This window comes from Teleopsis dalmanni, chromosome X (genome assembly GCF_002237135.1).
Source record: "Teleopsis dalmanni isolate 2A chromosome X, ASM223713v2, whole genome shotgun sequence".
Taxonomy (NCBI): domain Eukaryota; kingdom Metazoa; phylum Arthropoda; class Insecta; order Diptera; family Diopsidae; genus Teleopsis; species Teleopsis dalmanni.
Window position 1 is genome coordinate 21,901,709 of NC_051848.1, and position 62,752 is coordinate 21,964,460.

At 29.8% G+C, this 62,752-nt stretch overlaps 5 protein-coding genes across 5 annotated transcripts in view; all 5 read right to left on the reverse strand.

Moving 5' to 3' along the window:
- LOC119688232 (odorant receptor 22c) overlaps positions 1–2,806 on the reverse strand; it is a 12,286-nt gene extending 9,480 nt beyond the window's left edge. Inside the window, exons 1-2 of the mRNA XM_038102912.1 lie at positions 2,476–2,806; positions 2,191–2,374 (exon numbers count right to left, since the gene is read on the reverse strand). Of these exons, the coding sequence (XP_037958840.1) occupies positions 2,191–2,374; positions 2,476–2,806 (515 nt within the window). The remainder of the gene's footprint in view (positions 1–2,190; positions 2,375–2,475) is intronic.
- A 20,640-nt stretch (positions 2,807–23,446) lies between these two features.
- LOC119688233 (E3 ubiquitin-protein ligase ZNF598-like) lies at positions 23,447–24,859 on the reverse strand. Its single transcript, XM_038102913.1, has one exon. It carries the CDS (start codon positions 24,857–24,859, stop codon positions 23,447–23,449), a length of 1,413 nt encoding a protein of 470 aa, XP_037958841.1.
- An 8,918-nt stretch (positions 24,860–33,777) lies between these two features.
- LOC119690099 lies at positions 33,778–36,914 on the reverse strand. Its single transcript, XM_038105092.1, has 7 exons — positions 36,882–36,914; positions 35,817–35,926; positions 35,638–35,757; positions 35,471–35,557; positions 35,286–35,390; positions 34,193–34,350; positions 33,778–34,135 (listed from the first exon to the last, which is right to left on the reverse strand). The coding sequence occupies exons 2-7, from the start codon at positions 35,863–35,865 to the stop codon at positions 33,992–33,994; spliced, it is 663 nt and encodes a 220-aa protein (XP_037961020.1). The 5' UTR covers positions 35,866–35,926; positions 36,882–36,914; the 3' UTR covers positions 33,778–33,991.
- A 955-nt stretch (positions 36,915–37,869) lies between these two features.
- LOC119690030 lies at positions 37,870–41,006 on the reverse strand. Its single transcript, XM_038105013.1, has 7 exons — positions 40,974–41,006; positions 39,909–40,018; positions 39,730–39,849; positions 39,563–39,649; positions 39,378–39,482; positions 38,285–38,442; positions 37,870–38,227 (listed from the first exon to the last, which is right to left on the reverse strand). Exons 2-7 carry the CDS (start codon positions 39,955–39,957, stop codon positions 38,084–38,086), a joined length of 663 nt encoding a protein of 220 aa, XP_037960941.1. The 5' UTR covers positions 39,958–40,018; positions 40,974–41,006; the 3' UTR covers positions 37,870–38,083.
- A 955-nt stretch (positions 41,007–41,961) lies between these two features.
- LOC119690044 lies at positions 41,962–45,099 on the reverse strand. The gene is made up of 7 exons (XM_038105026.1): positions 45,067–45,099; positions 44,001–44,110; positions 43,822–43,941; positions 43,655–43,741; positions 43,470–43,574; positions 42,377–42,534; positions 41,962–42,319 (listed from the first exon to the last, which is right to left on the reverse strand). The coding sequence occupies exons 2-7, from the start codon at positions 44,047–44,049 to the stop codon at positions 42,176–42,178; spliced, it is 663 nt and encodes a 220-aa protein (XP_037960954.1). The 5' UTR covers positions 44,050–44,110; positions 45,067–45,099; the 3' UTR covers positions 41,962–42,175.
- Between the last annotated feature and the right edge of the window lie 17,653 nt (positions 45,100–62,752).

The window sequence follows — 62,752 nt, forward strand, 5'->3', positions numbered from 1 at the left end:
TCGTGAACAATATTATGTAAAGTAAGTTTAAGTTGAGAGAGTACTTGCGGATGCATATATCAATACTTCCACTAGGAGACAACTATTATGTATTGCAAAGCCCTCAAAATTGCTTGGGAGAAACAAAAACTATTGGTATGTCCATGTATATATTATACTTGTTAAGCCATTTGGTCTTTCAAATAAAGTTTACGGATCTGAAAAGTTTACTTTCCTTATCTCTGTCAGGCTAGTAAAGAAATGATCTACAAGGGTTTGAATTCTGCATAAAGTTAAAGAAATTGAGTGACTAATTTTTTTTCTACATCATAACAACTCGTGAAATAGCCTACTTGTCGAAATACACCACAGTTCACGTGTGTTATCTCTGTCACGCTAGTGAAGAAACAATATTAGAACATACAATTCGATTCGCTATTCTTCGTGATAAAGGCAGAGAAATTAAGTGATGCACTCGTCCTCTATATCGCAGCAACTCCTGCTGTAACACCAGTTGTGGAAATACACCACTTGTCAACTGTCGATATATCTGTCATGCCAGTAAAGAAACGATTTACAAAACTTAGAACTCGCTTCATCTGTAGTCATATGCACAAATCACTTATCGACGAACACCACGGTTAAAGTAACTGTGCAGTGTCACAATATCCCATTAGTACTTTAGTACAAACTGAAGCCTAGGTTTGTTAAAGCCCAAAATGCCCTTGTTTTATTTCTATCTAATTCAAGTCATACGTCTCTGAATGATCTCACAGTTTAAGACATTAGTTCTCAAGTCCTTTTGTTACCGCGCTATTATATTTGTACTATGATATTGAAGACTTCATACATTAAATTTTACACTGAGGTTTTAGCCTCACTTATGTATATTTCAGAAAGTATACATTTTTTGACAATTGGATGATGTCCTGTCAGAAATTATTTTTAAATTCTATAAACAATGCTTTAAAATGCTGGTCTAAAAATATTAACTGTTTTTAGTGTCAATATTAGTACTTGTCTTTTTGAGGATGGTCCAATCATTTTTAAATAGTTTAAGTAGTATATTCGAAAAGTTTTATGACCTATCAATATTAGATTTGTTATGGTAGTGGAAGAAGCTTCTTTTTTCACAAAATGATGATTCAAGTCTTTTAGTTTGCAGTCAATATTTCTTTTGATTACAATAAGGACTTTCTAGATTTCTAGGTTAGGAAAACCAAAGTACATTTTTCTTAAAGAGTTTTCAAATATCGTTCGTGTCAAAAGTCATTCTGTAGACTCAGAGTAGAGCAAAAGCATTACTCAAAATATGACTAGAAGTCCTATTCATTTCCAAACTGAAACGACAATGTTTTTCATTGAAGAGTTACGTCTCGTTAAGAGGATAAACCAGACCCAAGTTTTCTGACACTCTCAGCTGTGTTCTACCAAAGAGAGTTGCTGCTTTATTTGCAGATATATTACAGTTCCTTACCGTAGAGTTTATAAAAGATATTGTATCAGTTTTGAACAAGAACTTTTGTCTCTCTTGTGTAATTAAAGGCCAAAGTATCTTTTGTTAAAGAATTTCTAAATAACATCGGTGTTAAAAATGTCCACATTAGTTTATTTTTTTTTTCTGTGACACGGAGTAAAGCACAGCAATCACTCAAAAGGAAGCTTTGTTTTGATACGCAAAGAGATGATTAAGTTTAACATATTATAAATATTGTATTGAAATCTTCCATTCTTAGTGTAGTTGAACTTATCCCGTACTGAGTTTATGGTAGTGTTTAAACCGCACGATTCAGTTTATCCTGCCAGAAATGTTCTGCCGAAACCTTCAACTATTAGTGGAGTTGAACTTGTAACAAACTGAGTCAATGGCAGTTTCTGAAGACGAAAGCTTGATTAACCGTTTTTTGACAAAATTTACGATTATTTGTCACTATTGTAAAATAATTCATTGTGAAATGAGAAGTACTCGTATATAACAACTCCTTTTCAATATAAAAGTTAAACGAAAGTACTTAATCTAGACTATTACTATAATAGCTGAAAATGCTGAAATCGTTTAAAGAAATTATTGCCAATGGCACATGAAAGAGACCAAAAAGCATTATTGGAAATATAAGAAATTTTCCCAGTGATGAGCAAATTAAAGTGCATTTACGAAATAAATCAACTAAATTAAGATAAATTGGTTTCGCCATTTTTCTGTAAACTTACACAATATTGAAAGGCAGCACAGCTTGTACTTCCAATCCTTGCGAATATCTGTACAAATTTTTAATCAAAGGTACGATGTTGAAGAAGGCATTTGTAGTTGAGCCGGAAGTCAACAAAATGAAACTGAAAATACTAGCAATCGAAGCTAATTTCTCCACAATTTTCAATTTTTCAGTATTTTTATCTGGAAATATGAAAGCAAATCAGAAACTCAATGCAGAAATCAAATGGAAAATTTATTTATGGAAAATTGCAAATACATTTTCAATTTTTTATCGTCGTTACCTTCCATAAGCATATGCTTCAAACGTTGCACAATAGCTGACCAGTCCTTGTAATAAATGAAAAATAACAACATTTTCAAAAGGCAAATTGCCTTCGTCATGCCCGGACAGAACGCTTCAAGTGCTGCAAACAAGTCATCCAAATGCACGAAACCATACAAGTTTTCACCGAATGCACCCAACGCAACCACGGAAGTACTGAACCAAAACATCAAGACAGTCAGCCAGGAGCGATGATGTTGTGGCCAGAAACCACAAATTAAACCGGATACACGTGGTATACGAAAAAGGCTGAGCCTGATTGGCACTTGCGGTCCGAGAAAATCAAGCATTTCAATGCGAAAATTGCTCAATGATATTAATTGTTCGTTCGGCTGAACTGCAAGTGTCTGAACTGCTGATATATGAACTCAAAGGCACTGCGTCCTATCACTTACTAAACTATGGTTTTTGTAGTACGTAACAAATCAAGAATACAAAAAAATTTGATTAAAAAGAAAACTTAATTTGTTTATTACTAGAAATTAGTTGAAATTAGTTGAAATTAGTTGAAATTAGTTGAAATTAATTATTAATTATTTTGTTCTAGTAGTTCTGTTTTTCTGTTTTGCTGATCTTGTATTTTGCTGTCGGAAATGTGGTGACAAAACTTTTAATTACTTTGACTTGGCTTTAAATAACACATTTTGACCCTTATTTTTTATTCATCACAATATTGTGCCGCGCCCACTCTGGCTTCACTCTCTGACGTCTCATTAATTAAACTAATTATGGTTGAGATACTTTTGCTATTATTAATGTGGCTGTTGCTATTATTATAATTGTTTACATTGTTCGAAAAGTTTCTTGCCTCATCATCTCGCCTTGTGCTGTCTCCATCACCTACCAAAGATACTTTTGTTTTGATTGTAGTTTGATTTCATTTCTTACCGGAGTGTGAGGACAACATTTACAAATTCTGTGAAAAAACACAAATTACAAATACAACACAACTAACAAAACCAACATTAACAACAATCAGAACTCACAACTATTAATTAAAAGTTACGACTTCGAAAAGTTGACAGTTTTTGAACAACAACGAAATTACAAAATTCATGTTATTAAGATTTTTTATTTACAATTTTCAAAAAATAATTCACATAATAAACAAAAATTTTTTTTGTTAATTTTTTAAATAGTTTTTCCATTCAATATAAATATGAACAAATTATATGAACCAGTACAAATGCAGTCACATACACAAAACATTATTAATAATGTTTTGAACATTCTCAAAAACATTTATAATAATCTGCATATGGCTATGGAAATACCTTGCTATAACCAATCCGACATCTAATCAAGTTCCACTTCCAAACATTACCTTCCGCTCAAAAAGTACTCGGATTTTGTAAATAAAACTCACTAATTAAACTTTATTCCAAATTTATTTTATCGTCTTCAAAATATGCACCTTCTGAAGCGATACACATATGCCAACGCTTAACCCAATCTTCCATACACTTTTTGTAGGCCCGTGAAAGTATGGCTTTTAGTTCCTTCAGCGAATTCTCTTTTACCGATTCAATCGACTCAAAACGCTTACCACGAAGGGGCAATTTGAGTTTCGGGAACAGGCAAAAGTCGCATGGATCCAGATCTAGCGAATATGGTACCTGAACGATGACTGTGGTGCCGTGTTTGGTCAAAAAATCGCGTACAACAAGAATTTTCCAAATCCGGATACTTTTTGCAAAAGGTATATATACAAAATCTTATTTAAATTATCAAAAAATTCAGGGCCTTGTTTGAAATAGGCAGAGGGAGAGGACTAAGTGATGTCAGCTTGCCGAGTTGATTAAGAATATAAGTACTTTATAAAGTCTACGACGTTTTGTTCAATATGTAACATAAACATTGACAAACCTAATACACAGTCTTTTGTGTAAAAGGTATAAAAATGAATCTTATTCAAAAATTAATCTTCCAAAAAATCAACTAAAGTCATCACAATGTATATAACCCATTTCCAACTAAGGACTTAATATTAAATTAGTTCTTAATTGTAATACTATGTCTATGAAAGGTGATTTTAGCTCACCTTTCATATTTCTACACAGTCCGGTTAATAAGTATGTATCGCAAATTATTAAATGCCACAGAAAAAATTAACAATTAGTGAAATCATTTTTCATTACTTTCAAAATGAAACCCATTAAAATCAATGCAACGATAATATAGCAGACAGTTTAGCCCACCTTGGCGATTCCCATTCTATATGCAAGGTGTACTGGTACATGTTTCTCTGGAGACCGTTAAGAGAGGTTTCTGTTTTTACTTTTTCCGGTTAACTAATAATGAGTGACACTCAATCACAGCAAGTAAAGCATCGCTACTGACCTAATATTTATACAATAAGATCAGGTGCAGAGAACTTATTAACAGGGGCCGAGTTCATACTCCTTAACCTTAACTCATACTACTTGTCTTTTAGACAATAATTGTGTTAGGTTCTACACAGAGAAATCGCATGGTTGATTTAAAACTTATTCCAAAACACTTCAACAAAGAAGAAATAATCTAGTACACTCGTATTGCTTGCTTAGCCTTAGCTAACAAAAGAAACAGATATTTGGGAAAGTGCTTTCTTGACGTTCTCTCAAACTGCTCATTAGTAAAAATAAAACGTCTGTTAAATCTAATTTGCTAAATAACTTAACTGGACATATCTAGTTATGCTACATGTCGCAGTGTATAGCTGAGATAATTATAGCTGTGACTATATACTTTAATCGTGATGATATGAATTTCAAAGCAAAAGAAAGTCTAATTTATTGTTTAGTGCTGCAGTTATTTGAAAACCGATTGACAGATTAGAACGACACTTCTTAAAGAGTTTTTGTTTACATTGGGCTTTTTGGGGGAAATGCATTTACAGATGAGAGGAAAGCATTTTGTTAAAACCATTTAAATGGTTTTTTCTAACATTCTGAAGATTTTCGCTACTAATATTGGACAGAAAGAGCAAAAGAAGTGCATTTTGAATTATAGAAATCGATTTTACCAAAAACACTTCTTTCCAAACTTATGAATATTAATCCTATTTTAATCCTATTTAATCCTATTTATGTATTAATGATTCTTTCGCAAAATAGTTAATATTGTTAATTTAATTTAATGCTTATCAAAAATAAGAATATGATAAGGAAATTCTAACATAATGTACATAGATGTGTCGGTGGTTCTAGCTGGTCGATAGCACACATAGACCTGTACTATGTATTAGCTAACAAGTAATGTACATAATAAATACCGAAATCATAACCCTGTATCAAAACTAATAAACAAAAAGCCCTTCTCAGTATTAGCTTTAAAATGATGTAAAAATTTAATGCCTTATTTTTAATTTGTATAAACCCTAATACTATTTATGATTAAATTTTTTTTTTAATATTAAACGTACTGTTTAATTAATGGAAATAAACTGAATGTTATCGAAATGATCCTTTTTTCGTTTTGCTCATAAAAAAATATTAGCAAAAAGTTTTACTTAGTCATTAAATTTTTATTAACTAATTTTAAATTTTACAATTGCACACAAATTGGAATTACACGACTGATTTAAATCTCATAAAACTGAAATTTTAATATCCGTAAAATGGATATATTTGAATTATACAATCGGTTCAACAAATATAGGAATTTATAAATTGTCCTGTTCCATTGGACTGAATAATATTGCAAAGGACTTACTATAGTTTTTATTATTAATCTGCATAAGCGAATAAATTTAATACATCTATTTATGCGAACAGTTATGCAGGATCAGATTCATATACTGTGAAATACTCGAATATTCTGCATATTTTGTATATTAAATAATTTTTAATTTAATGCATTTGCAAAAATAATATTTACAATAATACAACAATCGTTTCCCAGGACCTTAAGCGTTGGGTCGGTGGGTGTTGGCAAACAGTTCGACTAATAAAATGAAAAATCATTTCAGCTAAAATTGCTTAATTGATTTTTATTTGCAGAGTTATGATTTATTTGAATTGCAATTTTATTTTGCAAATTGAATAGGAGAATTTTAACATATGTTCATATACACATAGTAATCCTAAAAAATTATTCAATGAAGTTGCTTCACGTTTTTTCGAACATTAAGTGCAGCTTTTCGCAATTTTATGCACTTTTAAGAGCAGAGCTCAAATCAAATACACTGTTAAGTGCAATAGTTCGCGAAAAAAACTAACACAACACATCAATTTAAAAGCATTTCTGATGGTAAAACAATTACAAAATAAATACATTTAATACCTATTGACCCACTCAATTCAATTCAGAAATAAAAAGAGTTCAGATATAACATATGTTCATGCTTAATTTACTGTCAATTCACGTTAGTTATGCAGATTACCTGGAAATCATAATCCATTATTTCTTTAATAGATGGTTTTACTTATCTGTATCCCTCCGACAATGTCAAGTCCTATAAGCACTGTTTCAATTGCCCAAGAGCTAAAAATTGCACAAAAAACTATTTGGAACCATTTAAATAAGGTTAGATGCAGAAAGAAGCTCACAGTATGGGTCACACACGAGTTAACGAAAAAAAATCATGGATCAAATTTCTATCTGCGAATCAATTCTGTATCACTAGAAAACTAACCTAGTTCGTTTGCAGCGGTTGGTGATCACTTACGATAACGTCAAGCAAAAATGATCATGATCGAATCGCGGTGAGCCAGCTGAAAGGGTGGCCAAACCAGGATTGATCACCAGAAAGGTTTTGCTGTATGTTCAGTGTGATTTACAGGAAAGCTGCACCCCTACTAAAAAAATTCTTAACTCGGAACTGTACTGTCAACAATGAGACAGTGCAACCGTCGAAAAGCAGCAATCATCCAGAAACAGTCAGCTACAAGCAACAAGAGTATTTGTTTTCCATAAGTACAACGCTAGGTCACACACTTCGATATTGACTCGCCAAAAGCTCCGTATACATAATTTTAAAGTTTAATGCATCCAAGTGATTACCATCGGTTCCCGCAAGTGGAGAACAATTTTTTTGCTGAAAAATTCGACTCAATAGAGGCATGTAAGAATCGACTGTCTTAATTTTTTTCCAAGAGTAACGAGGACTTTCAATGAATAAGCTTTCAATGTTATGCAAAAATAATAAATTTCTTTTCACTACACGTGTAGCATTAAGTCCAGTTAAGCTGAACCCTCATTTCAGTATGCAGAGAAATTTAAACAGCCAAACTATATCTACTGGTTCCTGATATATACAATGGAGTAAGTCGCAATATCATGAAATTTCAGTGAAGAAGATAATTCAAAGTCCTCATTCTCTATCGTGTTGATTAGAAAATGGTACTACACCGACGGTTACAAAATTGAAGAAATTAACATAGGAATTTTTTAACACCAGAATCTTATTGGTTAAGATAGTCTAAAAGCCCATTGTCTGGCAAGCGGGGGTTCACGCTATCGAACTCTGCACTTTAGTTATGTACTTTATCTTATGTAACTGTTTAAATAAGGGGCTAATGATGGTATCTATATAGGTAATTCTTCTAAATTCTTCACTTTCAGAATTTTAATAAGCTGCTAAGGCAGATTACACTAACTGGCAGCCAAAAATATGGTGATGTTATATGGGGTGCATAGTTACACAGGGATCAGTGATTTTCAGACCACTTACAATCTTGTAATGGAATATGGCTTTATTATGCAATAAGTTGATTCGCAAAGAGGTGTTAAAAAAAATACTGTTTTATATCCAAAAGTAGTTACTGCTTGTTATACCTCAAACAATCATCTGACCAAAAAGCTGATTTGTCAAAACTACAGTTACAAGTTCCTTCGCACGTAAATGGAACTGAGACTATTATTAAGTTATCTGAAGAACCATCATGACCTTTTTATTTATAATATTTTTTAATTATGAATAAAAAGAGTGTTTCCTTTTTTGTTTCGAAATTGCTCATAGACACTGTTTTGAAAATTATTTATTGAGCTCCATAGTCATGGAAATATACCAGGCGTATTGCAGCGTCTGCTTTTTTCATGTACTTGAATGTTTCTCAATCAAACAGCATTAACAAGTGCTTGTTGATAGAAATCGTACTTAATTCTAAATAGGATTACGCTTTAATAATTGATTATCTATACCTTCCTAAAGCAAAATCTTTGTAAAATTTATTAAAGCATTCTTTCACTCCCAAGGGTTTTTTAATTAATATGCTTTATTTGTTTAATATTTATTTAATATAATATATATTTAAGGAAGACTAAGCTGGTTTTGTCAAACGAATTGAAAGAGAATAGAACCCGACAAGGATCAGATCTACAAAAATTTTGGTTTATATTTCAGTGATTCTAATCAGTATTATTTTTATACCCAACAAAAAAGTATTAGTACTCTTAATTGGTTCGGAAGGCAATTATGTTAATAAATGTACTTTATATAATCGTAATTATTATTAATTATTTTCACATACTTAATATTTATTCAATTAAAAGAATATGCTTCCTATTTGAAGTTACTTAAAATACTATAAATATTATCCTAATAATATAATAGAATTTTGCTGATTCTGTGCTTTTGTCAAATTAACAAATTCCTTAACTGAATTTCAAATGATTTAAGTGAACATCTTTGAGAGCAAATCGTTGCCATCTGAACCTGAAGGAAAAAAGTCTGGGTACTTACGAATGGAAAGGATACAAAACAACAGGTTATATCTTATTTACTTTAATCTGCTAGAATTATGTTTAGGGTGACGTAGCAAATCAACAACAAGCATTCTTCAATCATTTCACAAATTTGAAATAAATTTTCTATAAATTGATTAACCAAATACAATTAAATTGAATCAAACTTCTTTTATTAAAAATTATTAAAATTAATTATATTAAATTAATAATTAATAACAATAATTATAAAATAAATATTAATTCCTTGCAAAAAGAAAAGCTGTTACTCTAGATAGAGAGTAGTAGACTACTTACGTTAAACAAGGTCATTTTGATAAGTGAAGACTGATGTGACATTCTTAAAGAATGACCATTAACTTTTCTAATATTTCTAATAATATTTTTTTATAATAACTGTATTATATATTTTCTAATATTTTATATATGTGCAGACATATCATAGCAATGGATATTTGATACATGTAGTCTTCTTCACTCCATCAGCTCTTGAGATTATGTGGAATATTTGTCAGTTCTCTTTAAATAAACCAGTACTATGTAAAAAATTGCTAGGAAGCACAATAGACCCCACGGTCACAGTACCACATCCCCTTAACAACAATTCAAATAATTGGTAGGAGTTGAAAAATATATGGCATGGAGCAGTAATTCGGTACATAATTTCTGAAAACTTGCTATGACTGTAAAATACATGTAGGCATATCTGTTTATCGGGTTCGAATGAAAGAACACTTTACTTCTTCTGCGGCATTGATTGTTTTGTCTATAAAATATTTAAATGAAGCAATGAAGTGGCTTGGTTTTTCAGTTAATAATTGTTGCATATTTTAAAAACTATACTTATTAGGTATGCCGTCAAAGCAACCATTAACCTTATGTATTTCGTATATAGTATCTGTATTTTAAATGTAAAAAAGCTAATTATTTTCTTTAAAACAAAAGATAAATCATGTTCGCATAATTCTGTGCACCGAAAACCAGTGTCCATTATTAGTTTTTTTACATCAGTAGCGCAAATAGCAAAATAGTAATACCCATACCTGAGTACCTACAGAGTTGCCTAAGAAGTACGAGTACCTACTTAAGTAATTCATATCAAAAGAAATATATAACTCTAAATAGATTCAATATTATAATTTATCCAGAAAATTGGTCTTGGTCTAGGTCACATTACAAAATTCCCCATCACAATCATAATAATAAGTAAACTTAAACAAGGTGATAACTTTTCAATGATATTATCAATGACTCATAGAATTCTCCATCACTAAAATTTCAATCATATGTTACATATATTGCAGTCTAAAAATTACTTTATGAATCAAAAAGTTGAAGTCCCGTGTTGAACAGTGGTGTTAAAATAAATCCGTAGGGTCTGGTGGACTGATTAAATAAGTAGATAGCCGCATTAATCTTAAATTAGTTTTACAAAATTCTACAGATATTAAATGCTAAAAATGGATACATGCAGCCCTACTTTTTAAATATGTAATTTATTAAGAATTTCAATTTTTATACCAACTATAAACTATGTTAAGTATAGGACTTAATGTGAAGGATATATCAATAAGAAGGTATGTCTTATTAGTAATGAAAACATTTTAAATATCAAAAAATTACTTAAATGATTTTCGCTCCTATAATAGCATGGTTTCACATAATTAAATCCAACTACATTTAATTAATTCCAATGTCCAGAATGAAATTGAGCTAACCAATTCTAGGTAGCTGATATCAGTAGAAAATCTTTATAGAAGATAGTTTCATATGTTTGTAACACACTGTTTCTGTTAATCGGATCAGTACAAAATTATGAAAAATGATATATTTTCCTAGACATTATCATTACTTACGTATCAGTTAACATGGACGACTTTGGTTAATACATAGTAAACCATATGCTAAGAACTCATTATCAAGAGCTCCAGCTGTACTATATGGTTGAGCTCGGAGCTGGAAAAATCTTGAGAGTGTCTGCACAACAGGAAGATTTTCATATGGAATACGTATATATTTTTTTATCAGATTTTACAAATTCAAGCTATTTTAGCTTCTTGTGTATTAAACTATATTGTATAAATATATATAATGTGTGTACCAGCGTTATGCTGTGGAAATGTTTTTGAAATTATGCATATAATATGGTTTTCAATTCATATGGATGATTAAAGCTATGAGTTTAATTGTTGTTCATGAAATCTGATTCCTAATACATATAAAATGAAATGTTATGTCATTCAACGGGATCAGATCCTGAAACTCATTTACCACTTGACCACGTAAATAGTGCAAGACTTAATGCAGTCTACTCTTATCACATATTTATGGAGACCCATGAAGACTAACAGCGATTTCCTCTTTATGCTCGTTGTAAAAGTTAAGAAGATTCAAGAGTAAAAGAAATAATCAATCATTAACAATCACCGCGTGAATGCTGCAGGACTGACTACAGTCTTCTCTTATCAACTATTTTTGGACCCCATGTAGAATAACAACGCTTTCATCATAACGCTAGTTGTAAAAGTTTATTAGATTCAAGAGTTGAAAAAATAATCAATCATTAACAGTCGCTACACGGCTTAATACAGTCTTCTCTTATCACCGATGTAAAGAGGCCCACGCAGACTAGCAGCGTCTTCTTTTTAACACTCATTGTGAACTTATTGAGAAACTCAAGGATAAGAGAAGGAATCAATCATTAATAGAACTGTTAGGCTGTAGGTAGCCTTATTTAGTCACCGATAGAAGAAGCTTAAACAGAGGAGAGTAATTTTCTTAAAGTCGATATTGTTTTTGCAGAATTTTAGCTTTTATTTCAATCGGTATTTTTAGTATATTTCTATACATATTTCTACAAATTCACTTTTACCTTCAACAGGAGAATTCATCAGGATAATGTTTTGCTTTTAAGCCTTATTGCAGTGAATGAGAAAACTCACAATGTAAAAGAAACAATCAATTATATTCTCTGTAACTATCCAGCTTATACTTCCAGAGCACACAGATTTTTAAATGAATACTTCTTTTGCAGTTTTTCGGATTATTTTTCTGTCGCCATAAAAAATCCCTTTTTACGCTTATTATGGGAAATGAAGGATATCTGTTGATCTACTACTATAACTAACCAATTACAGTTATGATTGCTCTCCAATAACTTGTGACGCCATACCAATTTCAATACTTCAAACAATAATCAATCCTCTATCAAAAAGAAAAAGCAAACACAATTTGCCAGATGTAACTAACCATTTGAATGTTGGGACACACTTCAAACCTAAGTGAATGGAAAAACACCGAATAGTTTTTCTCCAATCATTATGTGTTGAGCGCTGTGTAACCCTATTTATGGGAATATCTTCACTTGCACTTGACTAATACAATTTGCTGAAAACATTTTACAATTGTAAGCAAAATCTAAGCACTCCAAACTTCAAGTACCCATATAATTTCACTTAAGTTTCGTATTACGAAATCAGGTCCATCAAACACAAATGAAAGCATTCGCAATAGCAAATCCTTTCAAAATTTACAAGCCAGTGGATTTGTACGGATTGTACAAGGATTGTGCAAGGATTGTGCAGGATTGTGCAAGGATTGTGCAACTAATTCAATTTGACAATGAAAGAGTAAATAAAATAAAATTGTTTGCACTGTGTAAAAGTCATTTGTGCAACAATGTAGCATTTTCTAAATTATTTTTATTGTTTTCATTGTTTTTATTGTTTTCGGTGCTATTATAGTCATTGCTTTTATTGTTGTCGTAACGAATATTGTGTTTATTTTTTTGCTATTACATTTGCTATTACTTTTCCTACCGAGAATCTGGCTGCTGTTTTTGTGCTGGTGTTCCCATATAAACGCATAGCATTTTACATACGACGTTGCATGTGCAACAGCAGGCAATGTGCTGTGTGCTATGTGCTATGTTCAATGTGCTATGTGCTATGTGCTATGGTGCTGTGTGTGTAGGTGCTATTTGCTATGTGCGAAAGTTTTAATGACTTCATTTAGTGTTTATATATATACGAATGTGTTCTTGTGTGTAATTGATGTGTAATTGTGTTGCAATTATTGTCGCTGTCATTTGTTTAATGCAACAATATTGCACAGGAAAGCGTGTGCCCAACACAACAAATTTGTGCTATCGGAATTGAAATTATTTTTTTGTAAATACACAAAAAATTCACAGGAAAAATGAATAAAATCAGAATTAAGAACAAATAAGGATAAAGATTACATTAAAAGTATAAGCAAATAATGAAATTAATGGCAAACAGTGACTGAGAAAGAGGATATTGCACTACTGCAATATCCTGCAAAACCCAATGAAATTTATTATTGCAAAATGCAAAAAAATTTTTGTCATTATTTATAGTTTTATAGTTTTTATTCGCATTTTACATTTCTGTCAGTTGCTTTCCCTTGAAAATTTCTTCTGTGCTTTAAGTACTGTCTGACTCTGTGAAACTATTACTACAATTACGCAGCTCCAGCAAACAACAACAACAATACAACAATAGCATTTGTTAAATAATGATTTATGGTTCATTAATTCCTGCTTTAAACAACAAAATAATTGAAAAATTTTACAAAGAAATTCAATTTATAATCAAAAATAAAATTTAATTCTGTATTGTTGAGAGCCCGAAGAAGATACATGCATCGAAAATGCAACAATAATAATAGAAATAGGCCAAAGGTCAAATTTAGATACGTAATTAAGGTATATGTGAAGCAGAAAATTATTGCCAGCTTGTTTACAATACTTATATATTTATATACATATATATATCAAGACTTTTTCACATAAAATTCATTATATATGCATTTAAATGGAAATCTGTTATGCAAAAATGTAACACCGAAACAAGGGATCGTAACGGATTAGGTATTACAACGATAACTACTCCCATTTTCCTTATTAATATTTTTATATTATTTGCTTTTCATAGCCTATTCAGTGGCTTTTAGAAAAGGTATACTTTAGTTACCATATAATAATGAACTGCACTTTGATCATATTTGTACTATACTACCAGAAAATAGGTAGGTACCAATAATGATATTCGATTTTCCCTATATCGTAGGTATATTATGATATTTCATATCAAATGATATTATGCTCAAAAACTTTCAAAATGATACTTCTTTAGACAACATACAGTCAAACCTCTCTATAACGAAATCGTTGGTGCCTACAAAAAACTTTGTTATAGAGAGGTCTTGCTTATAGGGAGGTCGCATATATCTGCGTACACCCCAACAAAATTTTAAAATCAATATTTCAACTCATATTGTAATATGTAATATTTTTAACCAATTTTTTTTTTTAAACATAACTATAATTTATTGTCTTCAATAGTATATTTTTTGCAAAATTTTTTAACAATATTTTCTGTTTTATTTTTAATTTTAAAATTAACAATACAAAAAAATGTACACGCAAAAGTCTGCGTTAGTAATAACTACAATTATAGAGATACGCTTTTGTTCCGTGTCTTAAGTAATTGACCATACCATTGATATAACACTATCTGGACAAATGTAATTAATGCATATGGTTAGCAATTACTCACATCTTTCGTACTATATATTAGATTTAAAAAATTAACGCTCAATAGATTGGAATGCGTTTTAAATATTAATCTCTGTGTTTTTAACAATTTTTTTCTTGTTTTAAAATTATTCTTGTGAATTCTTTTTAAAAATATTTTACATTCTTATAACATTTTCGTACATAAAAACTGATGAGCAAATAAAATATATTTCTCTAATAAATATTTAACAAAATTTCGCAACTCTCCACTAAAGATCTTCCATAAGTCTAACCGTAATGTCCCTTCTTGTTATTTACTAAGACAAACAAAACGCAATCATATTTAAACCTGAGATTAATCATTAATTAGTAATAATTAACTAATTAACTAATTAGTTTAATTAGTGATAACAAATTATCTACAATATATATACCCATACCTTTGCCATCGGTTCAAAATATAACAGAAGAGAAGGTGGTGATTATTCTAAGGGCACCCATTTCATTGTGAAATAGATATAACTTTTGATACGTCATCAGAACATTTTAATAAAGGAAGAGAGTTAGTGATTATTTATTCTCTATCATTATGAGATATAACTTCGGAGTAAATTTTTAATATGAAATAATTTGTGAAAATTGCAAAAGTATTTTGACGTTTTAAAAATGACACTTTCGAAGAATTAAAAATCAATATATATAATAATTATATGACGTTTTGAAGATGCTCAATAGCAGATTTGAGTTCATGATTGGAAAATATACAGTAACTTTGATTTTCCTGGAAATTATTATTACTACCGAAATTACTTGCTCCCGCAAATCCTGCTATCTAATGTGAGAGTGAGTGAGAGTGCTGAATTCTGTGGAAGCCTTTGACACCTCAAAAAATCGAATATTTTTCGCTATATTAATTTCATATGATTTATAATAAATTTTATGTTTTAAGAGTAAAAAGGTTTATTATTTACAAATCATTAAATACACAAAATACAACCAGAAAGACCACTTATGATGAGTATTTCACGGTACTCAAAACAACTGTCTGATCAGCCAAAAATTCAATTAATTTAGGAATGAAAATTTTGATAAAAGTTATAATTTACTACTGTTTATAATATCTTTGGGTTAAAAAAAAAAGTTTTTTTCACTTTTTACCGTAAAAAGCTAATACCATATTAAAAGCAATTTACTCGCGAGAAACCAATAATGTCCAATGGAATAAGGACATTCAGTAAGTGAAAATTTTAAAATGGATTAAATGGAAAATATAGTATGAACGAAAATATTATCAGAAAGCTTAAATAAATGTAGCATAATAGAGGTGCGATGCCCATAAAATAATAGTAAACATGTTCTCCAGTTAATGTCGTTATTATTTATATAAAATAATTACAAGAAAAAGTAAAAACATATTTCAAAAGGCTTGAAACTAAATCTGTAGATTGCAGTATAATCAAAGTTCTAAGATATAAAACATGGTAAATAACCATTCATTTCACTCCTAATAACAAAAATGAGAACAATAGCAACTAGTACAATACACTAACTAATCAGAAAGTACCGTAGCTGCTGAAGCTCCCATCCATTACTTAAAGCAAAGAATGTAAAGCACAGCCATCAGTAAAATTAAATGGAAAATTGGTATCGTGTTGATGCAATTTCAGAAATTTGATACGAGTATCTATGTAAGGCGCACGATTCTACCAACTAAGAAGCACTACAGAGGCACCAATAACTGCACCAACTACTGCAACCTATCGATTCGGAATAGAAGGATGAAGTACATATAAAGGCGCATGCAAAATAGTCAGTGTTTTATGTTTGGACGGTACCAGCAGAATTACGATATGAAATTTTCCTGGAATATTCTTAAATTTTACAAACATCAACAAAGGCAAGACAACAGCAAAAACAATTACGAGATAAACAAAATATTTGTTAATGCAGAACAATGAAACCGAATGATTTGCGCAAATTTATGCAGGCGCGTATATTTGTTTTTATTTGCACTTGCAACTCCTGCACAATCCTTTGCGAGGTTCAGTACGTAACCTCAGCTGAGCATATAAAGAGCAAAACTTCAAATGCCACACTAAATGATTGCATCCGTGTACGTGAAGGAAGCTCCATGCAAAACGATTTTCTTATAAGCTGCTCCAGTTAGTTGGCCTCATTTAACTGAAAAAGCAACGGTAAAGCAACACCGTCTCTACCACCATCTCTGCCATCCAACAATAATAGAGAATAATAGAGATCCTAGACAAAAATTGAAAACGAGTAAAATGACGTATGAATGAAAAAACGTGAATAAAGAAGAGGAAGAAATTGCATTTCGGGAAAATTCAATTGGTATAGTTTGTTTGTGCTGGTGCGGCAACAAATGATATGAGACATGTTCAAGCAGTATTTGGTGGCCATTATGTGTATGTCTGTCTGTCTATCTGTCTGTCTGTCCGTCTGTCCGTCTGTCTGTCTGTCATCTTAACATGTTTCAGTACTATTAGTGATGATTGTGGGAGTAGAAATAATGTTGCATTAGCTCTAGCCGCAAGCACAAAGAGACAATTTGCATTTTACATAATATTGCCATTGGCTATATGAGCCACATGCATCACAAATGCTACACACACCACAAATGCCGCACAAAACGTATGAAATGGGTATTAAAATGCTTTATTGCCACTTTATGAATGTGCCAGCCTTGGCTAGTTATGGATAAAGTTATGCGCATAACTTTTATTTAAGTTGCGCATACGACATGGTGTGCCACTTCATATGAGTGCAGCACAAATGCAACAACGTCAGCAATATCAAGTGAATAAAAAACAACAACAGCAACAACAACAGCAACAACAACAACAGTGATAACAACAACAATTGAGTCAGTTTTGATGCTAGAACCGATGTCTGCAACATCAGCAACGTCATTGGAGTTGCGGAGAACCTAAACTAACGATGAATAATGCGTTCATTTTTAAGTTTTCCTCTGACAATTTTAGTTACAACAGCTGAAAATGAATGATGGACACATACATTTTCAAGCACTTTCCAACGTATCAATAACAAAATTATGCCATTCGTTTTTGGTGGTTTTCCCTTGTATCCTTAACAAGGAACGAATATTGGAAAAAAAACATTCATCCTTCACAAAGTAAATAAAAATTTTTTGAATGAAAAATTGTAACACAGAATACAACATAATTTAAAACATTGTAAATTTACAACAACTGTAAACATTGTTGCATGTGGTTCTCCATGTGGTTGTAAATCAAAATTATTGGATAACAGTGAAAGTATTATCACACCACTAACGAAGCTCCAACACATTCAGTGTAGAAAGTATATGGAATTATTTTATGAAATACAACAAAACAAAATATCAATCCATGAAAATGTATTCTGTCACCTACAAAGTAGACCCCATCAAAGTTAATGCAACTATGTCAGCGCTTGACCCAACTTCAGTGTTCCTTAAGTTCATTAAGGTATTGAGATATATTCACAAGCTTAGTTCTCTTTTCTAAATATAATACAGTAAAAATCTTAAACTTGATGAAATATACTGATATATGTAGTTATAGTATCGGAGAAGTCGTTCAAAGTTATATCACCCGATTATTTTCGTAAGCATATTTTCAAAAAATAATTGATGTAAAAATTTTGGGAACAGTAGTAATCGTCGTTGCTTATTTGATTAAATGCGTTTTTTATAACTTCATTGGTCAGATACGTTATTTTACGATTCTCAGTATATAAACCTACTTTCGTATATGAAAGTGCACACGCAGATAGAGTATCTAACTGTGACATGGTGCAATCTAAACTTGCAATGCATCGACGTTAGGGAACAAAATTCGATAAGAAAATCTTACCTTCAAATAAACTAATGTACTTTCGAATTATTTTTACAAGAAGACACATATTGTTTTAATCAATAAAATTGTATAAAATAAAGTAATATCAGTAATTAAAATAAATAAAAATTTTGTTGAAAATGCATTACATGTCATTTTTCAACTCCTTCATAAGCACTATGATAAAATATATCACAAATTCCAACAATTTTAGAATACTCCATATATTAAACATAAATATGATTTATTAGTAGTTATACTATTATTACATTGGATTTTAAGTCCTTTTCAAATAACAGCTATATATATGAATCTCAGTGCATTCAAAGCAATGCTATCAAACTTAATAAACACAACTATCTATACATATATACATATTTTAGTATTATATTGATATTAGTTATCATAACTCTGCTTTAAATTAGCATTATTATTAACATAATAGACTTAAGCATACGTTAAGTTAATCTTAACATTTATTTAAGCCGCTATTTAATAATTATCACTTCAACTTTAAAAACAGAAAGTTACTTTATACGCAAGTAATTAGACCTCAAATACTACCTTAAAGCAATTACAGATAGCTCAAAACCTGGCTTTAAGAAAACTGTTTAAGATTCCATGATATATTAGATCAACAGACATACATAGAGATCTTAGGATTGACTCAGTGAAAAAATATAACAGAGACAGAGCTCTAAAATTATTCACTAAAGTTGATACGCTAATTAACCCCGCCCTAACAATCCTCAAGTCCACTTCTGAACTCTCAGAAAGATATGCTGATTTAAGGTCCGTCATCAACTAAAAGACAAATTAATGATATGTTTTTTTAGCCTAGTTAAAGCCTAGTGTGGGGTAGAGATAAGCTCCCCAGCCATTATAGAGTAAAAGTGCGTAATAGCACTAACTCAAGAAGAAGAAGAATCAAGAATCAAGTAAAATGATCTGTAAGTTTTTTGGTCTTTCTAAAAAATTTAATTAGTTCGATTCATATTCAATGTGCAATGATTTAATATATTTAAGAATTGGTCCTTCTGATCTTCAAATCGGACCCGGAAAAAAAAATAACCCTATGTGAAAGTATCTTTCGATTCTTAAGTAAACTAGTAGAAATTTTATTTTAAAGCAGCTCTTGATTCAAAATATTTTTCTTGAAACCTGGAACTAATCACATAGTGCTTTGGATGACAATTTTGTTTCACATATATCACCTTAAGAATGTTGTACAATCGAAACCAGAATCAGAAAATGGATAATCCTTTATACCATCTTCAATTTTGAGTATAAACCTTTGGATGACAATTCTATTTGATATACATCGCTAAGACAATCATGTAAAATCAAAACCAAAGAATAGATAACCTTATGGAAGAGTGTGTTTTTCATCTTCATTATAAAAGTTCAAAACTATTCAGTAGCCTATATTCAGTACCTGAGACTTCTTACATTTTATTTTTTTTTTGCTTTGAATCATTAAGCTTATGTTTTTAATAAAAACCAATAAGTCCTCAAAATATAGAAAAGTTGAATTATTGTCGCAAATTTAGAAGAGAGAAGTGAATCAGTAGATAATATATAATAATTTACGATGCGGATGTGTTGTATTGCCAAGGCTACTATATTATTTAAGATCTGTCCATTTTTCTTAAATTTTTTTTGTTTTTTTTTTTGTTTTTTCCGGTTCATTATATTTGCGATGATGGCAGGAGGTCTGTTTAAAACTCTTTAAAATGTGTTTAATTTCATTGAATTAATTAAATAACAAAAATTTCATTTCAACTATTTTTTACGTAGTTGCATTTTTGAACTGATGTGTGAAAAATTGCAAGTATATACATATATACGGGCCTGAAGAATTCGAACAGAGAAAAAAGTGATATCGTCATTCCCAACAAATTCGTGACTAAGCACAGTGCATTCGCAGCTGGAATTTTAAGTATTTTAAGCAATTAGCATTGAACACAATTCAATTAACCAGCGCCAGAAAAATTCGAATGAGCACATATTCCGCGCGGAAATGTTGCCAACAAAAAAAGTGAAAAGTAGGAACTTTTAAAAAAATATAGAAGAAAATATGCCATCGACAGTAAAAAAACAAAAAAAACAAAACAAGAAAAGGTGAGGTGAAGAGTTGTGATGAAATCATGCTAGTAGGAGGGCGTCGCACAGTTAAGTTAAATGCAATATTCAACAAAAACGTTAAATGCGAAGTGCGAATTGCGAAGTTATAGTAAAAATGAAAATGAAAATGAAAATGAAAATATGTTGGAAGTGAATTTGAAAAATTCCACAAACAGCGTCTACGGAAAGCAACAAACCGGGCTGGACTGATTCGGGCAGTTGGACGTGAGAAAATTACAACCGGAAGTGCAAAACCCAATACACACTCAACGTCAACATGCAATGAACATACCCCAAACGCTGAACACCAAAAGCACTAAGTACTGCACATCGAACTAAACACGCTACAACCAGAAACACTGTTAAATGCAAAATGCTAAACGTTCGAAACTGCAATTTTAATGCTGTTTTCACAATTGTACTAGAGGCCTTGTTGTAGTAGAATTGTTGTAGTAGAGATGTTGTTGTTGTTGTTGCAATAAGTGCTGTACGCTGAAACACAGTGTCGAGTTGCAAAATAGGAAAATGCCACAGTGTCGTTGCATAAATCAGCATGCAACACATTTAACCAGCATAATTTCTTGGTAATGCAATTGTCGACTGCAATTCCCTACAAACGTGAAATGTACTAAATGGGAAGATTTCAACTACTACAACATTTTGGTCATAATTTACGTGCTACAACGAAACCAGCCAAAGTGAAACTAAACTGCTAAAAAACACAAAAAAAAAGCAACAAAACAAAAAAAACACGAAAGCAAATACCGAGTAGAAAGAAACATAATATAAATCCACCAAAAATCGGAAAGCGCAATAAATGTCACACATTTCACCCCACGTAAACATGGCATAAATCACATTTAAAATGGTTTCTAACTGCTTCCGGACTGCATGTGCAAATATCAAATGTGCAACATGCACACCACCGCCATTGTGCCAGTTTAATTGACTATCCTTAAAGGTAAAAGGGTGTACGCTTAAGTTTCGGTACGTGCGGTAGGCGCTCTTCACGGCATTAAGATTTTTCAACGCTTTAACAACTGTTTATGTTTGTGGCCTGCACTGAACACACCACCGAACAGCCTGCAAAGCACATTCCCACTGCATTCTAATATTAACTAAATTTGTAACAACACACGAAACGCATACACGCATGCAAATAAATGAACAGTCTAATGGGTGCCAAGAATAATACGAGTACCTTCGAACTTGAGCATTTGCAGGATATAGTGGCACATATGCATAGATGGCATAAATTATTTTTAAATCTATTTAATATACTTAATGTTGAACGAAATATAATGAACTAAAGTCAAGTTTTTATTTAACACTTACAGTTTATACAAAACAAATTCGATATTATAGAGAGATCTTATATAAATGGTCATGGTCGCATCAAATTTGAACAAAATTAAAAAATTGAGAATGAGAGAAAGAGAGAAAGTGATAGATGCCGATTTAAATTTGGTCAATAAGACGAGGCTTTGTATGCACCAGTAAAACATATTGGAATTTGCTCCTATTGCGTCTATGTGAATTTTTATATGGATATATAAGCTTATTAAAAAAAAATTACCTCTCAAATTGTAAGCATAGAAACACGTACTAAATTAATAGCAATTTGCTATTAGCAAAAGTAGCAAATTGATAATTGTGATATAGCTCTGGTTATGATAAAAAAAAACCTAAACTTGCGATGACCATTCGTCATATGATTGTTTGTATAACATGGCGCTTAGACAAAACTCCTAACATCAAAGGAAAATACATAAAGTAAGAGAGAATTGTACTAAAAAAAAAAAGCTACAATTAGAAGAAAGTCATATGATGAATGATTATTGCGATTTTACGCTATCTTTGGTCATGAGCAAAAGGCATGTAACACAAAGAGTCATATTATAATTATCAATTTTGTAGGTTCATCAACTTTCTCTTAACTTTTCATTTGTACCTGAATATAAAAAGTAATACTTTTACTAAAATGTGTAAGTTCTATTATTTATTACTGAGTACCGAGACACAGAAAGTTTCGTCTCCTTAAACTAACTTAAAATCAAAATTTCTTTCTTTATCTTACACTCAAATTTCGAATTTACATTGAAAACAACAACAATTTCACATAGGATGTGACAATGATGGTTTATAGACGTGTCTTCTGAGTGAAAGTCAATGTTAAACGTATATAACTCATTAATTTAAGAAGAGTGGCATTAAATATCAAGAAATGAAATAACAGATAAAAAAAAACCAGTAGAAGCTCTGAAATGAGAAATAGGGAATAACGAAAGTAAGGTAATGTGTGCTCTGTGTGTTGTAGATAAGAAGTGATTGAAATAAAAGAACATCTCGAACATCACTGTTAAGACTTTTGAGTAATCCAAATCAATACGTTTTAGGTTAAATTCTAAGTTAACCTAAGAAGTTATGGATTCTTATATTTATAAAGGACAACGTTTCTAGAAGATATTATCTCTTTTTATATCAAAATAAGACGACTTGATATATAAAAAAAAAATTACACTTTGAAACAAAATAACATTTTATTTATAAACCTCGTATGTTTATATTGAACATCACATAATAAATTTAGATAGATAAATAAATTTATGTATAATTTCATAGACATCAGAATCCCTTTCTAGCAATTTTAATTCCGGAAATGAAAATAAATTTTAAAAGTCTTCAAATAAAAATTAGTGCATCTTATAAAAAAATTTAGTTGACTTTGGTTTCTTTAAAATAATTTACGGATGCCTTGGCAAACTGTTTTTTATTGCCGCATTTCTCTCCTTACGAGTTTGTTTAGACTCTTTATGGTCGTCTTGAGATTGTGATCTAGATCCAGAAGAAGTTGCATTATTAGCATTTCGTTGCTGCGCTGATGATATAAAAGGCGACGCAATTGAAGAACTACGGATAATACCGCTACTATTGTAAACACTACCGACATTAACTTGAGGAGTTGCACTGTTTGTTGGCATTTCTCTTATGAAGTCTGCTGTGACAATATTGCGCTTGCGATGGTTTGTACCCAAAGGTGGGAATGCTTCAATAAGTACCTTCTCCTTAGGTGGTTGCTTTTTCTGTATATTTAAGACTGGATTGGAAGTTGACCTTTTATTTAATTGTGGAAAATCGATTTCACTTTCAATATTAACAGAATTATTAGTGGTGCGTTTCGAAGTGCTCGGTTCAGGACCGGTATCATTATTACGATTGTGGTTACGTCTGTCGCCTTGGCGTGTTGACACAAATAAATTTTCTAGTACTACTTTTTGTGCCTCAATTGAGGCACTTGCAACCTCTTCACCATGCTTCAAACTTTTGTGAATCTTAAAATCGATTTCGCTTCGAAACGCATTGACAAACTCACAATTGGCGCAGTCACCTATTTCGCAAAGATAATGCTGTGTACGGAAATGTTTTGCCAATTCAGTATAATTAGCATAGAATTCAGAAGTTTCACAAAAATGGCAAGAAAAATGCCTTTGTTTCATATGCTGGTATATCTCATCTTTATCAAGAAAATTCCGACGACAAAACTTACATATTGGATGACCACGTTGCGACGCGTCATTTGAATCGCCGCTCTTGATATGTTCTTTCAGCTCAGATTTTGTATAACATCTGCGTTCAAACGAGAATAATTTTAAGCTTTCCGTACAGATTTCACAAAAGTGAAGATTGTGCATTCTATTCATATGACTTTCAAGGCTTATGAAACATCTGAATGCACCACATTTACATTTTGGACAGCGATGTTCCAAAAGACGAAAGTACTCCTCTCTAACATTAACATCAGCAAATTTTATACAATATTCCCGGTCATAACTTGTTCTTGGACCACGATCGGCTTCGAGTTGTTGAAAGGGCAACTTGAATTTACTAAAAATGACTTTGAGTAAATCGCATCTACACACTGGACAGGTCCTTTCCTTGCATATAACGCGCAGTCGGGTTGAACACTCAAAACATATTGAATGATCACAGGTACCAATCGCAAAAATTGTGATTTTCTTGCAACAAATACAGCACACAGTAGCCTCAGTATTGGATTTTTGTTCCCCGTTGATGTACTGACCTTCAGTCTTATCCAAACTTTCTGAAACGAGACTTTCTTTCTCGCTCTTACCACTTATTTTATCAGTTGGACTCATAATAGAGATAAGTTTAAATATTTTCTTTTGCTTAACTTTTGCAAAAAAAAATTATTTAATACGAGATTTATAAATTTTTACTTCACTCTTTCTTTTTTCCTTAACGTTACTATTATTACAGGAAGACAAACTTTACTCAACTTGTCAATCAATGAAAAAGTATTGCCATATAAAAAAAATGTAAAATATAAATTCAAAATGAAGTATAATTTTAAGAAGACTATATTGATTTTTCTAAATGAATTAAATCAGTTGTGTATATATTTATATAATCTATTTCAACCTTAGTTCAAATTTATACATGAATATTTACATGAATATACATGAATATAGATTACGATTCGAAAAATATTCCATCATTTTGTGCCTGGAGTCAGTTGTTATATGGTTAACAGAGGATTGTACTTAAATAACATATTGATTATATGTTTACATATCAATTTGTTATTATTATTTTGATTACGATGTTTTGTGAAGTTTATTTTATGCTATATTAAAAGTAATGTACTTAAATCGACAAACAGATAACAATATATGCAATTGTTCACACTACATCCGTCCAATATACACGTAAAAATCTGATAATGAGGTTCAGTAAGTCTACGTGTAAACATAGTTTAATTCATACTTATTGTATTAGTTCTTCTAATTACTTATTTATGTTATAATTATTTATTGTATCGTGCTTCCACTGCAGCTAAAACTACTTATGTTAATAAATAAGATTTGGTCGTTTCCATTGGCGTAAGGTGATTTAAACATGTGAAACAGCTTATTTCTTACATTTCACACATAAAACATATTTACCTTTTTTGAATAAATGGATATCTTCATTAAGTGCTTTGGTGATATACACTAAAGGAGTTAACAAAATTGGGATATTGTTACGAAAATTTCATTGACATGAAAAATGTTCTATTCCTTCTCTGACTAGGTTTCTTTTCTTCTGATTTCTTCCGATTACTTGATTCATCTAAAACGTTGTTGACTTTGTATAATAGATAACTGTCTAAAAGACTTAGGTCTGCAGATGTTATCAACTAAACTTAACTTTCAATGTATCTTACGTTTTTGACATATATAGTACACGGAAAGATTTTGGGCAATATTTTCGAAGTATCTTAGGGGAATATAACAAATATAAATAAATTATTACTGTTTCAAATTAGATTTGAGAGATAATATCTCTTTTTACCATCGGAACTCAGTTTTCTTCATTTTTAAAATGAATGATATTAAAATAAAATTTTGTACAGAATATACTTATAGTATATTCACATATATACAGATTTATATACAGCTGACATATAAACTTCCTAACCAGTTGTTAAGAATATTTATTTATATTTTTCTTCTTTAATGTATTCTTTTTTAATTTAAAAACTAGAGATGGGCTAAGAGAACCAATTGTAATCTTTTTTGTCGCCAACGCACATATTCTGATTAAATATTGTAAAAGAGGTCCCACTTATAATTTCAATTTAAAAGATGTAAGGCTGTAGGGATTCTTCAATGGAAGAGGACGCATTTTTAAAAACCAATTTGAATAAAATTGTATATTAAAATAATGTACTTATCATACTTTTACTAATGTTTTTATTAACTAATCCAGTGAAGCTCATGAGAATTACAATTTATAATTGCGTGAAAACATATTACACATACAAAAATGTGTATGTGTATGTGTGTGTGAACTGCAATCAAACATAATTTTATAAATTTTATAAAATAAAGTGCATAAAAATCTGAAGACGTCAACTAAATGTTAGTATATGTATAGAGACGTGATATCTAATATTTAAATATTTTGATATCTAATATTTAAATGTTTTAAAGAAAAACCGCTGTAAAATTTAATATTTTAATAAAATAATGAAAAGTTAATGAAATATGTTTTGATGAAGCAATTTAGACTATATTAGAAATTTATATTTATTCGAAATTTTTAATATGTTATACTTAATGAATAGAAAAATATACTTTGGAATACTCTTTTTGTTGTGGGCAGTCTTTATAAAAATAAAAAATTATGGGTATGGGTATGGGTTTTAAAAATTCGCTTATCCTAATGAACAAACAATTATTGTAAGTTGGTTCTATTTGGTTCTATTTTTTTGATTCTATAAATTTATTAACACGTTCAATATTTCCACCATTGTCACAGGTCATTTTAAGATAGGGCTTAGAGAACTGGCGTATGAACAATCACAATATTATATGGTATATTTTAATAAAAATACTATTATATACTATTTCCATAAATTAAAAAAAAAAATAATTAAAAGAGTATCATTAACAGGGAACGCAAAAAACATTATACGAAGACGCACAAACGTTTGAAAAATTAGGATTGAAAAGAAGGAAGATGATGCGAGGTGATTCGTAAGATTTGGAACGTTGTCTGTCATAATTGATTCGTATCTTATAGCTAAAGCTAGAAACTGTAGACAGCAATAATTGATCAAATCAAATGGATTTCGTTTTATTATGATACTCACTCACTCTGTTATTTGGGCACATGGCATACACTTAGAGAATCTACTCAAGAGTTGAATTTTCTTTAGTTTGTCAATTAAAGCTGACTACCGATTGGTAACCAGGGTTATATGGAAACGAATTTTTTCTATTGATAACTTCAAGCTTGGAGAATATTCAGAAGTCGCTAATTAGTTGAATATAAAGAATTAACGATAAGAATAATGATATGAATATTTGAATTTGAATTTTCTAAATCTTGAATATACCCATCTTTAATATATTCTCCAGAATTTTTCAATGTCGTTTTCAATAATTATTTAATGTTTAATATCTTAATATCTTTTTTACGTTTTTATGCATTATTTTTGTAATATATAATAACCACTTCTTTACTATTTAAAATTGATTAATTGTCCCTGGACATAAAATTTTTAGTTATTAATATATTATAAAATAAATCAAATCCTAAAATTAATTAATTTTCTCACAATAGCCTTATTTTAGTTTTAAGTAAAGTCATCTTCAATAAGATTAGCTGCCACTGTTATTCATCTATTAAAAGACTTCACTAACCGTTTAGATAAAAAAAAATAGTATCAGAAATAAACTACCATTCTCTACCCTTATGAAATAAGACAGTTCCTTTTAGTATTATTTTCAATGATATAAATAATGTTTTCCATTAATGAATCTGGATTAAATCTAGATTTACTCTCGATCTGTCTAATTTTATTGCCTAATCGAATCTTTTTCAGAGTTATCTAACATTTTTGTAGTTTTGTTATAAATGCATATGTTAAATGAAATCACACTTTACATATCAAATCATATAAAATTGCTGCAAGATTCAGGATAATCTAGCTATTCTGGTGAAATATCTAGAGTGTTATAAATCAAACCCGAGTGTTATAAACATTAGGCTCGTGATTTACCAATCGGAAGTAAAAATTGTACTCAAAGAGAATCTCGGCATAACAAATTGCGCTCAATAATTCTATAAGATTCTTGACTGAAACACAGCCAACAATCCTTCACCATCGAAATAACATATTTAAAGGGTTAACAAAATGCTGAACAATGGTTACTTCTAACATTTTAAGAATTTTGGTTATAGTTTGATTTCTTAATGAACATTTCGAATGCATTTTTTATCATAGAGATATTACTATTTTATAAGGTGTTGAAAATATATTAAAACCATTCCACATCATTAGCATTATGCTGTACTCTTGTGAACTAACTCTAACTCTTCACTTAAGTGTCCACTTTATTCAACAATGCTGAAGAAGGGTTAACTTGAAAAATTATCTTTTCTTCTCGTAATCTATAAATCGTCACTTCAACTGAAACTGACTTAATGCAAATAGAAGTTATGGACAACTCTTGAAGTGCATCACATCAATGTGAGATAAAAGAAATTAGTTTCTTTTTCTCGTTTTATTGCACTTTCTATTTTGTACTTTCCCTACTTTTATGCTTAACCAATACTTGCATACAACACTTAACCTTCTTTCGAAACTGTCTGCTCGTTAAGCGCCTTAGCAGACCAACAGGCGGAATGCATTTCATTTCTGTTCACCTTCATGTCGTTTACGGTATTTATGATGCAATTTCTGTTATTGTTGTTGTTACTTTTCAGTTACTTATACTTTTTTTTTGTTTTTTTTATGCTTTGCTTTTTTTGTTACTATTGTGTTTTGTTTATTGTTGTTATTGTTATTATTTCATTTAAGAAATTGTTTCATTTTCTTGCCGTTTCTTACTTGACTTCTATTTTGTTGATATGATTGTGTGCCTCTTTTTTTTGTTTTTGTGATTGTTGTTATTGTTATTGTGGGTACATAGTTGTTGTTTTGTATACTGTAAAGTCATAAAGCTGAATTATGAAATTTTAAGTTGACAGCACAGGAGCAAAGACCAGTGACCAAAGCAGATCTGTGCAAAATTGAAATAGTTTTCTTTAGTTGTTTTCGTTTTTTAATACTTCATTGTTTGTCTTCCCTTTGGAACTTAAGCAGTCTACTAATTTCTTTAACTTAAAATTCTTTTTTTTTTGTTTTTACTAATATTTTTACTTCCTTGTCATTTTTGTTGTTGTGCTTTTCTGGATTTTTGTTGTTTGTGGTTGAAAATTTGCATTTTAATTGTGTTTTCTTTAAATTGTTTTGCTATTATTTATGTTGTTGTTTTTGTGCCAGTAGTGCTACTCATAATTGTTGTAGTTACTTTTATTGTTGTTGTTGCTGTTGTTGTTAGTGCTGCATGCCACCACAGAAGCAATTCTTTGGCTTCTTCATTATTGTTATTACTATTTTACATTTACATTTTATTCTAGTCGAAGAGTGTTAGCAGTGGCTATTGTTGTTATTATAGCTGTTGTTGTTGTGGAAGAAATAGTAGTTGTTGTTTTTGTTTTTGCTTTTTATTTATGCATTAAGTCAGGAAAATAGTTTCTCATTTGTTATGGTTAATATAGTTACGAAGTTTTTATTGCTTCTTACGGATTTTGTGTAATTATTCCATTTAGAATGTTACTCATACGCCTCGGTAGCAAGGAATTCTGCTTTGTTTATCTTTTGTTTGTTTTTAAGTAATTTTCTTGTTTATTTTTTGAATTTTTTTTTTTATAAGTGAAATGATTTCTTTTTTTCTTTTTTTTTTTTTAATAAAAACCACTTTTGTATTTTAAAATTTTTTTTTTCCTTAATTGCGATTTGAAGTCGTTAGCGTGTACTGTCCTTTAGGCAGCACCGCGCATGTATATATTTTTGTTGGTCGCTCTTTTTAGAACAAAAATTAGCAAATTTATAATTATTTTATTTTATTTGTGGTTAATTTTAATTTTTCTGAAAATCAGAAAAAATTTGGAGCAGAAATTGCCATTGTGCGTTGTCGTTGTAAAACAGTTTTAAGATATTTTCGTAACCAACGAAACACACGTAAAAGTTCAATGACCACAGAATTAAATGGCATTGCATGCGTAAAAAAATTAACTTAATTATTACATTTCAATAACATAATTATACATGCATAAAGTTTTAACCCACTGAAAAAGCTACTAAAACATTGATATCAAAGCCCTGTATAAAGCTTTGAAGCTCTTAAAAGCTCAAATACATGAACGCCGCCTCCAAAGGTGCTGATTTTATGATGCGCGCGAAGATCAAATGATACTCTTGTCATCATTTTTACTCTCTCTGAATGTATTGAAACTCACAGTGTGAGACTTTAACCAACTAAAACTTGCTCTTAGGTATGCTAAATGGACATATTGCAGACATTGGACCGTAAAACTTCATTTCAGTATTTTAGACAAAAACTACTAAGCTAAAATTGTAAACAAGTGAGTGTATGACAAAAGGATGTTCTTACTAGGTAGCAATCACCTACTAAGAGCAAACTCTGTGCAGAGGGTTATAACCACGAATGTAGAGAGGGATTACAGAAAGGTAGTCACATAAAAAGTTAAGTAAAGCGCAATTAGTATGTTTTCTGCTTTGAAAAGTAAACACACAAATATATTAAATTAGGTCCGATTATATTGGCGATTCCAAATAACCACTTAAGCCTATTGGCCTATGTTATATTATAAGAAACTCAGAGATTCAAATACAACTTTGAACCTTTGATAAAGCTTGATAAAGCTCTTTAGCGGAAGTTGTTAGACCTGGTTAAGATCCTTAAAAAATAAAGCCCCTAAAATAATAAATCGGCCCTTTGCACACGTTGGTCGGTAACAAAGCAGATGTAATGCACGTTCATCTTCCTCTCCACAAATGCAATAGGTTTGATTTTCTAATCGGCTGTGACTCATCAACAGAACCTACAATAAAATTAAAAAAAAATTAACTCCAAATTCGCAAAAAACTATCTATTGTCAATGCATTTAAGTTTATAAAAGTGAAACATATAAAATATATATATGAAAAATATACATAAATTTAAAATAAAATATATTATTTTAGTTTTTATTGTGTATATGTGTCTATTTCCATTACCAATTAAATTTAAATTTAATTAAACACACCATAATATGAATTAGCAGTTGTATTATTTAGTATTTGGCAAAACCAAATTAATTTTTATTCAATGTGATTGAAATATTTTTTTGGATTAAACGCCTTTTTCAAACAAATGTTGCATATATGAATCTTTAGGCAGTGAAGGCCTTTCCATCAATTCTTCTATACCTATCAGCCTACATATATATATGCATACATTTGTATTGTAATGACATTAGATAGCATATTTTTACTCTAATAAAGTACAATATTTAAAATAATAAACGCAAACTATAGTTAAAATAATTTTAATGGAATTATTTATTAACTGTTGTTTTTAACAGCAGGTTTAAATAAATAGATTTTATATTTTGGAGATGCTCGATCAGTTCATCTCCGAATAAGGTGTACAAAGACGTTTTATATTGTGTATGTACCTTAATCAATTATTTCACATATTAGTCAATTGTAAGAAAACTAAGTAAAGAACTAAAAATTCTGAAAATTACATAACCTCACTCCATCATTATGAAAGAGTAATGTCAATACTTTAATATAAATGCGACATCTGAGTGAGTATATAAGAAGAAAACTTTTTTTTTATTATATGCCCTTTCTGCTCTATTTTTTTAACACTAAAGTGCTTGGATACGATATTCCAAGCCACTTAAAGAAAAATCAAAGCTTTGATATCGGATTTCTCTATGCTTTACCCAGCACCTCCAGCGTAAAGAGTGTGCACACCTGACAACATCTATGGTAAGAGAATGCTCAACATTAGACATTATAAGACTCTACTATGAATTAGTAGATTCAATTTGCAGTTATTGTACTGATAAATAGCTGAGTTCTACTTTGCATAGTGCGGTGCAGTCTGTGGTGCAGATAATAGGTTGACTCCACTTGACCTAAAGAATAGAGTATTCTGCTCTTTGGAATAAGTGATGCCTGATCAGTAAAAAATCGATGTATGGAAGTCTAACACTTTTCATGGAAAAAACATGAATTACCTTCTGCAATAATTTATTGATTTGCGTTTATATAACAGATGGTTTTATGTAGCAGATGAAGATCTTTGTTGACAAATCATAATCTTTCTAGCTTCAGTCCTAAAATCACTGGATCACATTACATCGACCTGTTCTATATGACTCTATGGAAATACCCAAGTAGGCACAATGCTGTATGTATGGTAATCCAACAAAATCTTGCATTCACACAGGGGGTGATCACCGATGCTTGCCCGATTTACTAGTACACCTCAAATGTCGTGATAGAAAACTCCAATTTTCGTAGGTACTGAGATCGATAATTACCTCTATCGGCACTTATATAGTTCGACCAATAGCACACAATAAGCCTAATTTTCTAATTGTTGATAGAAGGGATCATACCTGCTGGTTGTTGCTATTTAGTATAATTGCAACATTGAGCAGAAGCATGCGGTGAAGATAAACAATTTTATACTACTCGCTCGAAAAATCAAAGAACTTTGGAGAGCTGAAGCCGTGGTTGTTGTGCAGATAATATTATTAACTATTAGGATAGTAGTCAAAACCCTCAAACAATCACGTTTTGCGGCATACATGTGTAATGGTAAAGGAAACCATCAACAATCTGTAGAAGGAGCAACAAAAATAATAACACTTCAACAGAGCATAAATTTAAATTTAAAGTATATAAAATCCATTAAGCATTTCTACAACAAATATATAACATCGATTAATCTGGTAAATGAGATGTCTCTAATTTCATTTAGATGAAATCTTCCGACGAAACATTTTTATCACTGTTGTTTTAAAATAAACAGAGTCCATTAGTGTAAAATTTCTGGATGTAAGATGTAAGATGGGAGTAAATCACGCTCCCGCTTACAAAAACATCATCAGATTAAAAAATTATTAGAAACAAATAGAGCAAAAGGACTGAAAGATTAAGTGCAATAAACTGAACTTATTGAACACAATAAGTTTCAAATGTGTATAAAAACATCTACTAATTGTTAAAACAGTTAAATGTCATTATCTATTATCTATCTGTATTTATTATTTTTTTACTTCCTGCTTGACGATAGTCGAAATCTTGACATAAAGATACACAAGCAAAATAGTATCAATCTCCTTTCTGAATTAGATCATATAAATGGTATACAGTAGGTCTGTATGTCTCTTAAGTCCTTGTAATGAAAAACTTTCACATATAGAAAAGAAAATATTTTAAATTCATAGCATGAGTATAATAAATATAAACAAAAACAAATCGAAATATGATATTTCATATCTACATTCTTTTATGTTAGTTTTAAAAATAACTCTGAAAAAGGTTTAGATTGCTTCGTAAGGATATTTATTATTGTGTTTTGCTTGTTTAATCCAATATAATTTTAAATAAAAACGCTGTTTTTCTGCCTGTTTTTGTTCTTTATTATTATGTATTGTTTTTAAAAATATTTGAGTACTATAGTTCATTCCACATAATCATTTAAGAATTGTTAAAAATACACATCAAGCTTTAAGCCATTGTTGAAAATCTTTCTATAATTATTTCAAGTACTTAAAGTATGTAAAATTACATATATTTTATAATAAGATCATTCCGACGTAGTTATTGGCGATCACTGCATAATATACCTACTTATGTTAATGTTATATTTTTAATCATTTTTTTTATTAAGAATTTTAGACTTTAATAGGTCGGTTTTTTTTTCATTCGTATATTCCGAAAATGAAGATCTGGCAAACCCATCACGTCCCATTGTACGCAACTTAATGTCAGACTTTTCAGGGTGAACCAATTCCTAACAAATAACAAAACTTTATTTAAAATATATTATTTTTATAATTGAAATAGTTACCTCCATATGTTTTGTTTTCCTGCTTTCATTTTTTTTGAGACTATCAAGCTGTTGTGATACTTCGCGAAATTCTTTGTACTTAATGGATGCCTTCGTAAGATTGTACTCTTCTATTTCTTGGAGAGCTATTTCATCACTTCTATTTTCTATATTCTCATCTGTCGGGAAAACATAACTTACTGACCAGATAATGTAAATAAATAAAATTAGAAAATTTTTAATTTAATAAGAATTCTTTTTAAGTTCACATTTCACAACCTAGTAACAAGGAACCCACAAAATATAGTACTCAAGTATATATTGTCAGAATAATGTAATGAGTAGTAATCATATAATAATTCAATTGTAATTTAATAATAATCAGACCCAATAATCATATTATTCGTATAATAAACAGATTATATTATATATTAATGCCAGACAGCTTTGATGTTCGTTATTGGAGACATGTGGTTATTAGCCGCAAGGAGTAGAAAACTGTGGTGAAACACTCTCGTCTGATTCCGGCAAAACACAAGTTTTTATGCTACATGCTAGCACTTTTGCTAATTCTTGGCATGGTTTAAACCGTTTTCAATGCTGCTACATTGCACTTTAACCATTCCATTTTTTAGCTTATACTTTAGTTAGTAAATGAAATTTAATTAAGCGATTTATATGCAGAGTAACGTGTTTAATGTAAAATTTAATTATTTTATTTGGGGATGTTGATGACGTGATTTTTCATATTTTTTTCTCTTACCGTTTCTTTTCCTCTCTTTATTTATGTATATGTAAGATGCACTTACAATTGTGTACTACGATGAATTATTTAAATTGTATAAACGAAGCCACGAAGGGTCTCACTTAACGAAATCTTTGATTTAGACAATCTTTACATACTACACATATTCGAAAAAGTCAACGCAGGATCATTAACTTTCTAGTAATAAATTAAAAAAACATTTCTATATCAAATATTACATGAATGCAAATGGAATTGTCCTCTGAGAAGTATAGAACTATATTTTTATTGTTATTATATTTTCGAAATTATAAAGAATTTTAAAGGGAGATTAAAATATAGATTCTAACTTATCATTACATTACTTACTATGATTAGTTGTTTGTTCATCAATTACTTTATGATCGTGTTTTGTGTTATCAGCTTCGCTGTTAATTGCTTCATCCAGAAATTTTAAGCCCTTTTTAGGAACTCCTTTACCAACATATAAATTATGTAAAATTATTCAGCATTCAACAGTCACATATATCAAACCATTATTATAGATCACTTACCACTGTACGAAGGTTTTTCAATAACTTGATCACCAATGAGCTTTATATCTCCCAAGGACTTTGATCCACAAGGTCTTGCTGTGACACCTTTAATTAAATATATGCAGTAAAATAACAATGTCAGTGTAAATAGAATCAATATTCTAAGTTCGCTTAGAATAGAATACCTTCATCTGTCCGCTTCTTTTCTATTGTATTCTTCACGTTTTGGTCATCACTATCATCATCACTATTATCATTATTATTTAAAAATCCATTTCTGGGTCGAAAATATCGTGCTTCGTTGCCTTTAATTATAGAAACTTATTAGAAAATTACTGTTCAAACTCATATCAAGTATGCGTACGTTTTGCTACGAAGTGTTTGAAAAGCTTTGATAATCCAAACCGAAACATTGTATTAATTAAAATTGAAATTTAGTTTGATAATTTTTTCTTATTAGAACAAGCCTGTTAACTGAAAAGAAGAAGTGAATTTAAGTGAATTTATGTATGTAAAAATCTAATTTACGTATATAGATCTTAATTATTTAATCAATTTTATATTGAGTTATAAAAATATATGCTATGTAATAGTGTCTAATCTACTATAAACGGCTATGTAATAGTGTCTAAATGGACAAATTCATCACTTGTACATAAATTTCAGAATATTTTGAATATCACCTCAACCGAGTAAACAGAATAAAAAATTCCAAAATTTATCAAACTTTATTGCTTTTCAAAACAAAGACTAAGAGTAAGTTCGTCAAAGGGACCAAGATGTTGCATTTCCTGAAAAACAGCTAACTAATAACTATCATCTCCACTGATTATCTTCACTAATGAAAAATGACATATAGTCGCACAACCGCTTTATATTTGGGTAGAACGACAGTGAACTGCTGGGAAATTTCCAATGAATTCACATTGAATTGGTTAGAAAAGGTACTCTGTGTGTGAACTTTTAACATATTTTTACGATATAACAAAACCAGTGGCTCAGTTAATGTTCAGTCAACCTGTGCAGTTAACATATCATACCCCTACAGACCTTATTTACAAATTTTTCTTAAATAACTTAACAATACATAAAACTCACCAAATCAAAAGTTGTATCACCAACATATCCCAGAACTATCCATCTATTATACTAATTCTAATCCTGTTTACATTGCCTCCTCTAAAACGAAGGCATTTAAAATATGCATACATTAGACATTAAATAAATATTAACCCTCATTATGATATTTACTACAAAATATTTATCTATTATCATTGTCAGACTTGTCAGTTACAGTAAGTACTTGTATGCAAATTAATCTAGAGTCTAAAGTCGAATACCTCAAGAGCCACTAATGCTATTCCTTATTTTTGAAATATATATTGATTATATGATTAAATTAAAAAACCATGTTAATTATAATTCTTACCTCTTGTAGAAACACTGAAACTATTCAACACAACTACAGAAACAAAGAATAAAATAATTTCTGTGAATTTTGTTATAATATTTTTATAATCTTTATATCGACAGATAAAACAAAGAAGAATGAAAACTTATACTTAAAACAAGTTTGAACTATAGTTGTCTACCAGTATTCAGTGCTTGAGTTTTTATCCAGTAATTGCAATACATGCCTAGATGATACCTAGAAGATACCTACATCCTGAAGTGGACTAGAGGTGGAGTTACTTTTTATCAATGAGACCAAAACCCGAATCCTGTTATTCATTAACGCAAAATATTAACAATATCAGCAAATAGTTATCCAAGAGAAAGATATTTCATTTGTGCCAGTTAATTCCATAATTTGGACTTGAAAATTATAACTCATAACTCCTAGAAGAGCGTATATTCCTTATATCTTAATTATATTAATTTCGTGGTCTATATTACATATCTTAATATTTAATATGCATGACCTATTCAAAAACGAGCATTGTGGATTCAAGTAAATATTTATAAACACAATACTAGTTTAATAGTCAAGAATAAAAATGTATTCCCTTACACCTTGAATATGTTATAGTCAGTTCAGATTCAACATGTTTTAAGCTTTAGCATTCTGGATGTGACTTAGTATTGCTTTACCACTATATAAGAAATACAAACTAGATAAGTAATATGATTTTCTATGCCAGATTAACACTGAGTAAAGAAAGAAGTTGTCGCAAATGAGTACGTTTGGATTTCTTCCACGCTTGTGTGATCCGAAATCAGAGAAAGACACCAACATAAGTTAATCAACAAGACACGAAAAGTATGCTATTATGTTAATTTTTAAAATAACTCTGAAAAAGGTTTAGATTGCTTCGTAAGGATATTTATTATTGTGTTTTGCTTGTTTAATCCAATATAATTTTAAATAAAAACGCTGTTTTTCTGCCTGTTTTTGTTCTTTATTATTATGTATTGTTTTTAAAAATATTTGAGTACTATAGTTCATTCCACATAATCATTTAAGAATTGTTAAAAATACACATCAAGCTTTAAGCCATTGTTGAAAATCTTTCTATAATTATTTCAAGTACTTAAAGTATGTAAAATTACATATATTTTATAATAAGATCATTCCGACGTAGTTATTGGCGATCACTGCATAATATACCTACTTATGTTAATGTTATATTTTTAATCATTTTTTTTATTAAGAATTTTAGACTTTAATAGGTCGGTTTTTTTTTCATTCGTATATTCCGAAAATGAAGATCTGGCAAACCCATCACGTCCCATTGTACGCAACTTAATGTCAGACTTTTCAGGGTGAACCAATTCCTAACAAATAACAAAACTTTATTTAAAATATATTATTTTTATAATTGAAATAGTTACCTCCATATGTTTTGTTTTCCTGCTTTCATTTTTTTTGAGACTATCAAGCTGTTGTGATACTTCGCGAAATTCTTTGTACTTAATGGATGCCTTCGTAAGATTGTACTCTTCTATTTCTTGGAGAGCTATTTCATCACTTCTATTTTCTATATTCTCATCTGTCGGGAAAACATAACTTACTGACCAGATAATGTAAATAAATAAAATTAGGAAATTTTTAATTTAATAAGAATTCTTTTTAAGTTCACATTTCACAACCTAGTAACAAGGAACCTACAAAATATAGTACTCAAGTATATATTGTCAGAATAATGTAATGAGTAGTAATCATATAATAATTCAATTGTAATTTAATAATAATCAGACCCAATAATCATATTATTCGTATAATAAACAGATTATATTATATATTAATGCCAGACAGCTTTGATGTTCGTTATTGGAGACATGTGGTTATTAGCCGCAAGGAGTAGAAAACTGTGGTGAAACACTCTCGTCTGATTCCGGCAAAACACAAGTTTTTATGCTACATGCTAGCACTTTTGCTAATTCTTGGCATGGTTTAAACCGTTTTCAATGCTGCTACATTGCACTTTAACCATTCCATTTTTAAGCTTATACTTTAGTTAGTAAATGAAATTTAATTAAGCGATTTATATGCAGAGTAACGTGTTTAATGTAAAATTTAATTATTTTATTTGGGGATGTTGATGACGTGATTTTTCATATTTTTTTCTCTTACCGTTTCTTTTCCTCTCTTTATTTATGTATATGTAAGATGCACTTACAATTGTGTACTACGATGAATTATTTAAATTGTATAAACGAAGCCACGAAGGGTCTCACTTAACGAAATCTTTGATTTAGACAATCTTTACATACTACACATATTCGAAAAAGTCAACGCAGGATCATTAACTTTCTAGTAATAAATTAAAAAAACATTTCTATATCAAATATTACATGAATGCAAATGGAATTGTCCTCTGAGAAGTATAGAACTATATTTTTATTGTTATTATATTTTCGAAATTATAAAGAATTTTAAAGGGAGATTAAAATATAGATTCTAACTTATCATTACATTACTTACTATGATTAGTTGTTTGTTCATCAATTACTTTATGATCGTGTTTTGTGTTATCAGCTTCGCTGTTAATTGCTTCATCCAGAAATTTTAAGCCCTTTTTAGGAACTCCTTTACCAACATATAAATTATGTAAAATTATTCAGCATTCAACAGTCACATATATCAAACCATTATTATAGATCACTTACCACTGTACGAAGGTTTTTCAATAACTTGATCACCAATGAGCTTTATATCTCCCAAGGACTTTGATCCACAAGGTCTTGCTGTGACACCTTTAATTAAATATATGCAGTAAAATAACAATGTCAGTGTAAATAGAATCAATATTCTAAGTTCGCTTAGAATAGAATACCTTCATCTGTCCGCTTCTTTTCTATTGTATTCTTCACGTTTTGGTCATCACTATCATCATCACTATTATCATTATTATTTAAAAATCCATTTCTGGGTCGAAAATATCGTGCTTCGTTGCCTTTAATTATAGAAACTTATTAGAAAATTACTGTTCAAACTCATATCAAGTATGCGTACGTTTTGCTACGAAGTGTTTGAAAAGCTTTGATAATCCAAACCGAAACATTGTATTAATTAAAATTGAAATTTAGTTTGATAATTTTTTCTTATTAGAACAAGCCTGTTAACTGAAAAGAAGAAGTGAATTTAAGTGAATTTATATATGTAAAAATCTAATTTACGTATATAGATCTTAATTATTTAATCAATTTTATATTGAGTTATAAAAATATATGCTATGTAATAGTGTCTAATCTACTATAAACGGCTATGTAATAGTGTCTAAATGGACAAATTCATCACTTGTACATAAATTTCAGAATATTTTGAATATCACCTCAACCGAGTAAACAGAATAAAAAATTCCAAAATTTATCAAACTTTATTGCTTTTCAAAACAAAGACTAAGAGTAAGTTCGTCAAAGGGACCAAGATGTTGCATTTCCTGAAAAACAGCTAACTAATAACTATCATCTCCACTGATTATCTTCACTAATGAAAAATGACATATAGTCGCACAACCGCTTTATATTTGGGTAGAACGACAGTGAACTGCTGGGAAATTTCCAATGAATTCACATTGAATTGGTTAGAAAAGGTACTCTGTGTGTGAACTTTTAACATATTTTTACGATATAACAAAACCAGTGGCTCAGTTAATGTTCAGTCAACCTGTGCAGTTAACATATCATACCCCTACAGACCTTATTTACAAATTTTTCTTAAATAACTTAACAATACATAAAACTCACCAAATCAAAAGTTGTATCACCAACATATCCCAGAACTATCCATCTATTATACTAATTCTAATCCTGTTTACATTGCCTCCTCTAAAACGAAGGCATTTAAAATATGCATACATTAGACATTAAATAAATATTAACCCTCATTATGATATTTACTACAAAATATTTATCTATTATCATTGTCAGACTTGTCAGTTACAGTAAGTACTTGTATGCAAATTAATCTAGAGTCTAAAGTCGAATACCTCAAGAGCCACTAATGCTATTCCTTATTTTTGAAATATATATTGATTATATGATTAAATTAAAAAACCATGTTAATTATAATTCTTACCTCTTGTAGAAACACTGAAACTATTCAACACAACTACAGAAACAAAGAATAAAATAATTTCTGTGAATTTTGTTATAATATTTTTATAATCTTTATATCGACAGATAAAACAAAGAAGAATGAAAACTTATACTTAAAACAAGTTTGAACTATAGTTGTCTACCAGTATTCAGTGCTTGAGTTTTTATCCAGTAATTGCAATACATGCCTAGATGATACCTAGAAGATACCTACATCCTGAAGTGGACTAGAGGTGGAGTTACTTTTTATCAATGAGACCAAAACCCGAATCCTGTTATTCATTAACGCAAAATATTAACAATATCAGCAAATAGTTATCCAAGAGAAAGATATTTCATTTGTGCCAGTTAATTCCATAATTTGGACTTGAAAATTATAACTCATAACTCCTAGAAGAGCGTATATTCCTTATATCTTAATTATATTAATTTCGTGGTCTATATTACATATCTTAATATTTAATATGCATGACCTATTCAAAAACGAGCATTGTGGATTCAAGTAAATATTTATAAACACAATACTAGTTTAATAGTCAAGAATAAAAATGTATTCCCTTACACCTTGAATATGTTATAGTCAGTTCAGATTCAACATGTTTTAAGCTTTAGCATTCTGGATGTGACTTAGTATTGCTTTACCACTATATAAGAAATACAAACTAGATAAGTAATATGATTTTCTATGCCAGATTAACACTGAGTAAAGAAAGAAGTTGTCGCAAATGAGTACGTTTGGATTTCTTCCACGCTTGTGTGATCCGAAATCAGAGAAAGACACCAACATAAGTTAATCAACAAGACACGAAAAGTATGCTATTATGTTAATTTTTAAAATAACTCTGAAAAAGGTTTAGATTGCTTCGTAAGGATATTTATTATTGTGTTTTGCTTGTTTAATCCAATATAATTTTAAATAAAAACGCTGTTTTTCTGCCTGTTTTTGTTCTTTATTATTATGTATTGTTTTTAAAAATATTTGAGTACTATAGTTCATTCCACATAATCATTTAAGAATTGTTAAAAATACACATCAAGCTTTAAGCCATTGTTGAAAATCTTTCTATAATTATTTCAAGTACTTAAAGTATGTAAAATTACATATATTTTATAATAAGATCATTCCGACGTAGTTATTGGCGATCACTGCATAATATACCTACTTATGTTAATGTTATATTTTTAATCATTTTTTTTATTAAGAATTTTAGACTTTAATAGGTCGGTTTTTTTTTCATTCGTATATTCCGAAAATGAAGATCTGGCAAACCCATCACGTCCCATTGTACGCAACTTAATGTCAGACTTTTCAGGGTGAACCAATTCCTAACAAATAACAAAACTTTATTTAAAATATATTATTTTTATAATTGAAATAGTTACCTCCATATGTTTTGTTTTCCTGCTTTCATTTTTTTTGAGACTATCAAGCTGTTGTGATACTTCGCGAAATTCTTTGTACTTAATGGATGCCTTCGTAAGATTGTACTCTTCTATTTCTTGGAGAGCTATTTCATCACTTCTATTTTCTATATTCTCATCTGTCGGGAAAACATAACTTACTGACCAGATAATGTAAATAAATAAAATTAGGAAATTTTTAATTTAATAAGAATTCTTTTTAAGTTCACATTTCACAACCTAGTAACAAGGAACCTACAAAATATAGTACTCAAGTATATATTGTCAGAATAATGTAATGAGTAGTAATCATATAATAATTCAATTGTAATTTAATAATAATCAGACCCAATAATCATATTATTCGTATAATAAACAGATTATATTATATATTAATGCCAGACAGCTTTGATGTTCGTTATTGGAGACATGTGGTTATTAGCCGCAAGGAGTAGAAAACTGTGGTGAAACACTCTCGTCTGATTCCGGCAAAACACAAGTTTTTATGCTACATGCTAGCACTTTTGCTAATTCTTGGCATGGTTTAAACCGTTTTCAATGCTGCTACATTGCACTTTAACCATTCCATTTTTAAGCTTATACTTTAGTTAGTAAATGAAATTTAATTAAGCGATTTATATGCAGAGTAACGTGTTTAATGTAAAATTTAATTATTTTATTTGGGGATGTTGATGACGTGATTTTTCATATTTTTTTCTCTTACCGTTTCTTTTCCTCTCTTTATTTATGTATATGTAAGATGCACTTACAATTGTGTACTACGATGAATTATTTAAATTGTATAAACGAAGCCACGAAGGGTCTCACTTAACGAAATCTTTGATTTAGACAATCTTTACATACTACACATATTCGAAAAAGTCAACGCAGGATCATTAACTTTCTAGTAATAAATTAAAAAAACATTTCTATATCAAATATTACATGAATGCAAATGGAATTGTCCTCTGAGAAGTATAGAACTATATTTTTATTGTTATTATATTTTCGAAATTATAAAGAATTTTAAAGGGAGATTAAAATATAGATTCTAACTTATCATTACATTACTTACTATGATTAGTTGTTTGTTCATCAATTACTTTATGATCGTGTTTTGTGTTATCAGCTTCGCTGTTAATTGCTTCATCCAGAAATTTTAAGCCCTTTTTAGGAACTCCTTTACCAACATATAAATTATGTAAAATTATTCAGCATTCAACAGTCACATATATCAAACCATTATTATAGATCACTTACCACTGTACGAAGGTTTTTCAATAACTTGATCACCAATGAGCTTTATATCTCCCAAGGACTTTGATCCACAAGGTCTTGCTGTGACACCTTTAATTAAATATATGCAGTAAAATAACAATGTCAGTGTAAATAGAATCAATATTCTAAGTTCGCTTAGAATAGAATACCTTCATCTGTCCGCTTCTTTTCTATTGTATTCTTCACGTTTTGGTCATCACTATCATCATCACTATTATCATTATTATTTAAAAATCCATTTCTGGGTCGAAAATATCGTGCTTCGTTGCCTTTAATTATAGAAACTTATTAGAAAATTACTGTTCAAACTCATATCAAGTATGCGTACGTTTTGCTACGAAGTGTTTGAAAAGCTTTGATAATCCAAACCGAAACATTGTATTAATTAAAATTGAAATTTAGTTTGATAATTTTTTCTTATTAGAACAAGCCTGTTAACTGAAAAGAAGAAGTGAATTTAAGTGAATTTATGTATGTAAAAATCTAATTTACGTATATAGATCTTAATTATTTAATCAATTTTATATTGAGTTATAAAAATATATGCTATGTAATAGTGTCTAATCTACTATAAACGGCTATGTAATAGTGTCTAAATGGACAAATTCATCACTTGTACATAAATTTCAGAATATTTTGAATATCACCTCAACCGAGTAAACAGAATAAAAAATTCCAAAATTTATCAAACTTTATTGCTTTTCAAAACAAAGACTAAGAGTAAGTTCGTCAAAGGGACCAAGATGTTGCATTTCCTGAAAAACAGCTAACTAATAACTATCATCTCCACTGATTATCTTCACTAATGAAAAATGACATATAGTCGCACAACCGCTTTATATTTGGGTAGAACGACAGTGAACTGCTGGGAAATTTCCAATGAATTCACATTGAATTGGTTAGAAAAGGTACTCTGTGTGTGAACTTTTAACATATTTTTACGATATAACAAAACCAGTGGCTCAGTTAATGTTCAGTCAACCTGTGCAGTTAACATATCATACCCCTACAGACCTTATTTACAAATTTTTCTTAAATAACTTAACAATACATAAAACTCACCAAATCAAAAGTTGTATCACCAACATATCCCAGAACTATCCATCTATTATACTAATTCTAATCCTGTTTACATTGCCTCCTCTAAAACGAAGGCATTTAAAATATGCATACATTAGACATTAAATAAATATTAACCCTCATTATGATATTTACTACAAAATATTTATCTATTATCATTGTCAGACTTGTCAGTTACAGTAAGTACTTGTATGCGAATTAATCTAGAGTCTAAAGTCGAATACCTCAAAAGCCACTAATGCTATTCCTTATATTTGAAATATATATTGATTATATGATTAAATTAAAAAAACCATGTTAATTATAATTCTTACCTCTTGTAGAAACACTGAAACTATTCAACACAACTACAGAAACAAAGAATAAAATAATTTCTGTGAATTTTGTTATAATATTTTTATAATCTTGATATCGACAGATAAAACAAAGAAGAATGAAAACTTATACTTAAAACAAGTTTGAACTATAGTTGTCTACCAGTATTCAGTGCTTGAGTTTTTATCCAGTAATTGCAATACATGCCTAGATGATACCTAGAAGATACCTACATCCTGAAGTGGACTAGAGGTGGAGTTACTTTTTATCAATGAGACCAAAACCCGAATCCTGTTATTCATTAACGCAAAATATTAACAATATCAGCAAGTAGTTATCCAAGAGAAAGATATTTCATTTGTGCAAGTTAATTCCATAATTTGGACTTGAAAATTATAACTCATAACTCCTAGAAGAGCGTATATTCCTTATATCTTAATTATATTAATTTCGTGGTCTATATTACATATCTTAATATTTAATATGCATGACCTATTCAAAAACGAGCACTGTGGATTCAAGTAAATATTTATAAACACAATACTGGTTTAATAGTCAAGAATAAAAATGTATTCTCTTACACCTTGAATATAGTCAGTTCAGATTCAACATGTTTTTAGATCCAGCATTCTGGATGTGACTTAGTATTAGTACCACTATATAAGAAATACAAACTAGATAAGAAATATGATTTTCTATTAATTGTTAGTGAATTTACTTTGCACTTCACTTAATAGTTGAAGTATTTTTCGCTCCATCATTTTCTCTCTCTCTTTAGCTTTTTCTATCTTTTTGTAACTATTTGTAACTCACTATCCTTTTCGGTCTCTCTCTTTCTGTCTGTTTATCTTGATATATAACTTTTTATTAACAAATTAACGATATTCTACTGATAAAAGTGTACAATTTCTTTCTAAGGCAGTTTAACTTATTCTGTATTGATTGAAAAAACAGAATCCTTATCTATAAATCCTTCTCAGAAAAGATTTTTTGTATTTCTTTTTAAGATATTGAAAACACACTTGAACTGCATTTCATTTGAAGTAAAACTTGCTCTCAATTTCTATATTTCTGAAGTGTTGTTTTATTATCTCAAAATTGAGACAAGCAGATGCTTTCTGCTACTTAAATTGGTTCACCGCTTGTGACCTATTTCTACAACAGACACTTTTAATCAAAAACAAAAACAAAACAGCAACGAACTCAAGAAAATGCAGAGTTCACAAATCCCTACGACAGGATACAAACTCTGTTAACGTTCGTCAATGCGGAATAAAACGCAGGAGTGCACATGGACTGATTTATAAGTCAGAAGCAACCAAACAAAACTATATGAAAAATTTTCATCAAAGCACATGATTGAATGTCAATGAAATGTTTTACTTTCTATTTCCGTTTCCGTTTGCTGCAAAAATGCACAAAATTTTATTTTTCTCATCTAATTTAATTTTTTTTTTGTGCCTTGTATCTCAGGATTGCACATTTTCTCAGGTTTATAAAACGTGTATGACTTTTGAGTGATTTGCAGTTAATTTTGACATTTCGAAAACATATTTATTTTATACAAGATTTTATGTACTTGTTGGCATTTTGCTTCTTTTTGGTTCATTAACTTGAAACTCTGTAAAGGGTATCCACACCTCCTTGCACAATCCTTCACTTGTGTATTTTGAAAGCAATCAGCTTTATATGGAAATGAGTTGTGTTGACAAATGTATCGAAACGAATCAGAAGAAGTCCTTCACGTTTAGCGCTAACCTTATTAAGTTCGAAAGCAAATCATTTATAACTGAAACAGATTATTTTTGAATTATTTTGAGCCCTAATACAATATTGATATCTGTATGGTGCAAGAGATTGGATAATAACCAACAGTGATGAAAAGAAGTTAGCCCCCTTACATATTGGCAACATATCGAAATAGTTGAAACGATAAGCTGTGCGAGCTATACCTCGACATTGACATAGTTAAACGTAAAAAATTTCGGCGGCTTCTCTGATTTAGTCATGAAGTGAGATGGAAGAAAATGAAGTCATGAATTGTGATGGAAGAAAATGCTCCTGCTAGAAAAGTGTTTAATTCTGTATCCGATGGTGAACAAGCAATAGAGGACATCCACATTATCGGTGGAAGGACTAGGCGACCAACGTTATGGGAGTGCTAGTTAATACCAACTGTCGACTGTAGGATTGACTGGCGGTGGCTTTTGAACGCGACCAAGAACGATTCATGGCTATGATTGCCAACTAACTAAGTATTAAGTATAGTATGTCATTTGATTATACTGATTATTAAGAAGAAAAATGTAGTGAAAAATCTGTTAAAAGGATACAACGTTGCTATCTATACAATTTTAATATTTATACTAAATACTTTCTTTCAAATAGACAATTTTCCGTCTCTGACTGGACAAAATTTTTAGTCCCATCAGTGTCTGCTTAAGAGATTATAATTTTAATTAAATTACCAAAAATTCTAAAACCATTTATGATTAAGGGACTTCATTAAATTATACAAAAATAAAATTAAAATAATAAATCAAATTGTGGTTATCAAATTTTCTTTCCCAAAATTTTCTTTTGAAAATTTAAGTTTTTAATTACTGAGTGTCAAATTAAAAATTCTAATACTAACGTTTCTTGTGTAAAGTGCTTATCTGCATTGTGAACAAAACAGCAGTCATGCATTTCGTTGGCATGAAATTATAAATTCATGTAAGCCACAAAAACAAATACTGGGCACAATGAGAGGAGCTACAATAATAATAACAATAATTACAATTATTGCTATTGCAATGGTCACACTAAGAGCATTATTCCATATTAGTTAAGCCATTTAAGCCAACCTATTTAGTATTAATTCATTCCAAACATTGCTTACATTATTTACACAAAATAAACAAATAAGTTTTGCCGCAATTTCGATGATTTTATTTGGTATATTTAACAAAATTGCAAAGTGCACCCAATAAGCATCTAAACCGATTCCACCATCTTATACCACAACACCATAGTTCACCCTCCAACTAAAGCCCAAAACTAGCTCAATACGCATCCAAAAAAAAAACTCTTTTGAAGGCATTTCGCCTGGACTAGCGTGCGATTGTTCTTGGCACAATATTTATCCCTACATGGACAGAATTTAATGCAAATTAAGTCAAATGCAATTTAATGCGATCATAAATTTTATGCTATTCAAATTTTATACACAAATAAATACAAAATATAAATTCAAATACGATTTCAGACTGAACGCAAGATTGTTTGTGCCTGGGTTTGCATGTTTGTGCATGTTTGTGCTGGAATATGAATGCCAATGCCATTGTATGCATAAATTCGAAACTCCATGAATTTATGCTTTGCTACATACTTTGTATGTTTGCCTGCACACAAATACAATAGCAACAACAACAACAACAGAAACGGCAACATCATCAACAACAATAACAACATCAACAACGACAACAACATCAGCAACGACAACGGCAACAACATCAACAACGACACAAGTTAAGAAGAAAAACAAACAGAAGTAAAAACAACATGCAACATTTGCTGCAGTCTGCAGCCGCGTAAGTCATTCATACGATGAGAATGTGCGGATCGTAATACCGAGGTTGACATCCAACAATGCACAGTACCCAAAAGTAAAAAATCGCAACTTCAAATTTCCCACAAGAATTTTCTTTATTTTTAAACTGAAGATAAGTAATTGATACACCCAAGCATTACATATCAATAAACAAAAGGGCCTACCTCTCATCACCTATTCTTATAGAACAGATTTCTAGGATCTTTACTCCTTTCATGTTATCAATTTTATAACAAATTTTCTAGCACATATCATTCTATGCCATAAATAGTAAGTGAAAATTTAAAAATTTATGAAATATAGCACTGGAAGAGTCTATCTTAGATAGAATCCATTAAAATAAATCCAAAATTTTTCTTCAAATTTTTTGTTGCACAGAATTTGAATTGTTTTAAAGGAGTCAACCTCTATTGGTCAAGATATCCGAAGCTGTGAAATCTGACCCCCGTGGTACAAGATTTTTATATTTGTTTAGGTGATACTCTATAGAGTATGGAAATGGTGCTCTTAATTAGACAAAACAAACAAGATAGACAAACAGAAAAGATTCAAATCAAAAAGAACAATTCAGATAACATCGGCTAACCTAAGATGCAACAGGTGTTTGATCACTTCAGCGTTGAAAAACGGTTTAAGGCAGCAATATTGGTGAAGAAATGGATACATTCACAATTAATTTCAAAACCATATCAAATAACGAATATTTGTACTCTATTAGAAATCACAACAATGAATTTACTTCTGATGCTACTCACTTCAATGATTTAAGAATGCTCTGAAGGAATGGTTTGGTTTGCCGTTATCTCAATGCATGACCACAATTGTTCAGTGGGTATTACGGGTTAATTATGGTTATGTCGAGCATAACTTAAATATTTGAATATAAATACCTTTGGATTGGAAAAGATATATCCGACATCTTTTTACATTTACTGATATTTTTTATACTAAAAAAATCACAATATTTGAAAAAAATATGAATATTTTTAATAATATAGACGAAATACGGAAAATCCAAGAAAATTAAACTATGTAAGATTAAGTTTGACAGTGACATAAGTATATATAATGATTACGAATGAGATACGTATCTAAATTGATGTGTAACATATACTTCTTCAACTTAACTGTCAAACAAGTATGTAAATTTTACGAAATATATATTATAAAGTTTACGAGATACCATTTACGGCCAATATGAGTACCTTATTTATTGACATATATCGTTTGGGCTCCGAAATGCGGGCACTTCTTTATTATAATCAAATCAAATTAATTAGAATTGAGTTATTTTTCATAAGCATTATTACGTTATACAATGTATATAAGAAGTGGTACTAAATTAATTTAACTTCTCCTGAGCACACATACATTAAGACTGAAAAGTTTTCGGAAATTCTCATTTAAAATTCGCGCGCTGTATATTTTTCGATATTTTAAGTTTATGTAGTTTGGCAGCACTGTCCTTAATTACTATGCCAAAAATGAGCTCGATCTGTCAGACAGTTCGTTTACGGCAGCTGTTGAAACCAGTTCACCTCAGTAGTGCGTTGCGAAATGTCTTCGACGGTCGTACGACCGTCCTGGAAGGCTTTGTACCACTCATAAACTTGAGTTTTCGATAAAACTGATTCCCCATAAGCCTTTTGTAGCATTCGCAACGATTCTGCACACGAAATTTCGTTCGAAACACAAAATTTGATGCAAACTCTTTGTTCAATATTTTTTTCCATTGTTTTTTTCGCAACGCCCTACTGAGGTGAACTGGTTTCAACAGCTGCCGTAAACGAACTGTCTGACAGATCGCGCTCATTTTTGGCATAGTAATTAAGGACAGTGCTGCCAAACTACATAAACTTAAAATATCGGAAAATATACAGCGCGCGAATTTTAAATGAGAATTTCCGAAAGCTTTTCGGTCTTAATGTATATAATTTACTACATTCATCTTTTATTTTTATTTATTTCAAAAAAATTCATTACAATGTTTGTAAGAAATGATATTGATTTAATTTACCTTCTCCTAACTACATATATAATGTACTACATTCATCTTGTATTTTTATTTATTTTGTATTTAAAATTTCTGGTTGATACAAAAGACTGGATTTACTTTGAGAATAAAAATTAATATAAATTATAAAATAAATGCATTTCATGCCTTAAGCATACAAAGCTAAAATTTAAAAAAAAAAAACTTATTAAATAAAAATATTAAATAAAAAAAAAATATTAAAAATAAACTTGATTTTCAGCACTAAATATATTAAATGCGTTGCTATTTACTGCTGGGGTCTTAATTTGACTTACAAACAACAATACACTAACACATACACATGCGAGTTAATAAACAAGTCGTATAACAAAACATTGCAATTCTAATACTTCTACATGTAACGTATATTGATTTATATGCTTTTATATATACATATATACAATACATATACGAAAACAATCGCTTATATGTGTGTGTAAATATTGTAAGCATTTTGTGTGTAGAATGTATTAATGCACTCGTTTTGTTGTTTTAAAACCAAAGGATTTCAGTCTAATATGAAATAAAATGTATATATAATCCAACAGCAAATAAACCGTTTGTATTTACATAAATAACTTCAAAAATATTTGAACTTTTGAATTAAACAATTTTAAAATTTTCTACTTCCGCTATTGACTACAAAGAACACACATACATACACAACTGCACATATAAATACGTATTAGTGAACTTGAGTGTTTAGACGCATTTATTTGCAGTTTCGAGGCTTTCTCTGAAATGTTCAAGTTAAGTGCAGAATACGCACCAAAATAACTAAAACAATATCATATTCAGATTTTGAGATACTTTTAAAATATTTATTCCATTCATACATATAAACGTTTTATTATAATTTTGTTAAAATTCGATAAGCATTTTAAATTGCTGGTACTTAGGAACAACAATAATTTTCATGCCTTTTGTAATTTTCATGCATTTAAATTACTCATACGCCACAGTGAAATATATTGAACTAAAAGATATGCATAGCTCTTAATTAAATTGCGCCTTGTATTACCAATATATTACTTAACTACTTACTTAATTATTTACTTACTTAATTTTTTACTTACTCAAGTACTTACTTAACTACTTACTTAATTACTTACTTACTTAAATGCCCATAACAATTCGTTATCGGGCTTCGGCCAGCCGCAAACGTCTTTCACTGGCAATTGATTTTACGTGATGGGTGACAAATCTTGTGCGCAATCCAAGCTGAAAGTCCTAGTGACAGAACACGCGGTACGCACTATTTATTCATTACCCAGCGGATGTCCGAAAATTATTCAGAGGTGCCGCATTTTGTAAGTTAAATATAATCAGACACATTGCCTTAAGTACTCGCTCCCAGAAGCCCTTATATTATAATCTACACCAGCGCTGTACAGACCAGATCAAATCGTGGGCCAATACAAATCACTTAAGAGGTTAGAGGGCTTCAGAAATAAATATATACGTTCATAATTTGTCCGAAGAAAAATATAAATATGGCGATCAGCATTATTATATTCGTATATATTGTTATAAAACATTTTTATTTATTTGTTTGGTACACCATAAAAATAAAACAATGTGATTAGAAGGATATCATGGGCGGTACAAATATTAGCCGCGACCGCATGAGACCCGCGGGCCGTGCTTTGAACAGCTCTGCTCTACACCATATATCATAAAATTTATATATTTGATGTAAAGAACATTTTTAGAACTTTAAAAGGTGAACTGAACATGCACAGTCCGTACTAGAAACAATTTATTTATTTATTTATTATTATGATTTCCCATTTTTCCTTCTGAATCAACTATTCGAAATCTTTTTATGCTCATCGATCTAAATCGTGTTTATTAAGATCATGAAAGCGTTTTGAATGACCGGATACCTATTGAAACAATATTCTTTCATTATCAGTCCCACAATACCTTTATATGATGATGCATTCTCATAAAAGAGAAAGTAACTGCTTGGTTATCGTTATTCCGAAGGAACTCTTCAAATTGTTATGATTAAATTATTTTTAAGAATTGAAATTTTCAAAATTATAATAATTTTAGAAGTCTTTTCTAAAAATAATTAAAAATGCATTTTACATAATACTAAAATTTTATTTAAATTTGAGAAAAATATATTACCAAAATTATTAATTTTTTTTTTCGAGCTCTAACTATTTCCTTTTAAGTAGCCATTAGGTTCTATTTATATATAACATACTAACAAAATATTTCTTTTAGGATAATTTAAGTAGTGCCCTCAAAAAATTATTTAACATGCATTAAGATTTAAGAAATATACCATAATAAATATTTACTTTTTATATATAATTTGAATTTAACATTAAATTATATTTAAAATATCAAATTTTGCTGAATAATATTATTTTTAAAAATATTTTTAAAAAATTAATTAATCGCGCACCTTACATCCTTTTTCTTTTTTATTAAAAAAAGAAATAACATGAAAAGAAATTTCGACCAATTCGGAGGTTATGCGGTCAAAAAGTGTTCCGATTATAAAAGAATGACCCATATCTACATTTTCCTTTTTTGACAGTATTTATGTAGTCACTCAATAGACTATTACTAAATAGACTCAAAAGACTAAAGCTATGTTATATTAATTCCAGAAGCACTTTAGTTGTTAAATTGGTCCCGGCGTACCGCTTAGTGACGCAGCTCTACCGCTTGGATAGGGGAAATGTATGTAGAACTTGCCGCAACTGTGTTGCACTTGCGCCGTTAGTTCGCATGCACATCTCAATATGATCTGATAATGCATTTTACAATCGTACAACCTGATTTCTATGTTGCTTTCTAATGAATCTCTTCTTTAGAAGTTGAAGTTTGAAAGCATCGCATGCCGTCACTACTAACTTAATTAATGCCATTTAAATATGCCAATAGAGAACTAATAGAATATTGAGTATAATTCCATATAAATAAATTGCTCTTGCGAAATTTATTCTAGAGAGGCAGTGCATAATTTGCACTTTGTATGCAACGACCTCAGCGTGCAACACGCAACTGAATAGAAGCTTTTAAAATCTTAAAGAAAAACTTTTTTTTTCTTTTTTGTGCTAAAGGTAATAGATTTGCAAAATATAATTTAATCAATTGATTGCTCTACTAAATTCAAGAAAAAAAAAATTTTTTTTTATATTTAAACTATTTCAGCAAATTATAATTGCAACGATTACGACACGACCATATACAAAGGCAATCAAAATTTTTATTCCGGTAATTGAGTAATTAATTTCATTTATAAAATTTTGCTCTGTTACCTGAACCGTTTTAATTATAAATTGAATTTGTGTTTTAATTTGCTGTAATTTGAAATAAAAGCAAAACATGAATAATGCCGTACACGCACCATGGGTGTACCGCATTAGAGACCGCAAAAACAGCAGTTGGCGCCGCTGTAGAACAGCGATGCGAATCATTTTGGAGCTGTGAGCAGTGCATGTGATTGTGATTTCGTTCGTGTTAATTTTTTATTTAGTTTTGTGCTTTGTACACACATATATTATTACTAACATAATAATTATTACAAAGCTACAACAACAACACCAGTAATATTAAAAAGAACAGCAACAGGAATTGTAGTGGGACGGATATGGTTGGAAAATCGGTTGGGTTAACTTTCACTGATACCGGCAGTCACAGCGGCGGCCTGTAGTTTCGGTGAGCACCCAAGCAATTTAATGTTCTTCCATTATTTATTATGGTAAAATTGCAAAACGCGAAAGACTTCCACTAACAATGCACGCACACACACACACAACACACACACATAAGCATACATAGACAATTTATTATAACAGTACCTATATATACGCAACCAAATACCAGCTGTTTTTATATATACACTCCAACGCACATCGCACAACTAACCGGAGCCGTGAAAATATGTTCGCGTGTTACCATATTCACTTTTAGTGCCAATTTTGCCACCACTTCACGACTTTGCGTCAATATGTATACGTGGGAGAGGAAGTGTTAGAAGTTTTGTTCATACATATATTGTTTTGTAATTAAGTGGCTTCATGCTTTGATCCCAATATTTACATCAACCGCTTAACATTTTTACAGATCTAAAAGAATTCTAATCCAATAGACTTATCTAAAATTATGTTATCAAAAGAGAGGGTTAGGTGACACTAGAAGGGGTTGAGTAAAAGACTATGATATAGGTAGAGAAAAAAATAAGTGGAAAAGGTTTTGACGGTTGTTTCCATAACTTTACATAACATCCAAAAACTTTGCTATTGACATCCTCAGTAAGTCTGCAATACTCTACATATTGCTGTGTTTACTAAACCTGTAAAGTAGTTGGCAACTCAGTAGTAAAAATTGACTACTATTTCATGTAATTAGCAATATTTCTCACTCAGAACCATTCCTCTTTAATTTAAAAGGTGAATGAATGACTTGGAACCATTCTGTGTCATAAGAAATAGTAATATATACTCACTGCTTTAAAATGAATACGAGACACAAACATAGCAATACTGAGACAATCTACCACGACTAATGCAATCAAAATCACCTACAAGCAGTTTTAATCTAAATCGATTTAAAAATCTTATTTAATTTAAATGGAACAATTTAAGTACCTTTCCATAAACTCTGCAGTGCACTCTAGGTTAAGAAACTTAGAAGCTTGTACAACACAGATGCTTAGACGAAAACAATCCCTAAGTGGATATCTTTTATCGAATGAAGAAATAAAATTTTTATATTATATGTTCAAGAAATTTCACTTTGAAAAATACTTTGATAAACAATAGTGCGAAATCATTCAACTTAATAAAAATAATAATAAAATACAGTCATTATTTGCAGAAAAAATAGATCCGAATCATATTTTCGTAAAAATTTCAAATAAATTTTTAATTATCTGAGATAATGATCATCTCTAATAGAAATTGAAAGTTGAAGAGCAAAATGTGAAGCAATTAAAATCACTTTTCAACTTCTTTACACTTAGAGAGAATATATTTACATTCATCCATTTCACATATCCAAAATTCCATGGGAGTATAACTTTCTAAAACCTCAAAATCGATAATCTGAAACAAAATGTATAGATATTTGAAGAAAACTCCTAATGGTTGTACTTGGTTCACCATTAAAATAAAATTTGAAACCGGACAAACTGTTACTTATATTCATAGGTTCTAATTCAAGCTGGCCATACTAATTAGAACTTTTTGTGCAGTTTTAAAAGAAGAAATTTGTCTGATAGAATACTTGAAAACAATACAAAAATGTCAGTATTTCTATAGATTCTTAATTCTTAATCTGCATCACAAAATCCAAATTAGTCCGAAGCCACAAAAATATAATATTTGAGTTAGCTAATAAAAAAACATGCTCATGAGAGATTCAACGGTAATAAAAGAGCTGACAAAAATGCTACCACAACTCTTTTAATAATATCAGATATTATATATTTTATTATTTCTCTTAAAATATTGTCGAAATTAATCTAATGCAAACAAATTAACTCGGTACTGACCTACTTAATCCAAATAAATTGTATTCCCTTATAAATTCATTAATATTCAAAAATGGATTAACATAAGTTATTTAATTATTATATTATTATGGAATATAACTAAGTTGCCGTGCTGAAAGTGTAGCTCATAAAAAAATACTCACCTCACAGTTGTATTCACAGATAATTTGAAAGAGTAAAACAACATTTATTTTTCATCTTGGGATTTGTTTCGGATTTCAGTTAAAAGCGATTCAAATTTAAAATTATTTTATTAATATTTTAAGAGTCGGCTTAGGTTAGGTGGGTTCACTATATATATACCTATAAACACATATAACAAAAAGAAATTCTATTTTATCATATTATATATGATATGATTTGTGCACCCTTTGCACACATATTGTAAAATGAGTATATGAACATTATTAATATAAATGTAATGCAGTGATAGGAGATATTATGAGCATTTAAGTATTATAGATACAATTTTAATCAATATATCAAGATGAGTAGTCATAACAATGCGTAGCAATTAATTTATTAAAGTTTTCGTAGAGACCAAGTCCGTTCATCAGATAACTCCAACAATAAACTCAGTGTATTAATATAAAGAGTCACTTAATCACTAATCACAAAACAGTCTTTGTTGTGAGATTAATTATTAATTAATTCTCATAATTACTTAATAAGTGTAACCTAATTTCAATAAAACACAATGATAACAGTCTTAATATGTAACGTTACACAATTTACTTTTGTTTATTTAAGTTTAATAGCTCTGTCCTCTAATATTATGTTGAAGCTATTTGAGCCAGTGCACTTGAGCACTTTTATTCTCTATTAAATGCGAGGTTTCTTCAAAACTCCTCTCTACGCCTTGACTGGATTATTGTTTATCACTTCATCATACTAAGCAATAATTGACCTCAGATCTGCATATGTCCCCGAGGAGCCTATAACTATTCTGAGATTTGGTAACGTGGTGTTGGTAAGTCTGTCAGCTTTCGTAAATAATTTCAGGGCTTTATCCTTTATCCTCTAATAGTTATCTCTAATAATGTACTAACCACAAGATATATATTCTCATATAAGAGTGTTCAACTTCATTTGCGATAATGTAATCTAAAATTCATTCTATATATCATAATATATTTTTCTATAAGAGTTTATTTTTATTCTCATGCAAGAACTCTAAAAAGTTTTTTACTTTAGTATAATGAATGCCAACATATATCTTTTGCACATCATTGTAAAATATTCAAGATAAATATAAGAGAATGCTTTATATATAATACAATACAAGCGTAATATAAATATCAGTTCTATGAATAAAATTTAAAGGTTTTGGCTTTTGTATTCCTTACCTTAAACTTTTATTGTTAAAAATGCCTTTGAAAGCATCATCAAATTAGTGGGTTATTTTATATATTTAGTTCAGATCTAAGCAGTTTATAAGAAACAATACGTAGTACTCACAATCATTGCGGAATAACTCGGTGAGCGCACAGATGTTGTACTGTACAGTGATATTTTGTGATCTACACATATAATTCAATCGATATAAACGAAGAATATTGAATTAAGAAAAGTTGTTTCTTTCAAACAAGTAATTTTACAAACTTTCAAGTCTCTTTTATTATTACTCTGTATGTTAGAGAATGAAAAAACTTTAGTTAAAGAAAATGTAAACTTTTTCATCAGTCGAAGATATTGAAAGGACATTAGGCAACTCTGTTAAGTCATTATGTGATACTTAAAGTTCCTTCTTCATTGCCATAATTTTGTATATAAATATTACTCTCCATTTTATTATTTGTGCGAGTTTCAGTTTATATATTTTATTGAAACTACTGTGTAATATACAGAATATCTTGTTTTGAAGTGCATTTAATTCAGGAAAAGATTTCTTGGTCTAAAAAAAGTCGAATAACCTACATTATATGATTAAACAAGCAAAAATTTTTTTTATAAATTTTATTATTTAAAATATAATGAGCATACATTTATGCAGCAGAATGAAAACAAAGACTTTAATCATATATAAATAATATTTAATATTTGTATATCGAAGAACAGTCACAATTTTGACTTCTTCAAAAATTATATACAAGATACATATTTCAAATTAATCACAATTAGTTACAAATACTATAAGATATTAAGTTTAAAATAGACCAAAAGCATATAAAACATTCAAAATACGCTGTTCGAAGACAGCTGGCGCTAAGCCTGCTGTTCAAATGTTTACTCCATGCTTATATGGCACTTCAATTTAAAAGTTAATGAGAATTACATTCCATTAAATACATTAAAATCAATTTTTTTATATTTACAATATATACTAATAACCAAGTCTATACGATTTTTTATTTTTGAGTTGAACATTAAATAAATTCCAATAAAACTTGTGAGCAATAATGAAATATATAATAAATCTTACATTGATAGCAATGTTTAAAAAAAAGCATAAATAATACACATTTCTCTCGCAATGAAGTTAAAAACTACTCAAGAGGTCTTTCTTTACTTATTGACACTAATCTTACCATTGCCATCTACATTTAGTTCGTTTTAATCAGACTAACCGAAAATAATAGAATTTAAATTATCAGAAAATACTTCCTCATTTTAGTTTGGCGATGTATGTATATGTTGGCACTACTATTTCAGACTGAGGACTTTGAGTTCTGATGTACCAAAAACTTAACAACAAAAGAATTTATGCAATTCATTGAAGCTTTGAAGACACCAACTTGACCAGTAATTTCAATTTCTTATTGGTGCTGAAGAGGAGAAAGAGAGAATTCTTTCATTTTTCACAATTGGATTCATACAAATCAGCGGCAATACCTATAACTGCAATGGTCGGTTATCATCTATAATGTTCTCACGACTGTTTAAACTTACTGAATTGACTAAACTAAAGCAAATCGACTAAACCTAGTAAAATGTATGTACGGACTGAGTTGCAGAAAATAAATGATGTTATAAGTTTGACAAATGTGGGCATTCAGAAACTTATATTGTTAAGAACTCTGAAATAATAAAGTTGAATATAATTAATCTGAGAAGAAAATCAAGCTCAATTGAAAAGTCCGATGATTCTACTGTATGGGGTATAAACGACCTCAAATATTGAAATCGGTGATCGAGTATCATAATCACCCTTTCACACTTTTACTATGTTATTATGCTTGGTTTTCAAACTTGATATGCCGAATAGTGACCATCCATATTGCATTTTATTTAACTAGGAGCAAAGAACTAGACAAAATTGTTTTGGACCACAGTGTACAAGTGATAAAAAGGCAGCTATAAAGATAGTGGGATGGATACTAGCACAGAGTCTAATGATAGCAGCACTAGTATGTACAGTGGTCAGTAATAAATAAGTGTTTGTTGCTTACAAAAACTTATTTATTAAAATTGAAATAAAAAATTGTCTTATTTTGAAAAAAAAAACATTTTCTCATCTGTGAAGCTTCACAGATGATAGAAGTTCTAAAAAAAAATTTAATATCACTGCTCATATGAAACAATAAATGTATTGAGACTTGAACAAGATTTAGCATCATTCTCTAAATCAAATGATTTGCTGGCAAAACAATGAATAATCTAATATTTTATTGTTACATATTGTATTGTTTTTTAATCTCTAAAACTTATAACAATACTCCAGTTCTACATGAAAGAGTAACTCATGCCAAAAACATGAAGCAAACGGGAATGCGATCTAAACAAAATAAACATTTGTTGTCAGATATTATCGCATTTTAATAATATCGTTTAATACAACCTATGTAATTAACTTAAAAAAAGCACAACAGCAATAACGTTTCAAAGCAAAGCAAACTAGAATAATAGAACACTCTATTCGCTCCTTCCAAATCAGAAAAGACTACATTATCTCCGCACAACACAGACCTATATGATCTGTTGGCATTAAAAAACAAAATAATTACCATGCATCGAACTTGATTTGAACTGAATATTGAATGTGAATTTTCCGCATCAATGATAGAGATACTTCAATAAAGTAACAAAAAAGTAATTCTATAACCGGAAAATTATTGAAAGTATTTATTTTTAAACTAATTATCTGTTCACACATAAAGCACACATGTCTGTCTTTTCATAAAGCTTGTTTTAAAATTATTGTAAATAATTATAGACTAAAATGTAGAATTGGCTTCGCTGCAACTAAAGCACCCTTCACACATACTTGTCTAGAACGATTTATATAACCATTATGATTTTTTTTATTTTAATAACTTAATATACAGACTCAGTAAGTTAAAGTTTAAATATAAAATAGTTATTTATAAGGACATGGTTTTCAGCTTACTAGACTCTATAATACGTAAATAAATTTTTTACTTTTGACCAGATATCTTATATCGCAGCAATAGCTAATTTTTGCGAAACAATCTAATTTGGATTATCCAAACCTGCAAATAACTGTTAAAGTCAATTTTCGAAAGGATGTTCAAAATGAGCACCGTTTTGGTTTTGAATCGCGAGGCGGTCGGAGCTTAGAGAACAGTCAGAACAGCCAGTTACACACTGCTAAATCTGGGGAATACAATGTTAGTGAAACGATGAGTTGAAATTCGATTCATTCATACAATTATACAATTACTTAAACATTGGCAGTATATCGGTGAGTTGTCTGCCTTGCCGACGAATACAATTAATAAATTAATGGATTTACTGCAGACACCTATTTTTATCTTAAACATAATAAAAAATGATTTTTATATAGTGAATACTATATTCAATTATATATTGCTCATTTGGGTCTAATATATATTGCCATTTTTTAGCAGTAGCATGGCTCCACGCTTATAGCATTTTTGTTCGTGCTGAAAAAAAAATGATTCAGTTGATTTTTGATTTACTCATATAAAGTAAAATTTTTATCGTCTTAACAATTTTGCAGAGATCGGAAAAAAGTAATAATAAGAGATCTAGCAAAAATGAATGGCTTGGCAATATATAAATGTTTGCTACACATAACCAAACTTGTGTAGAAATCTCGCATTCGCTTGTTGAAACATTACACCCTTTCTACACCCTTAATCAATTTATTCAGCAGATGATAGTACATACCAGAATATGGTAGCACCTCTATGCAATATATATATATATATAACACGAATATATTTGAACACAATGACTTTAAACTTCCAATCCGTAATTCTGCGGCTAGTACAGTTCTGTGCTCTTTGCAGCTTATTTGCTGCTATTTCCATTGTATCTCTTAATGCCATTACTACTCTCACATCATATATCAATTGTATAAAGTGCATGAAGAATAGGTTCTATTGCACTTCTGAATATAGGTCCTATTACGCTGAATATCCTCTCTGACAGATATAACTTTTGTGCCCTACTCAACCACATACTAGCGATAAATCTGAAAACATCCATATTGCTTTCTCAATCAACTTAACAACTCGATATCTTTTTTCGTTGGTGGAATACTTAAATCCAAACTATAAATCGGCTATCGTGATTCAAGTTTTAAATCATTTTCGAGATAACTTCCCTCAAAACTATTGTCGATCTATATTATTTTACCTATCTAGTAGTTTATTTAACTTATTATTCTCAGGAAGCAAATAAAATGTTTATTGGCAACCGTTTCTTCGATTATTGCAATTAAACTTCAGTTCGCGTAAACGAAATCGGCAAACAAAAAACACTTGACAAATTTTTCGTTTGTGAAAAATAGTTTTCTGAGTGTATGCGCTTGGATTTTTTATTGTTTATCACTTCAGCAGACTAAGCAATAATTGACCTTAGATCTACATACCTTCCAGAAGAGCTTGTAACCATTTTAAGATTCGATAACGTGGTGTTGGTAAGTCTGTCAGTTTTCGTAAATAATTTCAGGGCTCTATCTTTTATGTATTTTTTGATCGCATCAATCTTGAGGTCCCTAAAGATGTCAGTCGTCCTAATGTACCATGGTACCTTGAAAAGTCTTCTCAGAGCCTGGCTTTGTACAATTTCTTATATTTATATTAGTGTAATTGGTTTGATGCTTGAAAGTGATTATTTAAAAAGTATACATATGGAATTCCATTGAGATAATAAAATAGTGTGTATTTAAAAATAAAGTACAGTGCTTATACTATTTATTATGAAAATATTTAATTAACTAAATGTGTAAAAATTAAAAATACCAGTTTGTTTGTACATTAATTTGAAATGTTTACAATATAATTTATTTATTAATACAACTAACTGATGATATTGAAGTAGTCATATACTATGACCTTTAATGAAAGTAATAATATAATTAAATTCAACAAAACGGTAAGTCAAATAAAACTAAGAACACATAAGGGAATATAAGTAATTAATATATATGTAATATATATGTAATTATATATGTAATTGCATAGTATAAAAAATATTTTTTTATAAAAAAAAAATATTTAAACAAGTTTTAAGTATTAAACTTGCTTTAATGTATTTTAACTCAATCATAGCGAGAACTACTTAATGTAAGTATAAAGCTTTTGGTTGATATTGAGACATAGTTAGATTATA

What these genes read in the sequence shown, in the direction of transcription:
- LOC119688233 (XM_038102913.1), bottom strand. Translation starts at nt 24,859, where the DNA reads ATGAGTCCAACTGATAAAATAAGTGGTAAGAGCGAGAAAGAAAGTCTC.
- LOC119690099 (XM_038105092.1), bottom strand. Translation starts at nt 35,865, where the DNA reads ATGTTTCGGTTTGGATTATCAAAGCTTTTCAAACACTTCGTAGCAAAA. An exon ending in AAAGAAGCGGACAGATGAAG is followed by an intron (nt 35,558 to 35,637) that starts GTATTCTATTCT and finishes ATTTAATTAAAG; the next exon opens with GTGTCACAGCAAGACCTTGT. An exon ending in TGAAAAACCTTCGTACAGTG is followed by an intron (nt 35,391 to 35,470) that starts GTAAGTGATCTA and finishes ATGTTGGTAAAG; the next exon opens with GAGTTCCTAAAAAGGGCTTA.
- LOC119690030 (XM_038105013.1), bottom strand. Translation starts at nt 39,957, where the DNA reads ATGTTTCGGTTTGGATTATCAAAGCTTTTCAAACACTTCGTAGCAAAA. An exon ending in AAAGAAGCGGACAGATGAAG is followed by an intron (nt 39,650 to 39,729) that starts GTATTCTATTCT and finishes ATTTAATTAAAG; the next exon opens with GTGTCACAGCAAGACCTTGT. An exon ending in TGAAAAACCTTCGTACAGTG is followed by an intron (nt 39,483 to 39,562) that starts GTAAGTGATCTA and finishes ATGTTGGTAAAG; the next exon opens with GAGTTCCTAAAAAGGGCTTA.
- LOC119690044 (XM_038105026.1), bottom strand. Translation starts at nt 44,049, where the DNA reads ATGTTTCGGTTTGGATTATCAAAGCTTTTCAAACACTTCGTAGCAAAA. An exon ending in AAAGAAGCGGACAGATGAAG is followed by an intron (nt 43,742 to 43,821) that starts GTATTCTATTCT and finishes ATTTAATTAAAG; the next exon opens with GTGTCACAGCAAGACCTTGT. An exon ending in GGAAAACAAAACATATGGAG is followed by an intron (nt 42,320 to 42,376) that starts GTAACTATTTCA and finishes GTTATTTGTTAG; the next exon opens with GAATTGGTTCACCCTGAAAA.